General features: G+C 45.3%; 1 protein-coding gene across 7 annotated transcripts; it reads right to left on the reverse strand.

The window, feature by feature from the left end:
- Positions 1-9,666: 9,666 nt before the first annotated feature.
- TRAF5 (TNF receptor associated factor 5) lies at positions 9,667-56,670 on the reverse strand. Of its 7 annotated transcripts, none has more exons than XM_068541481.1 (12): positions 56,559-56,670; positions 30,725-30,803; positions 27,297-27,515; positions 26,250-26,307; positions 24,484-24,585; positions 21,939-22,103; positions 21,228-21,305; positions 20,835-20,909; positions 18,123-18,215; positions 14,303-14,443; positions 12,767-12,935; positions 9,667-12,112 (listed from the first exon to the last, which is right to left on the reverse strand). In XM_068541481.1, the coding sequence occupies exons 3-12, from the start codon at positions 27,512-27,514 to the stop codon at positions 11,535-11,537; spliced, it is 1,677 nt and encodes a 558-aa protein (XP_068397582.1). In that variant the 5' UTR covers position 27,515; positions 30,725-30,803; positions 56,559-56,670; the 3' UTR covers positions 9,667-11,534. The 7 variants fall into 7 exon arrangements, with proteins under 7 accessions (XP_068397582.1, XP_068397583.1, XP_068397581.1 ...); XM_068541482.1 differs by lacking the exon at positions 30,725-30,803 and adding an exon at positions 42,024-42,166; XM_068541480.1 differs by lacking the exon at positions 30,725-30,803 and adding an exon at positions 42,024-42,169.
- Positions 56,671-60,948: the final 4,278 nt, after the last annotated feature.

Raw genomic sequence — 60,948 nt, forward strand, 5'->3', positions numbered from 1 at the left:
AGTCAAAAGTATTTTTCTTTTTACATGCAGCTGAATTCAATTTGTTAATTTTCTTTTTTTTGAAGATTTTTGCATCTTTGCTCATGAGGGATATTGATTTGGTTTTCTTTTTGTGCTGTTTTTATCTGGTTTTGGTATAAGGTAATGCTGGCTTCATAAAATGAGTGGGGAAGTTTTCCTTCCTCTTCTATCTTCTGGAAATGCTTGTGTAAAATGGCTATTATTTTGTTCTTAAATGTTTGGTAAAACTCGCCAGTGAAACTATATGGATCTGGAGCTTCCTTTTTTTTTTTTTTTTTTTAAGGTTTTTAAATACCAATTCAGTTTCTTTAATAGTTATAAAGCTATTCAGCCTATTTCTTCTTGAGTGAGTTTTGGTAGTTTTGATAGTGGTCCATTTCTTCTGAGTTGTTGAATTTATGAGTATAGTGTTGTGCGTAGAATTCCCTTATTACGCTTTTGGTGTCCATCATCAGTAGTGATATCTCCTCTTAGAGCATGTATGTTATAGGAATGACCTAGTATAATAAAAAACTGAAGACGAAGTAGAGAAAGGATGTATCTGCAGCTGTACAGACTTCAAACCTTGTTATCATTTACTCTTTCCTGTCTTTACCCAATTCCATATCCAGTCAGATACCAACTCCTCTTGGTTTGTCTTTGCCTATATTTCTTGAAATTTCCCCCATTCCCTTACTGCTTGGCACTGTCCTTAAATACCTCTGAATTACCTACATTATCCTACCTGCCACCTAACTAGTCTTACTGCCTTTCTCCACTTTAATTCATCCTTCATACTGCTGCCAGACTTATCTTCTTAAACCTCCAATGGTTCCACACTGCCTATAAGATAAACGCCCTCCACAGCTGGCTTAGCCTTGCCTTTTGAACTGCAGTTCATTTTATCTCCCTAAATCAGGGTTTATTAACACGTAGGCTTTGGAGGGAAGAGGTGGGTCATGAATCTCCTAAAAATTGCGTATAAAACGATGTATAAATTTGAAATTTATTTCCAGAGCAAGGTCAACAGCCATTATCAGATGTTCAGAGTGCTAAGAGAAATCTTCAAACTAATCCCCGTCTCTACTATAATGTATCAAGAACACACTATATAGCCTCTCCAACAGTTCCCACTTCAGTACAAAGTGAACAATCATTTCTCTGAATTTAGATTCACACACTTTTAATAATCTCCCCTAACTATAACATTTTACAGATGAGGAAACGAGTCTAGCACTTAAACTCTTTTGTCCAAAGTTACTTCTGTAGAATTTGTTTTCTGTGCAAGTGAGTTAGTGTTTATCTGCTATTTTCTTGCACTTTTTATGAATAAATGTCATATGTCTTCTTGAGGTCAGGAACTAAACCTCAGAGTTCTTTGAAACTGCAATTATCTTTATTATCTTACAAAAACTAGCTGCTCAAATGTTTGCTGAGGACAGTGGTCATGATAATGACAGTCATACTGAGGCAGGGGAGAAAGGCTGATTAATGAGTACATACTGGGTTAAGAGTACATTTTTAAGTAAGGAGGCATAAGCACACACTGGGGATGCAAAATATTACTAAGCTCAGAGCTTAGATGCCTGATAAAATGGAACACTCAAGGGTCTGAGTGAGAAGAAGCTCTGAAAAAGTTCTCAGAGGTCAAATTTCCATAAATAGGGATCTTCTAGACCAGGGGTCCCCAAACCAGTACTGGTCCGTGGCCTGTTAGGAACCAGGCCGCACAGCAGGAAGTGAGCAACGGAGGGCAAAGAAGCTTAATCTGTATTTACAGCCGCTCCCCATCGCTCGCAGTACCGCCTGAGCTCCGCCTCCTGTCAGATCAGCAGGGCATTAGATTCTCATAGGAGCGCGAACCCTACTGTGAACTGCACACGCGAGGAATCTAGGTTGCACGCTCTTTATGAGAATCTAATGCCTGACGAGCTGAGGTGGAGCTGAGGCCGTCCCATCACCCCCAGATGGGACCTCTAGTTGCAGGAAAACAAGCTCAGGGCTCCCACTGATTCTGCATTATGGTGAGTTGTATAATTATTTCATTATATATTACAATGTAATAATAATAGAAATAAAGTGCACAGTAAATGTAATGCGCTTGAATCATCTGGATACCATCCCCCACCCCACCCCCGTCCTTGGAAACATTGTCTTCCACGAAACCGGTCCCTGGTGCCAAAAAGGTTGGGGACCACTGTTTTAGACAGCATTCAGAAAAAAAATTCCTCAGGAGAAGCAACGAAAAGGGGGATGCAAAGGATTGGGGAAGGATGAAGGGGTGACTGCACCAGCTTTGGAGCGAGCTACAAAATGGATTCAAATTTCAACTCCATCCCACGCAAACTACGTCACCTCCAGCAAATTAACTTTTCTGTGCCTCAGTTCCCTCATTTGTATCTACTTAAGGATTGTCGCCATGATTAAATAAAAGAATGCGTGTCATTTACGTCAGGGTCCTACTCTTAACGCATTCTTTCCTTAACTGCTGCAATTATTTAATGAGAAAAGGGTTTTTAGAGGGGAAGAGGGGGGCGGCGCTGAGAGGGCTGGTTCTTGGTAACCGATTTTCGTTAGAAGATGAAAGATTCTGAAGCAGAAAGTAAGTGTATATCCCCGAGGCAGGTGGGGGAGAAGTGATGGTGGGAGCATTACCATGGTGTATAACTGCGGGGCCGTCACTATGGCAGGACGAGGAAGGGCTGAGACGAATGTCAGACCAAGAACACACCCTCCACTGTACAGGTGAGAGGTCGGCGCCCGTTTAAGATCAACGAAGCGTTCATGAGAAAGGACACATCTTCTGGGGAAACCTCAGGCGCTGGGAGTGGTAGCGCACAGAACTGGAGTCACCCGGACGCCAGGGAGGGGCTTCATAGGGGGGGTTAGGGGAGGAGGGGAAGAAAATGCCGGCGCGGCCTTTTTCTAGCCGCAGCTGCGACTGGGACCGTCACTTACTGGAAACTGCGAGGGAAACGACCTTTTTGGGCGGGCTCAGCAGCCCCGGCCCGTAGGTGCTGAGGAACCAGGTCGGCCAGTGCGGCGGAGCCTGACGCCCAACCCCGCCCTGTTGCTCCAGGTGGGACCTGCGGGTCCTCGGGGCGCGGACGCGTCAGCCGACCGGAAACGCCCTGGCCGCGACACAGGCGGTGGGCGGAGCTGACGTGGTTCTTCCGGCCGCGCGGTTTTCCGCGGGGGTTGCGGGTAGACGGGTGGTTTCCAGTCACGGTTTGACTCTTAGCAGAGCGCTTCCACACACATCACGAACCTCAAACCAGGGCCAGATTCTGTAACAGATTGTCACCAAATGGCACCGTTTTCCCGCAACTTGTTTGAGATTCCATTTCAAATTCTGTAATAGATGTCGCCAAATGGCAAAGTTTTCGGTAGACTAATTTGCCCAGATTTGATACTTGTGCAATATGGAGACTTACTATTGAGCAAGGTGGTTATTTCTCCGTGAATTCAAATGTTCCCTTGTTATTCAGGTGAAGGCTTGCAGTTTTCTTGGTGTTTTGCAACATTTCCTTTTAGGTTTTTCCCTAGCGGTTTGGCTGCTGTTCTAGTTTGTTTGCTCTTCCTAGTGGACTATTATTATACCCCAGGATAATTTGGTTTTTTGGTATATTGATCTATGTGGTCACCTCGCTGAACCTCTGTATTCTTAATAATTCTCTTGGATTTTGTAGGTGAGCATTTATGTGTAAATAACAATTTGGGCTTTTTCCTGGAATCCAGTACAGCGCTGTATAGTAGCCTCAAGGGTACTTAATTTTTTCCAGAAATTATTTGGATTGCATCCTACGTTTTGCTCATAATGTTTTCTAAAGGTTTGTGGTAGATACCTCTTTAAAAAATTAAGGCACTTGGTTCTTTTCCTAGATTGTCAAGTTGTTTGTTTCTTAAAATCAGAAATGGGTATTGAGAATTACCAAATACTTTCAGTATTAGTTTTAGAGATGATCATATAGCTTTTCTCCATTACTCTACAATAATAGAACTACAGTAATAGATTTTCTAATGTTGAGCCATCCTTACAATCCTAGTATGTGTTCTTCCATTACATTGCTGGATGCAATTTGCTGTGTATTTAATTTAGGATTTTTGTTTCTATATTCGTAAGTGAGATTGGCTTATGGTTTTCTTTAGTTGTCTAGTTTTGATATCAGTTTCTGCTATGTCTCAAAATGAATCAGTCAGGTTAACTTTTTATATGACCTGGAATAGACATAGCATGTGAATGATTTGTTACTTACGTTTTGAAGAACTCATCTTTAAAGCCATCTGGAAGTGGTGCCTTTTAAGGGATAAATTTTTTTTTCCTGGAAAAGTATCCGTTACATCTACATTTTCAAATTTAGTATAAAATTGTCCATGGTATTATTAACATTTTTTTGATCTCATATTGTTCTTAATTCATTCCTACATATTTTATTGGAGTCTTTCTTTTCTTCATCAGATTTATTGAACCAATTTTTGATTTTATTGATAACCTCTATCATAGAAGTTTTTTCTCTTTCATTAATGTATGCCTTCATTAAGTTCTTCTTATTTCTTTGGTTTATTCTGTTCTTTCTGTAGAATCTTGAGTTGAAAGCTTATTTTCTTTAAAATGTTTAATATAAAATATTACAACCATGTATACAGTTACAGGGAGTAATATAATGAACACTTATATACCAGCCACCTAACTACTGCATTTTAGCATTTTTCCCATATTTGCTTCAGATTTTAGTATTACCTACTCAGTTAGAGCCCCCTGTGAACCCTTCTGCAATCTCATTCTCCCTTTCTTCTTCCCCAAAGGTAACTCCTTCCCTGGATGTGGTATCTGTCATTCCCATGAAAGCTATATATAGCTATGTAAGTAACATATAGTATTGTCTCATGTGTTTTTTAAACCTAACATAAATGATACCATTGTGTAACTTTGTTTTGTCACCAAAATTATATTTGTGAAAGTTATCCATGTTGATTCATGTAGTTCTAGTTTTTTCATCTTAAGTGTTGAATAGTATTCCATTGTATGACTATAAAGCAATTTATCCATTCTCCTTTTGCTAGTAATTTAATGATTCCTGATTTTTGCCATTATGGTACGAGTTAATTCTTGTACACATCTTATTGGGCACATGGCAAGAATTTTCGGTTATTTGTCTGGAAATGGAATTGCAAGGTGGAAGGGTTTGCACAATTCAGCTTTATTTGATATTGCCAAATTGTTCTGTGGAGCTGGTACCAATTTACCCTTCCACCAGCAATGTGGGAGAGTTTCCATTGCTCCACATCCATGCTGTGCCTTGTTTGTTTGGGGTTCCCCCCGCCAAGTTTTTCGCTATTGTAGACAGTGCTGGCGGTAAACTCTCTTTTATGTGTTTTCTGGTACACTTGTGCAAGAGTGTCTCTGAATATATACCTAGTAAAGGAGTTGTTAGCTCTGCTTTGTTTTAGATGAATATTTAAAAGCATATACGTGTGTCCCCCATATTTGAGATATTTCCTCTTTTAATAGTAAAATTTCACTCATTCTTATTTATGTTTAAATTTGGGTTTGGGTTTAATTCTAACTTGTTTTTTCTATGTATCATGCTTCCTGTTGTTGTCTTCTCTTTTCTGTGCTTGGTTTGATAAAGTTTCTTTTTCCAGTTTTTTTTCTCTAGTGGTTTGGAAGTTATACATTTGGTCTTTATTCCAGTGGTTACTCTTATTACATAGTAACTCATTTAAATTATATTTTTATAGAAGCATGTAGAGTTAATCAGTACCCATATGAGGCAGTCTTGCATAGTAAGAGTGGAGCCTCTGAAGCCAGCCTGCCTGGATTCAGATCCTGGCTTTACCACTTATTAGCTGCGTAACCTAGAGCTTATTACATAACCTCTCTGTGTCCATTGCCTCTCTGTAAACATGGATAAAATAGCATATACCCCATAAGATTGCTGCAAGGATTCGCATGTTTGTTTGTTTGTAAATTAATTAATTTTTATTTTTGGCTGCATTGGGTCTTCGTTGCTGCATGTGGGCTTTCTCTAGTTGTGGCGAGTGTGGGCTACTCTTCGTTGCGATGCATGGTCTTCTTATTATGGTGGCTTCTCTTGTTGCGGAGCATGGGCTCTAGGCGTGCAGGCTTCAGTAGTTGTGGCACATGGGCTCAGTAGTTGTGGCACGCGTGCTTAGTTGCTCTGCGGCATGTGGGATCTTCCTGGACCAGGGCTCGAACCTGTGTCCCCTGCATTGGCAGGCGGATTCTTAACCACTGCGCCACCAGGGAAGCCCTCGCGTGTTAATATATATTGGGTGTGTAGAATTCTTAGGACAGTGCCTACCTCATAACACATAGCTCTCTCCAATCACCAGTTTTTTTCCATCTGTGAAATGAGCATCACACCTGCCTAGCAGATTTGTTACAAAGATTCTGTGCATTAGTGTTCATATACAATTCAGTTTAATACACTGAGCATCTTTTGAATTAGACATGGTTTCTGGCTTCGAGGAGTTTGTGATCTAGTAAGGACACAGACCTGTGAACAACTGCAGGATGGTGTAAACTTAATACTCTCCCCATATCCTCTCTTGTCCCCTTCTTATCTATGCGCTACATAGAGCAGTTTTTTAGAACATGTCAGTCAGGTCATGCAATCGCCTGCCCACATCAGGTCAACTTTCATTGCACTTCACATAAATCACAAACTCCTCAGCATGACTTCAGCACTAGATTCTGGGTCCTGCCTCCTCTTCTAACCTTATCAAGTGCCACCGTCCCCTCTTCTAATGGACTCCAACCACACTGGCCTATCCTCAGTTCCTTAAACCAATTCTTTTATTCCTCAGTGCCCTCTGCCCCGAATTCTCATCCCACCTGCTCCTCCCACGGCCCACTTATCTTTCAGGTCTCATCTTGATTTAGTCATGCTTAGTTACAAACAACACAATGCACTCTAGCTGCTACAGGGGCTTTATTAATATAGTGTCGCCCACAGAAGCTCCAGGAAGACCAGAGGCCAGATGCAGGTAGAGCACAGCCAGGTACGATACCCAAACACACTAGAGGCACTAGTGAAAATCCACCGCTGCGGCCACTTGATACCAAACCCGCAGCTTCTATAAACACAACCTACAGAAATAAGGACTGGGTTCCAGGAGCTCTGCCTCTGGTCTACTCACCACTGGGAAGCCAGAGTCTGGCACATTTCCTTCTTCATCTTGCAAATCTTCTTCCAACAAAAAGTTGAATCTTTCCAACTTTATCTTTCAAGTTGAAGTTTTGCATGACTGTGCCTGATTGGTGGGGCCTGGGCCACATTCCTGTGCTGCAAAGGAGGTCAAGGAGGCAAGTTTCCTCACAGGAAATGGCTCACATTTTATAAGGGTGTTCAAAAGTGCCAGGCATCCAGGAAACATGTCACATGAGCACCGAATATCATGTGACCTCAGCATAAAGACTTCCCCACCAACCCAGAGTATGTACATGTTCTCCCCACCCGGCACCGTTACTCTTTCACTGTAGTCTGTCATTTTCTTCAAGGCATTTATCACAACTTATATCGTTATATACTTATTTGTAATCCTGGAGCCAGAGTCTAATGTCCACGTGGAGTTGTATTCAAGCAAGTGTAACTCAAACAGCCAAAAATAATATAAACATGTATTTTAGTCTTTAACATGGGTCTCTTGGAAGAATAAAAGCATCAAACAGGCTCCAGGTCACAATTGCCAACAGTTCCCATAGGAACTGTTCTTTTCTCTCTTCTTTAATTCTCCCCAATCCTTATGTGGATTGGTTTAGCTTGCCTTCATAAATTTTGCCCTTAGGGCTCTCCCTTCAAATGTTTTTTGCCTATTCTTCTACTTTGCATCACAAACATTCAGAATGGTCTGAGACATACATGTTTCTCAGGAGAAAGAAGTTAGGAGGCAAAGTCTATCAGAGGCAGCTGGGAACATGTGCACGTGAGCATTTTGGTTCACTGCTGTAGTGACCGCCAGATTATGTTTTATGAGGACAAGGACAGTATCTGTTCTATTTGTACCTAACGTAAAATCTGACAAAAATACAGTCAATTAACATTTGTTTTCTGGATAAAAGGACAGTGCAGGAACTGAGTTATAGACAAGCAAGTATACAGCCCCGAGCAGGGGCTCTTGGCCTAGTGGAGGGTAGGGGTTGAGTGCAGGGGCTAGTTTGAGAAGGCATCCTGGAGGAGGTGAGGCCAAAGCAGAATCTTAAAGGGCAACAATTCACCAGGCAAAGGAGGAGGTGAGGGTAGAGAAGAGCATTCTAGGTAAAAATGTACCACAAGCACTAATGTCAGAATGGCTTAGAATGCTATTGCTAAAAGCCAAGTAGGATTGTCAGGAGGTGAGGCTAGAGAGGCAGAAGCAGGCATGCAGGGCCTTGCCCACCACGCCAAGGAGGCTGGGCTTTGTCCTGTGGGTGATGGAGCCACAGTGGGTGGGGTGAGGTGGAGAGTCAGCCTCAGATTTTCATTTTAGACATTACTGGGTATCAGTGTGAGGTTGGATCTGAAAGAGGCAAAAGAAGAAAATAGGGAGAATAGTTGCGAAGCAAAAACTGTAGGCCAGCAAATAGGGCAGTAGTAGGCAGCAGGGATAAGAGTAGTAATAGTTTTAAAAAATTATTTGGAGGTCCAGTTGGCATACTGGGTGGGTGACTGGATGGGGAAAGTGAGGGGGGATTCATAGTGTCCAGACTCTGGCCTGGATGCTGATGTCACTAACTGAGGTAGTGTAAACGGGAGGAGTCACAGGTTGGCAGTGGTGGGGAGACTGGGAAGATCTCCAGTTCAGTTTTGGTGAAGTGTACTTGAAAGTGCCTGTGGGACTTCCATGCTTAGATGTTCAGCAGGTACTTGGATATAGGAGTCTGCAGCTTAAGGCAAAGGCCAGGGTCAAAGATACAGACCAAGGAGGGAGCATCATGGGGGAGATAATGAGTTCAAGAGTGCTGGGGGTGGTGCCCTGGGAGCGACTGCTATTCTCAGGGTGGCATTTGGCCCTGCTGACATTCAGTTCCCTTCCCACCTCCCTTGGTACTTCTCTAACCCCTGACCTCTTCTCCAAATGCTTTGCAGATTCCTCTTCCTCCTCCCTAAAGTGTGGTGTTCCCGGGGAATTTCACCACCTGGGTCCTCTACTGTGCATCCATCAAAGCTTTATCTCCAGCCCAGAATTCTTATGTAAGATTAAGACCGATGTCTGCAACCACTTTCAAGAGAAAAGAGGTAGTTGCAGTGTGGACTGATTGTCCAAGGGCCCTCACAAAGGGTTCGTGGCTCTGTGTCCCATTTGTGTGCACTCGAGACTGGCACTGGGAATTGACCCTGTGACTATTTCTTGTTTCTCTGAAATCATCACATCTGGAGACCAGAGGTTAGAATTCAGATCTGTTAAGGTGCATTAGTATGTACCCCACCTCCCCACCCTATCTGAATCCTGCACATACCTTTCTCAAGGTTGTTGACTCCCCTTTTATGCCTAGTGTATTGTTTTCATCAGGAACTGAAATCAGACCAAAATGGAAATAAAAATTTAAATCTTACAGATACAGAATAAAAATAACTGTTCAGATCATAAAAAAGGAACAATAAGTTTCCATGGCTCGACTTCCTTAAAACAAAATTCACAACTCTTATTTTGTGAGAAAGAAGTGCTTTTTATTTTAGAATACCTTGTTCTGTGTTCACTGTTTCAATGATGAAGGGACTCTGAACTCATAAGCAAACAATGCCGTGACTTAACATTTTTTATGTAGAGAAGTTGGTTAAAACACAAAATCTGTATTTTGATAAATTCACTTCTTAAAATGTTTTTCACATCAAAGACTTAAAACTAGTTACAACAGTGTGATCTGTTCCTCAGGAACACAACGATGACTTTGGACTTGATGAGAAACATTGAAAACAAGCACACAGCGCCACCTGTGTCTAGCTGTGAGGTCTAGAGAAACACTTCCTGAGTTTGTCTGAGGGAATGTGCTGACCGTCAGCTGTACCTCAGTTCACCAGCAGATTCAGGGTAGTTCTTTAGCAGATTTCTATTGTGAACTTAGGTCTTTGAATTTAACCCTTTGGGAAGATTTGTGCAGTATGAGTCTTTGGTATCTTGGAAATTTCACAGGAGAGATGAAGAAAGTTCCAGTTATTCCAGAAGCCACTGGTATAAATCATGTGCTTCTGTGAGGTCAACTGATCAAGAGTTTTAAGGTGTGTGGTCATCACCTGAGTGAGCAGCTTGCCCTTGCACGCTCAAGGGAGCCAGCTGAGTGTCGGCCATGCTCAGTGGCATAACAAGAGTTAGGGCTCAGGAAAACTGGGTAGTTTCTTGTTAAGCTCAGGCTTATCAAGAGTCAGAAGGACTCAGGTAGACTCGTATTTACACTCTCAGACCCATACAGATAGATGTAGAAGAACACGATCATTTCTGTTCTTCACAAAGTACTCAGGACTTCGACAGGAAACATCACAAGTTTACATAAGTGCCCATTTTCATATCAATTTATGAATTCAAAATTCCTCTCAAAAAGGAGATACTGCTTTTAGCTATCAATTTCAGATGGGAGTACTAACACCCATAAGAAATTGTAATGGTGTTCTCCCTAGGTTTTAAATTCCTCTTATCCATTTTTGACATTTTCTCCATCATATACTAAATTCTGCCCATCCTCATATTAATTTACTATTCTTACCAAAATACCTTTAAACTATTTGTATACATGTACATATATATTATTTATTAAGTTGAATCTTACGAAACTGATAATATTTGATCATTTTGTTTGAAAACGGTTTTTTCACGTGCTTGAACCTAATAAAATCTGAACTTTAGCTGGATGGCTGTATCTCCTTATATATAAACTATGCCATGCTTTCTGCTTTACTTCAACAGGGAGAATGAAAATGCTTACTCTATTCACCACTTCTTATGCATCCTTGCAAAACTGTGCTTGCTGACTACTAGTAAACTTCATGAAAATATTAAAGGTGTAGTAATTTCCACAAATACAGTATATAACCAGAAAAAGTCTGGTCCAAACTGGGCAGATTGAAGTACATTACCCATCTACCTAACTGGAATAGCCTACCCTGAAAGATAGTTTTTGCAGGCTTACGGTCAGGTCTAGAATCAGAAGGTCAAATATAAAATACCAAAGCATTTTCAACTGGAAATTCTACCTCTGTGTCCTCAATGACATTTAATATTATAGAGGGCCCACCCTGAGACCCCACAGTAAGCACCAGTAAAAGAGGTATGCCCCAGACCTTACCTTTAAGAAAATTAACATCTTTCAAGAGATATAAAAATATAAATAATGAGAAGATATTCTAAGTATTGTCAGTTTCAAACTGGGACAGAATAAAATGTAAAAAGAAGACAGCACTTGAGAAATCTCAAAATGACTTCAAACATTAAGGGCAAAGAGCCAAACACAAGTGTGTGTCGAGCCTACATTCAGTCACTACATTAACCAAAGGTTCTGGATTCAAGGAGTCCTTTTATCACCCCAAAAGCAGTGATTAGAGATCCTCCAGGTCAGTTAAATCCACAGCCACTTTCAAGAACAGGGTGTCATCTTTAATGTAGGTGTTCTTGGCATTCTCCAAAGTGGAATGAGCCACGAAGCGTGGACAGCCAGAGGCAATGTTCATCTCCCCATCGGGTCTTTTAAAGCTGCTGCTATTGGGGTCAGCCTTGAAGGTCTCCATAATGTGGTTCTTTTTGCCACTTTGGTCCAAAAGCATCAGGGTCACCCTCTGCCTGAATGGCCACTGCAGCAGTGAGTCAAACTCCCCTCGCATCACCACAAAGTACAACGACAGGTGCGTCCCCTTCCCGGACCCGTCCCCATTCAGGTACGCTCTAGCGCAGAGCCTGTAGCCACAGCGGCTGGTGTAGAAGGGCTGGCTGAAGATGGATACTGTGTGTCCGTCCAGCGCCTCCTTTTTCTTCAGCTTGTAGTCTGTCACCTTCCAGATGAGCTTTCCGTTATAGCAGGCACTTTCTAGCAACTTAAATCGCTCTTCGTTTTTATTCAGCTGTGCTTTATGAATATTAATGTGGGCATCATGTTTGTTAGTCTCCCCTTCCAAAACAACTGCAAAGAAAGAAAGACTCTGAAGGCCTTAAAGTTGTCTTTAAAACTTGCCCAAAGAGGAATTTTGTTATCCGAAGAGAACCAAGAAAATTCTGACATCCCAAAGATGAACTGAATTCAATGTCCACCAATGGACAATTCCTATTAATAATATCAACTCCGTGATTCTCGTGTCTTGGCGAGATTGGCACCAAGAAAACCCAAATGCGTCCCCTTGATCTGAGGCTCACCAAAGTGTTGAGAAGACGCACTCTGTACTGAGCTAGCGGGCATCTGCATGGTAAGCCCCACTGCTTTCTAACTGGAATGCTTTTAAACAGCCAAACCTGTCTCCTTTTCTATACTTAAAACGATGTTCCCACCACATCTTTCCCCTTCTCATTTTTGTCTACTCTCCTTAAAAAACCATCACTCCCTGTTCTTGGAATTTCCTGGCCCATTTCCACCCCTTGCTTGTTCCAGCTCCCGCTCATGGCCCTTCATCATTTTTGCCTGAGTGGCCAGAATCTCATGCTGTTCTGTTTCACAAATACCAGATTCAGCCATTGTTGACCCTGGACAGCTGTGACTCTCCATCGGCCAGGTCTGCTTGTTTCATGAACGCGTGTAGAAATAATGCATCACCAACAGATAAGTATAAAACATTAGACATACCTAATCTTTGATCATGGGTTTCTAGCAGGGTGATTTTCTGTTTCACTGTATCAATCGCTTCCACCAAAGGCCTCAGATCAAATTTACTTTGTTGCTGGTTAGCCATTTGTAATAACTGACGCACCTGAACTTCTAGCCAAGCGGACTTGTCAATGTGACTGGCAAGAACCTTTCAGTACAAAGTGGATCATCATGTCAAAAAAATTTGAGTAATTCGTTAAGGTTATATTTTTCAACTCAAACATTTCACCTTTAATTAATCAATTAATGAAATGAAAAATGCACAGTCCAGAAGAGAAAATTCAATGAGGATCTCAGAGAGATGAATCACCTAATACCTTCCTCCCCCTCCACAGCGTCTCTGCTCCTGTTTCAAATCTTTGAACTATTCTTCATCTGAGTTTTACTCCTCCCTTGGTGTCTCTCCTCTTGGTTCTCTACCCTATCTTTATATTTCTGTTCTCTCCTTGCCTTATCACTTCCTTCTCTTAGATGCTATTCTTCTGATTCACTCCTATGCTGCTAGAAGGCAGAGAATGCACTGGAAGAAGGCGCACCTGTTCTGGCCTGAGCACTACAGGTGGTACAGAAGTGCCTGAGCTAAAGCCTGAACATTTGGTTGCTCTCTTTAGATGGAAGGGACTAAATAAAACTATAACTATATTTCTCCTCCACTCTTACCCTCAGTGCCTTCACTCTTGACTGGTTTTTGTGTTAGAAAAAGGTCAGAATTGAAATAATAACATATGATGGATTTCCTTTTTTCTACACACACACATCCATATGGTATGCTGACAAATATGGAAATTATATGGCCTACATTTTCTGGGATAATCCAGATTTCAAAAAGATTGCCCATATCACATCTTGAAATATTTTCCACTGTAAATTTTATAATCACAATAATGTCATTATTCTTTAGGAATTTGTTTATGGTTATTTAACATTCATGATTTACAAAGTAATTTTTGCTATATTCTAGTGATGTTTAAAGCATTTTCTTCCCAAGGGAATTAATAGTTTCACTTTGTTGACTACAAAATGCAGGACTACAGATGCTCTCAAGGAATCTGAAATCAAGTGACTAATATCAGCCCAACACTGATTACAACACTAATTGCCATAAATTATATAAAAGCACTGTACCAGTGTAAACATGTACTAACATTGCTAAATGTACTGGGTTATGTAAAAGAGGACCTTTATTCTTAGGAAACACATACTGAAGTATGTAGGGGTAAAGGGCCATAAGATAGACAACTTACTCTCAAAGGGTTCAAAAAGAATACCCACGGGGGACAGGGGGGTGACAGGGATAGGGTGGGGGAGTTTGGGGCAAGGAGGAGGGGGGAGGAGGGGGGATGAATGGGACAAAATACTGACAATGAGTGAATCTGGGTGCAGACTATACAGGTGTTCTTTGCACTATCTTACTCTTGCACATTTGAAATTATTTCCATTTAAAAATTAAAAGAAAAACCCTCACAGCTAGTTGAAGGCTAAATCTTGATTATGAATAGAAAGGCCATCTCTCACCTGTATATTTGAGAGGGAAGTTCCATTTTTGCCAAACAACTGTGCAAACTGCTTGAACTCCTTTTCGAATTTCTTTACGGTTTCTGCTAGCTGATGGATTTTACTTTCTTTTTGTTCTAGGCTCTTATATAAGTCAGAAATCTAATAACAGGAATATGAATGAGGTCATTGAACTGCATGCACACAAGTTAAAATTTAACTATAGTTCTAGGAAAATATTGCAGGTTACGTATTTCTAGGAAAAATATACACACATATATTTATAGAAAATATTTACAGGTAGATTAGTATATAATTCTAAGAAATGTTCGCAGGTGCTTCCAAAAAAAAAAAGAAAAGAAAGATCCATAGATTTCTCATCAGCCTTTTCTATATGTAACCCACTTTGATGGCTCATCTAATGCTAGTGACACCACTTGACTAAATTTGCTGAACTGGTTCTCCTCTTTCATTCAGTATGCACTTATTAAACAACTGCAGAGTCCTGACCGCCATACCACATTAGATGCTATATGCACAGTATCAATAGTAATAGCTGCAATTTGCTGAGTCTGTCAAACCCTTATATTCATTAGCTCTTTTAATTCTCAAAGAACCCTATGAGTTGGGTATGACTATCAGTCTCACTTTACAGATAAGGAAACAGGTAGAGCGTTTAAGTAACCTGCCCAGCATACCGCTAGCAAGTGGTAGGCAAAACACACCACCTCTCAGAATTTATAATCAATTTGAGGGAAATAACCAAAAACCTTCACGTGATCCTCGACAACTCTTCTCTTATCCCTACACCCACTTAATCAGCAACACCTGCCAACTTTAACTCCTGACACACAACAAAACAACTCTTACCTCCATTTCTCATTGCATCTCATCTTGTTTCAGCCTGCGTTATTTCTCACCTGGGCTGCTACAATAGCTTCCTAACAGATCATACACTGTCCCTAACAAACACATACCCGAAAAGAAGCTCTATGGGAGCTGGACTGGCATGAGTCCCACAGTCCACTGGAACCTCAACAACTGGGCTAGTGCCTGGCACCAGTAGGTGCTTGATAAATATTTGTTAAATAGATGAATGAATGAATGAATGCTCCCCCTGTCTTTAGCCTTGTTTTCCTCCAAATCATACTCCATACTGTGACCAGAAGAATAATAAGTGACAAATCTGGGCTGGTCACCCCTCCTATTTAACCATCTCTAGTGGCCTTCTTTTACAGGCTATACAGGGCCCTACACAATCTGCCCCTGGCCACCTTTTCAGCCTTATGCCCATTCGCACACCATACACCTTCTATTTCAGGTCCTGCTCTCAGTCACTTCCTCCTTCACCTAGAAGCGATCACTTTTTAAGCCTCACTCAAGGGCATATCCTCCCAGAAATACTTCCACACTAGTACCACCTACCTAGGCCACCTCTTAAGTTCCATGACATTCTGACCATACTCTAGAAGTATAACTTACCTTCATGACTCATTGCTTTTTTTTTGGTTAATTTGGTCATGTTTTTCTCCACTAAATTGCTGAGGCTACATATCACTTATTTCCTGATCCCCAAAGCCCAGCACAGCGCCTGGCACACAGAGGGCATTTGACATATGTTTTATAAATGAATGCACAAGTGGCTGCAATAACCATCTGATCTCTGGCCCCCAGATTTTCTACTTATACCCCAAGAGCTGACTCCCACGTGTGCACCAGACATCCTTGACCAAAAGCAAACTCAGTGTCTCCTCTTGCCCCGCCCCCCTCATGTCTAACCCGCTCCTGTGTGTAGTGCCCATGTCAGTTAATAACATTACCAAGTTCCCTGCCTTAACTACAGCATGTGACTCCAACCTGCCAAAGTCTCTCAATGCCCTCCCTCCATCCCCACTGGCACAGCCTCGGTCAAGCCTTCACCTTCGGCATCACCACCACCCACTACCACCTCCAGTATCGCTTCCCCTAATACTGAACTGCTTATTGTGAGCCAGGCACTGTGCTAAGAGCACACATTATATAATTTGACCCTCACTACGACCCCATTTTACAAATGAGAAAATTGTGGAAGACAGAGGTTAAGTAGCTTGCCCGAACTCCTATGTGCAGAGCCAGGTCTCGAACCCAGGCCTTTCTGGCTCCAGGACCCTCACTCATCAATTGCCAGGCTCTATTGCCACACTGTCTAGTTTACTGCAGCATCTTTCTGCCTGGTCCCTCTGTCCTCATTCTCTTCTCTCCTTCTATCCATCTTCCATGCTACCACCAGCTGTCTTATTTTTAAAGCCAAACAATTAGCTGGCCAAGTATCTTCTTATTTAAAAACGTCTTTTAGATCCTTATTACTGGCAAACATTAGTTCAAACTTTGGCCCTTAAATCCTTTCTGAAATAGAGCAGAATATGAATAAATTAAAAAATCACTGAATGTAAAGTATTTGAAACTTCTTAGCTTACATGGAAGGCCAGTGCAGTCTGGACCCAACACACCAGCCTTCAGCCTTTCCCTGTCTCACACCTGGATGTCTCTCTACCCCCAAACCCCATTTCCTTGGACCATCAGCCTCTCTCATGCCTCTCTGCCTTGGCATAAACTTTCCCCTTCTGGAATATCCTCTTTCCACAACATTTTAACTGACAGACATTCTCTTCCTTCAAGATGATGCAGCTCGGATGTGTTACCTTGAAAAGCCTTCTGCAACTCCCACAGAGCAAACTGCTGCAGCCTCTGTACCCCAACACAGGGCACCCCCATTGCACGTCCCACAAGGCACAGCATCTTATCTGTTTACATTTTTGTGAGCTCTTCAAGGGTACGTGCTGTGTCTTCCTTGACTCAGTGTCCCTAGCAACTAGCATTGTACCTGACATATGGCACGTGTTTGTTGGATCAGTGGATAGACGAATGAGGCAACTCTGACAGAAAGAACTTGGGAATGGCTCCTAGGCAGCATGCCTTCCACCAAAGTTACAGTTTAATCAGTCTTTCTAATTTTCTCCACGATCTGACCCTGAAACTCACACACCTGCTTTAATATGGAATCAGACACCATAAAATAATCTGCAGCCGTAAAATTCAGCTCCCTCTCTGCAGCTGGATGGTTTTCTTCCCTACCTGGGCTTGAAAAGTCTGATCCTCTGAGATGCCCTAACAAAATAATGAACTTTTAGAATAATTACTCAATAGAATCAGCATTTATTGAGGTCCACTATGAATATTCCAGGGACTACGGCTGGCATTTGCACACATAATTTCACTTGATAATCACAACCCAGTGAAATAAATATGTACGTATGCATTGATTGCAGTGAAATAAATATGCACGTATGAGTAGGTTGCAAAGTTAATAAGTTAAGACTTATTACAAAGTATATAAAACCCACGGTGCCTAGAACAGATAGTCAAATGTTGTTTCATGGTAATACTGATTTCATTTAAAAATGCCAAATATCTACTAGGTTCCTACTAGGTGCCACGTAATAACCACAAGGTGTGTGGATAGGCTGCAGAGAGGCAGTGTGGTGTAACACGGGGAGCACTAGACTGAGAATCAGGGACATGGGTTTGAGATTGAATTCTGCCCCTTAATATCACAAACACATCAAAATTTCTTTGAGCTTAGTTACTTCATCTGTTGGTTGGGGGGGCTGAACCCAAAGATCTCAAAGGCACTTTCCAGTTTAATGTGCTACAAGCCTGTGAGTCTGTCTGGCCACTTAGTAGAAAAACATCTACCTTCAGTTGACTTATACTGAATCAGAGGGGAATATAAAAATACCAACAAGTACAAATCCCAGCGATTCTGTTGCCTCCCTTTATACTTGAACCCTTGAATATTTACCTGTTCTTCTAATCGGAAGTTCTTTTCTAAAACCAGAAGCATGTGGTCCCGTAAGGCTAAATGCTCATGCTCCTGCAGGTTTCCTCGTTTATCCTTTAATATGAAGAAAAAAATAAGTCACGTTGTTGAAAGGCTCCCAAAATGAGGGTGGTGGTGGGATATTCTGCTAAAGCAGAACTTTAACAACTTTGCTTACTTGTCTCAAGGTGGGTTGCAGGGAGAATGACCCCTCCCAGGTCCCTTTTCCAGCTTTAGGATTCTACAGTACCCATGAGACACTTACAGAGAGTCAGGCCACTATCAAAATTCTCAGCACTGATTTCCTTCCTTGCCCTGGTAGTATATGACTGAGGGTTAAGTGTAGTTATTACCACCTCTCAACTATTCCCATATAAAACTTACCTCCTTGGTGGGTTATCTCCCAGATCAGTTTTAAGCCTCAGTTAGTTCTCCCTCCTACCAAGCACACTTCTCTACCGCCTTCTATCACTGTCCTGCTATTGGGCAGAAGGTATGCAACCTAATTGTAATTTCAGCCCATGCAAATGTGTTGCCTTCAAAGTCAAATTATATGTTTGCAAGAAGAAATGCAAACTTCTTCCTTTATCATTAAAATTCCATAGCAGACTGCCTGCATTACTAGTAAAAGCAAATGGTATGGGTGGCCCATAGACTCTAAGCAAACATTCATCATCAATTTCCCTTGAGTTTAGGGTTGGCCCCTCCTCCAGAGAAAAACTCCCCCAGCCATCCCCAGCTCCAGTACTAAGGTAAGTCCTAGAATACAATCCAAATGGAAGTTTGGGCCTAACTGTAAAGAAGATTCCTTTTAGGGACTTCCCTGGTGGCGCAGTGGTTAAGAATCCGCCTGCCAATGCAGGGGACACAGGTTCAATCCCTGGTCCAGGAAGATCCCACATGCCGCGGAGCAACTAGGCCCGTGAGCCACAACTACTGAAGCCCGCACACCTAGAGCCTGTGCTCCACAACAAGAGAAGCCACCGCAATGAGAAGCCTGCGCAATGCAACGAAGAGTAGCCCCCCCTCGCCGCAACTAGAGAAAGCCCGCGTGCAGAAACGAAGACCCAAAGCAGTCAATAAATAAGTAAATAAATAAATATTTTAAATAAAATTTTTTAAAAAAGGAGATTCCTTTTAGAGCCGGAAAGCAATTCTGTATTTTGTGCACAAGGAAAGTAAACCCTATCCTTTCTGCAGCCAAGATAATCACTGGTTTGCTATGTGACACATTTATGGACTCTTAGCTGATTTTTTAAAAAAGCTTTCTCATAAGAGTTTTTTAAAATAAGAGAAATATATGCTCATCTCAAACAATATAGCAAGATGTAGAATAAAAATAAAAGCCCCCTTCTCTCTGTCTCCACACCCAATTCCCTAGTCTCACTACCAGAGTCAGTGAAGATATATACACAGTGAGATCATACTGTATGTAATTTTTAAAATATATACCTCATTCTTTTTATCAGATGCATAGTATGCCAAAATATGAAAATATATATATATATATATATATATATATATATATATATATATATATATATATAATTATATACTCAGTACTTCAGAGATGGACTTATAGGTTGTTTTTCATTTTTTGTGGGTTTTTGGATTTTTTTTTTTTTTTTTTTTGGCTAAATACAGTAGTCCCCATTTAGCCACCATTTCAATTTCTGTGGTTTCAGTTACCCATAGTCAACCATGGTCCAAAAATATTAAATAGAAAATTTCGGAAATAAACAATTCATACTTTCAATTGTGAACTGTTCTGAGTAGCGTAGTGAAATCTTGTGCCTTCCTGCTCCGTCCTGCCCCAGAGGTGAGTCATCCCATAGTCCAGGTATCCAGGCCGTACATACTACCCACCCATTAGTCACTTAGCCATCTTGGTTATCAGATAAACTGTTGCAGTATCGCAGTGCTGTCGTCAAGTAACCCTTACTTACTCAATAACGGCCCCAAATGATGCTGGCAATTCAGATATGCTCTTACTGTGCCTAATTTGTACATTGAACTTTATCATAGGTATGTACGTATAGGAAAGAAAAACATAGTATATATAGGGTTTGGTACTAACCATGGTTTCAGGCATCCGTGGAGGATCTTGGAATCTACCCCCATGGACAAGGGAGGAGTATTGTAAATATCTTTGTGTGCATGTGTGTTTGTATATGTGTGTAATCATTGCATACTTATGAAAGGATATCTGTGAAATAAATTTCTAGCAGTAGGATTGCAAGGTCAATGTGAGGGTCACATTTTATTTTCATAGATATAACCAAACCTCAAAAAAGTTGGTATTAGGTATTATAAATTTTAGGTATATATAAATTATTTGTTCTGTTTCTCTGGAGAACCCTGACTAATACAATACAAGTATTAGTATTATGTATTACGTATTGTATACAAGTCTTTTTTTTTTCTATTCCATTTATAGTTATTATAAAATATTGGCTATATTCCCTGTGTTGTATTATATATACTTGTAGCTTATTTATTTTATACATAGTAGTTTGTACCTGTTAATTCCCTACCACCATCTTGCCTCACCCTACTGGTAACCACTAGTTACAACTGCCAGTCTTAAAGTTTCTCAGAAGTGAATGCCCTTCTGCATCTTGAATGGAATCGAATAAAATGAACTCAACAAATGAATTATACAGTAGAAGGTAGACAGAAACAATTATTCCATACCTTTACAGTACAGCCATAGTGCTTGAAAGGACAGTCTTGTTCAGCTTCAGGACACACAGCAAGGTGTTCATCCACCTACAAAACAGACAGCCTCATGCTAGAGAAATGCATCCCCGACTCTCCGGCTACCTGGTGTAACTGCAGCAAGCAGGGAGCCAAGGGTGGCTTGGGAAGAAGGGAGGAAACACCATGCTGAAGCCTGGGGGAAGGAGAGCTAAGATGAAAACAGAGAAGAATTCTCAGGGAGAAGGGGAGGGAAGACAGAACCACGGTTATCATGAGGATAATTTAAGCCTTGGGCCCCTGCTTATGGGATTTTATCAAACACACACCACAATGATTACTGAAACTTTATCTTACATAAAATCTACTAAGAGAATTATTTACAGTTACCTCAGTTCTTGGAATAATCTGCAAACACTTGTTGGGACAAGATACTGGGTACTCAGGACACAAGTTTTCCTCATGATTCTGAAACAGAAAAAGTGTGCTGAAATAAAGCCAGCCTTGCTTCCAAAGGCTCCCTGTATGGCCTCAGAGTGTGTATACATATGTCCCTTTGGGTATCTATGCTATGTGGCTTACCCTCTGTAGGAAGGTATGGCCTAGTTCCAAAAAGGGTTCTAGATGGCTGCTTTCTTGGTATAAATGAATTCAATTCAGTTCAATTTTCCAATTCTTTTAAAGAAGGTCAGAGGACATGGGGCTGACAGAGGACAGACTATGGGAGTCACCGGCTTGGCTCCTTTGGCACATGTAAAGGGTACCCCATGCTCTCGTCTTATGCCGGCATCCTGCCTCTCCAATTAGGTCAGAGCATCCTGAGGACAGACAGTGTGGTCACCTCCTTGGGACCCAGCGCCTAGTGTCACTCCTGGACCACTCACACTCAGCAGGTGCTCAAACAACATTTTTGCCAATGATACATGAATAGAGTCCTACCAAGAAGGTTTTTAGCTTTTTATAGAACCCTCAGATAAAGTTATTCTTTAGACCTCTTTCTGCATAAAAATAAATCCAGAAAAGTGCTTCTGGTATCCCATCTGATTCACTGTGACCACTCAGAATTTAGTCCCATAAAGATGATTCTTTTTTTTTTTTTACCTGTAGATTGATGACTACCACATCCTCTTTGCAATAAAGGCATTTTTCCTCTCGAAACGGACAGTCTGCGCTCAAATGCTCTTTCAGATCTTTGCGAAGGACTGGCTCCCGACAATTCTCATTAGAGCACTGCACAGCTTGGAATAAGCAGTGCTGAAGGTGGTCCTGCGACAGATAACAACAAGCCAGTGGGGACCCACTGAGCAGGGCAGTGGCAGGGAGAGCCTGCTGCAAGGGCTAGTGAGGGAGGGAGGGAGGACCCTGGGGCAGCAGGAGGAAGGACTGCGAGGGTGGTGGGCAGGGGGCACAGCCTCTGTCACAGGCTCTCTGCGGAGGCCACCCGCTGCCTCTGCTGAGCACAGGGCATGGAGAAGGCTGCTTGCACGGAGGCTGTGACAGCCAGCCTTGTTTGGAGGACGGGGGAAGATGTGTGATGAAGAAAGCATGCCGGGTTTATCTTTGATTACCTATTAACCTGCTCATATTCTCAGGTTAGCTCTTGAATATTTTTCTTAGGCTTGCCAATTAATTTACCAGCTCCTCAAGGACATTTCTTTTGTGCACCCTCCATCCCCACCTCCAGCACCAAGTACTAATCTCTGCACAGCAGATGGTAAAAGCCGGAACAGAGGGCAAAGAAGGAAGAAGAGAAGGCTACCTCCTAAGTAAGTGAAGGAAGGGGAAGGACTAAAGGAAAGAAAGGGAGGGAGAGGAAACTGTTCCAGAAGCCGTAAAGAAAAGGATAGAGGAATACAGGATCACAGGCCCAGGAGAAGCTGGGATGGGTCAGCCTTGTCAAGTCAGGAAATGTTCTTGACCAGAATATTAGAGAATGATGACTCGACAGTGTCCTTCATGTTACAGATTTTTAAAAGCAGGCATGTCTTAACAAAACCTGTGGATAACACTGCAAGTTACTGTGGTGCTGACAAGGTATCAAAATCCTAAGGAGTTTGTTCCCCACCACAAGATCCTTTAAAACGGGGTTGGCAAGCTACGGCCCTTGGGCCAAATCTGGCCTGCTACCTGTTTCTGTAAATAAAGTTTTATGGAGAACAGCCAAACCTATGTCTCACATATTGGCTATGACTGCTTTCCCTCTGAGATGGGAGAGTCAGGTAGCTGTGACAGACACTGTACGGCCGGCAAAGCTTAAAGTATTTACTATCTGGCTCCTGACAGAAACAGTTTGCTGACCGCTTAAGAGAGCACACAGTTTTTCTATAGGAGGTAAATAAATATTATAGCTATTCTCCTTTGCCTCTAGTAATGAGAGACAGTGACAACTGACATCTACCTCTTCTCCAAAATCCATGGATGCTACCCCTGAGCTCTCACCAAAACCGTCAACATTCATCAAGACTCTGCTACCTGTGAGATCCTACACCTTACTCGCAAGGTGAAGGAGAACAGGGAATGAGAGGAAATACAAAAGAAACAGGTGAAAATAAACCAGCCACTGTTCTCCAGAAGCTGAGGATCTGGTCACTAGAGCTGATCAATGAGCCTCATTTCCTGTACAGGCTTAGTGACAACAAAGTTGGTAAAGAGGCCCTGCTTGCTCTAGGACCTGACTATCAAAACAAGTGGCGAGGGACTGTCTTAGGAAAACACAAAAACCTTCTGTGAACTTCCAAAGAAATTCTTGGGTTAACAAGGAAATCATTTACACATTTATGAGCTCAGTGCCTAGGGGTTTAGAGGCATGATGGGGAAAAGATTGAATCACCTGAAATACATTCCAAAACGTGTGGCTGGGAAGGGAAACTTGTAGCATCCTCCTAGCAATCCCCTGGAAGCTAGAGATGCCTGCCTCATATTCATTCATAGTGTGATTGAACCTGACATGGGCTTCCTGTGGCAGAGCCACATTTCCTGCTTCCTATTTAACAACCTTCCACCGCTGGATGCAAGAGCAAGGTAGGACAGCTTCATCTGAAAGGAACTCGACGACCCTTCACCTCCCCTACACCTCGTTTGTTTGCATCTCATACCAATGCTTCACCTTTACACTACATTCTAGCTCTGTTCTGGTCTGTGTCATCTGCCTTAGATCACAACCTCTAAGACAGCAGGGCCCACAGCAGCTAGGAAACACCCACCCCAGCACCTGCAAATGCTTCCAGGCAGGGACCCTTACAATTGTGTCTTTCTGCAGTCATGCCCTGGCTCCCATCCTAGGAATCCCAAATCCTTCACAGTTTTCCAAAAATGACGTGTCCTTGCTTGACCATTTCTTTTGCCCAGCATGTCTCACATCTTCTCTTTTGGATCAATAGCCCTAACCCACAAGTTAAGGTCTAGCACACATGGTATGTCCTCCATGTGTTCCATACAAAATGAATCTCTTCACGTGAGATTAATTTCACACCTTAGCCCTCGGTGTGCTGCACTGTAGCCAAGTGTACCGCTAGACAAGAATTCTCTGAGGGCAACCTAATGAATCTCCATACCGTGCTTAGCCCAGTAACTGTCACATAAAAATGTTCAGTACATGTCACTGGAAAAATAGCAAAGGCAAATATTGTTCACCAGTAATACCAACCTGGTATCTTCCCAGAATAATCTTGGCATTACATCCAGGAGCATTTTTGCAAAATACATATAAATTGAGGACTTCTCTTTTGCAGCAATTGTCTTTAAACACCTAAAAGATAAACATAGTAGGTCTCACACACTCCAAAGCTTTAGAGCAACGTGAAGGAAGCTATTATTAATTTGGTCTTCAAGTACATCTCAAACGTTGGGTGGAAACTTCCAGTCAGTGGTTGGAATGGAAATACCAGATTCACCACCATGAAAGAAAAGGCTGTCTCAGATACATCTGACAGGCCACCAAACACACAAGCCAGGTAATTTAATGCTTAGTGCAGTAGGCTGAAGCTAGGAGAATCTCGTGGTGAACTTGACCCCCCATGCTCAAAGGTCAAGAGGTGGGGCTGTGGATGAGGGTGATGCTTTCAGCTTCCTGTCCCAGGGTGAACGTTTGCATTAGTCATCAGGTGGTGTCACTGAAGCTGTGCTGACTTACTTTTCAGCACAAGCCAGGGGTTGGCAAACTTTCTCTGTAAAGGGTCAGAGAGTAAATATTTTCAGCTTTGCCAACCACGTTGCAATGTTCTCTGTTGCAACTATTCAACCCTACTGTACATGATACTTAAATGAACAGGCATGCCTGTGTTCCAATAAAACGTTATTTATGGACACTGAATTGTGAATTTCATATAATTTTCACATGTCACAAAACATTATCCTTCTTTTGATTCATAAAATAAATTTTTGTTTTGAAATAAAGACTCACAAGAAGTTGTAAAAATAGTACAGAGTTCCTGTGTACCCTTCTTTTGAGTTTTTTCAGTGATTTAAAAATATAAAAACCATTCTTAGCTCACAGGCCATACAGAAACAGGTGGTAGGCTGGATTTATCCCAACAAATCCCATGTTGTAGTATGCCAACCCCTGGCCTAGTGGGTGAGGCAGACACAAGTACAGCTAAGCATTTGGAAAACGTTATCATAAGAGCAGAGAGAAGGAGCATGAACATTTGACTAAAAAGACAAGCAATTCACTTAAAAAATCGGCAAAAGATTTGAATAGGAATCTCTACAAAGAAGATATCCAAATGGCCAAGCACATGAAAAAATGCTCAGCGTCATTAATCATTAGAGAATCAAAACCACAACATACCTCTTCATACCAACTAGGAAGACTATAATCAAAAAGATGGACCACAACGTATTTTGGTAAGGATGTGAAGAAGTTAGAACTCTCATACCTTGCTGGTAAGAATGTAAAATGGTGCAGCTGCTTTGGAAACTAGCCTGGCAGTGCCTCAGAATGTTAAACATAGAGCTACCATGAGACCCAGTCATTCCACTCCTAGGCACACACCCCAGAAACATGTACACTTTAAAGGCAAATTTTATGGCAAATGCATTGTATCTCAATAAAGCTATTGTTAGACATAATAATAATAAAAGAAAGTTTTAGAGACTAAACAGTTGAGAAAGTGATTCCAGGAAGCAGGGTGTTTCATTTCTGCAAGTGACTCACGGTAACTGGAGCTAGTACAGGAAGAGGGTAAAGAAGAAGTGGGAGAAGAATCCTGGGGGGGTCAGTAAGGACTCAAACTAGCCTCTCTCAAAGAGGGGTGGGGGGGGGGTCCCACCTTACCCCACAGTAGAGGAATATGGACTCCAAGGAAGCTCCCCCTCCCGCTCTCCTGCTCCAACTTCTCTGTCCAGTTCAACCCAGGACACTGGCTGCTCCATCACCCAGAGAACTGCTAACCCAAAGCATGATTATCTTACCTCCTGAGATTTGATCACCTCCTTATCTACAGGGCAGAGTGGGACTGCGTTTAATTCTCTGGAAAGAAAAATCAAAATGAAGCCAGAATTAAGGGTTGACCTCAACAGACCATCCAAGAGCAGCCCCAGCGCTTCAGCCATGCCTGACCCCTTGAAGTTCCCCCTGAGCAGGCCAGGCCCTGTCTTTATTCATGCTGTTCCCTCCTCCCAGAAGGGGCCCCCCAGTACCCCAACTTCAGCACCTCCTCAGTCTGCCTGAGAAACTCCCATTCATCCTCCAGGACGTGAGTCAAAGAGGGAGTCCCGCAGACAGAGTCAAATGTCCTCTGCCAACGTTCCCTCGGCAGTCCTATGCTATCACACTGTACCCCAACTTGCACCTTCACTAGAACAGAAGATTCTAGAGGGTCCTGTGTCACACTGGACCTCCAGCTCTTCACTTCTGTGCACTAGAGCTTGGTTTAGCAAGGTGTCTGGAACACACAGGTGCTGAATGAATGAACCCAGGAATGAATGAGAAGGTGCTGTAATAACCCCCTTTCCAAGCTTGGGAGGGTACAACTTCTGTGGCGTCCCTGTATAAACCCCCAAAGCCTGCTTCCATGTCTCTCCTGGTCTCCACCTCAAAATGGCACAACCCAGCTGCCGGGGAGTCGACAGAGTATCCATGGCGGCAAGGAACCTTCCAGATGCGACACCACCTCTGCCTCAACGTAAGGAAAGGTCAGGGCGCCTACAGGAAAGACCCCCATGAGATACAGGTCCTTCCTCACATGGACTGTGCACTGAGGTTTGCCTTCGTGTGCAAAACAGGTGTGGTCTGAATTTTCAGGAAAGGTGACTATCAATAAGACGGAAAAAAATGAAGATTACTTCTCAGGCTCTCAGAGAAGGGCGCTGGGAGAGCCCGTCCTCATATTCGTGGTTCTGTGGCCAAACACAGCAATTCCCGAGACCACGATTACAGTTGAGCGGCCACAGATGACACGTAGATCCCAGGAACAGCCCTGTCCGCTTCTGGCCGGAGCGCAGGACCTGAGCGCTCACCTCAGGGACAGGATGCAGTGCTGGCAGAAGCGGTGCCCACAGCCCGTCTGGTGGGGGTTGTGAAGCACTGAGCGGCAGAAGGCACATCTGTAGCGCTCTTCCAGCTGCTCCACAAACTGGTACTCTGCGTCCGGCTCAAAGTCCAAAGACATGGAGTTGCCAGAATTCTGGCGGAAGAAGCCACAGGGGACACCTCCTTGCTCCTCAGAACAAGCCATTCTGGGGGATCAGGAGAAGAGAAGGAAAATTCAGTGTGCAAACACCACAGCAACTACAGCCATCAGGTGTTTGAATCATCTGTTCCCTGATTAGTGAACATCACCCATAGGGTCCTTCTGTTATGACTTTGTAACCATAGTAACAACCTCCTGCCACTAGAGGGCTCCTGCAGAGGGGAGGTGGCTTTGGGGCGCTCAGTGGGAGGCTGGACCAGATAACTTCTAGCAGGATTCAGTGAGACTTCAGCCCATTGTCCATCAACAGGATGCTAAATTATCCTTCAGTGTGGCTACATGCTTGGGCAAAATATAGCCAGGTGTTAACTACATTCTGAGTAAACTCTGGTTATGGATTTTTCTTCCACTTGGTTGAGAAAATTGAAACAAACGTTTTGTTAACATTTTTTAGAAGCAAGAACTTTGTATACCAATACATTCCTTGCAAAATATATAAATACATCACCACCACCAAGCCACACCATTTCTCACCTGAGCTAAATAAAAGCCCATTAACTGCTTTCCCTCCAATCCATTCTCCATACTATAGCCAGGGTGATACTTTCAAAATACAAGTATGATGGAAGATTATCTCTCCTCATCATTCAGTGGCTTCCCAGTGCTCTTAGGTTAAAGCCCATGGTGCTAAGCAGGCTACAAGAATGCATCCTCCTCACCCAGTAGCATCCTGGACCTCTCCTCCCTTTGCTTCCTGCACTCCAACCACACAGGCCTTCTTTTAGTTCTTCTAATACATCATGCTGTCTTCTTCCACAGGGCCTTTGCACGAGCTGTTGCCTCTGTGCTTCCCCTATCCCCTTCCAGGCCTCTTCATTCAGTTAACTCATATTCATGCTTCAAATTTCATTGCAAGCTTCATATTCTCAGGTAAGCTTTTTCTTCTCCCCCTGGTCTAACAGCAGGAGGTCTACTCATCAGTCTGTAAAACATGCAAGGCTTCCAGGGAGTGGCTAGGGGATAAAGGTAAGTGTGTGGGGGGGCTGGATTTTTGCTTATAATCCTTTTTAATTTTTGAATATAGATATATTACCCATCCAAAAATTTAAAAAATATACAAAACCAAAAAACCATTCATCCACTGCTATATCTGTCATAGAACCAGGTTCCATTCCTTCAGAGCAACGCTTGATTTGAGATTGGACACGCATTTGTGTGATTATTTTATTTATATCTATGCTCCTCAGTGACGCACAGATAGCATCTGGTCTTGCTCACTGTTGCGTTTCCAGCCCTTGGCACTAAGCCAGGCGTGGAGAACAATTCAGCTATTTGTTGAGTTAATGTTATTCAATAGACTTTTTGTGAGACCCTCAGCAGGGCAGCTCTAAGTAGTACTGGCCTCTAACATAGTAATTCTTTTTTTTTTCTAATAGGTGAGGGAAATTCAGAGGTGCAAACTTCCAGTTACAAAATAAATGAGTCATAACATAGTGATTCTTAACCTTTTCTGAGCAAGGACTTCCCCTGGCTTTGAAAATTTGATGAAAACTCTAGACCTTGTCCCTATAAAATAGCACACACACCTTACATGTGTACCCTTAAGGACCCTTGGGACCCCCACCAGTGGTCCCCAGGTTAACAACAGTCTGTCTCCCCTGCAGGCATGCTGCTACTTTTGGCACAGTGCCAGGAGTGGTGGTTTCAGTGTCTGCAAACAGTGAAAGGATGGGTGGTCCTTGGGGGTGACATCCCTCCATGTGGCTGTGGTACAGGAAGGCTTGGCCTTCAGGCTTGCTTGCTTTGGCTTGTTCTTGGGATCCCTCATGATTCTCCTGGAGCTGACAAGTTCAGCTGGGCCTGGGAGCAGCTGTGTGGCCTGACCACGTAGGCAAGAGATGGGCTGCCCCATTCAACCCTAAGCTCTGCCCAGGTCGGCTGCTGAGTCTGGGCTGTGGCCTGGATGAATGGAGCAGAGGAAGCAACTGGCCTCTTTCAGCAAATAAAGCTTTCTCTCTGGAGAAGCCCAGCAGACCAGGGGATTTTTTTCTTTATCCTGGGGTTTGAGACCAAAGCCCCACGTTTTCCTCCCTGCATGTTTCCTGCAGAATTTCAAGGGTGGTAGGTGAGCAGAACAAGATGTGTTTGTCCCCCCTTTAACGTTGTTTACTCTTGAGATTTAACAAAAAAGTTTTAATTATGATGATGAAGAGGCACAGCACTTGATGTACACACACAACCTAATAACCAAGACTCACCTTTCTCTCAGAGAAGGGGGAGAACCTATTCCAAACTGCCCTAATCTGTCCTGTGTCCTCTAGTCCCAAGGGAGGAGGACAATTCACGTCCTGTGCCCCTGTAGGATTCTCTCTCAAGATCACACTCGTGTCTATGTCACAGAGCATCTAAATTTAGACCCTCAGAGATATACCCTAAAGCAGCAGGCCTGTTGAGCCCCCAGAACAAGGGAGTAGGATGTACAAAACTCAGTTTGGGTTCCCCTCCACTACATTCTATCCTCTTTCCTAGCACAAGAATTTAATGTGCTCATCTGTGTCTCTGTCTGTCTTTCTCTACCTTCCACTCAATTTTGCTATGAACCAAAAACCACTCTACAGAATAAAATCTTTTAAAAAATGTGAGGACAACTAGGGCACCTACTAGGCACTGGTGAGGGACCACAGACACCTAAGGGCACAGGAGGAACCCCCAGCAACCAGTGGTTTCAATTATAGGTTTATTTTTCCTAATATATTTTTTATCTTTCTTATCTTACTTTGTTCTTTATTCTTTGATATTGTACTGCTCCTTTTTTTCTTTCTTTCTTTCTTTCTTTCTTTCTTTCTTTCTTTCTTTCTTTCTTTCTTTCTTTCCTTCTTTCTTTCTTTCTTTTTTTTTTTTTTACCACACCATGAAGCTTGTGAGATCTTGGTTCCCAGGCCGGAGGTCGGGCCTGAGCTCCTGTGGTGGGAGCTCCTAATCCAAACTGCTGGACTAACAGAGAACCTCAGACCCCAGGAAATATTAATCAGAGTGAGGCCTCCTGGAGGTCCTCATCTCAGTACCAAGACCTGACTCTATCCAACTGCCTGCAAACTCCAGGGCTGGATATCTCAGGCCAAAAAACCAGTAAGACAGGAATACAGCACCACCCATAAAAAAAAAAAAAAGAAATGACAAAAAATATGTTACAGACGAAGGAGCAAGGTAAAAACCTAGAAGACAAAATAAATGAAGATGAAATAGGCAACCTACCTGAAAACAAATTCAGGGTAATGATAGTAAAGATGATCCAAAATTAAAAATACTCTAGAAGGAATCAGTAGCAGAATAACTGAAACAGAAAAATGGATAAGTGAGCTGGGGGATAAAATGGTGGAAATAACTGCCAGGGAGCAGAATAAAGAAAAAAGAATGAGGGGACTTCCCTGGTGGCGCAGTGGTTGAGAGTCTGCCTGCCAATGCAGGGGACACGGGTTCGAGCCCTGGTCTGGGAAGATCCCACATGCCATGGAGCAACTAGGCCCGTGAGCCACAATTACTGAGCCTGCGCGTCTGGAGCCTGTGCTCTGCAACAAGAGAGGCCGTGATAGTGAGAGGCCCACGCACCGCGATGAAGAGTGGCCCCCACGTGCCACAACTGGAGAAAGCCCTCGCACAGAAACGAAGACCCAACACAGTCATAAATAAATAAAAAAGAAAAAAAAGAAAAAAAAGAAAAAAGAATGAAAAGAATTGAGGACAGTCTCAGAGACATGTGGAACAACATTAAATGCACCAACATTTGAATTATAGGGGTCCCAGAAGAAGAAGAGAAAAAGAAAGGGTCTGAGGAAATATTTGAAGAGATTATAGTCGAAAACTTCCCTAAGATGGGAAAGGAAATAGTCAATCAAGTCCAGGAGGCACAGAGAGTACATAAAGGATAGACCCAAAGAGAAACACGCCGAGACATATTAACCAAACTATCAAAAATTAAATACAAAGAAAAAAATATTAAAAGTAGCAAGGGAAAAGCAACAAATAACATACAAGGGAATTCCCATAAGGTTAACAGCTGATCGTTCAGCAGAAACTGTGCAAGCCAGAAGGGAGTGGCAGGAAATATTTCAAGTGATGAAAGGGAAAAACCTACAACCAAGATTATGCTACCTAGCAAGGACCTCATTCAGATTTGATGGAGAAATTAAAATCTTTACAGACAAGCAAAAGTTAAGAGAATTCAGCACCACCAAACCAGCTTTACAACAAATGCTAAAGGAACTTCTCTAGGCAGGAAACATAAGAGAAGGAAAAGACCTACAAAAACAAAGCCAAAACAATTAAGAAAATGGTAGTAGGAACATACATATCTATAATCACCTTAAATGTAAATGGATTAAACACTCCAACCAAAAGACACAGACTGGCTGAATGGATACAAAAACAAGACCCATATATATGCTGTCTACAAGAGACCCACTTCAGACCTAGGGACACATACAGACTGAAAGTGAGGGGATAGAAAAAGATATTCCACGCAAAAGGAAAATCAAAAGAAAGCTGGAGTAGCATTTCTCATATCAGACAAAATAGACTTTAAAATAAATACTATTACAAGAGACAAAGAAGGACAATACATAACGATCAAGGGATCAATCCAAGTAGAAGATATAACAATTGTAAATATTTATACACCCAACATAGGAGCACCTCCATACGTAAGGCAAATGCTAACAGCCGTAAAAGGGAAATTGACAGTAACACAATCATAGTAGGGGACTTTAACACCCCACTTTCACCAATGGACAGATCATCCAAAATGAAAATAAATAAGGAAACACAAGCTTTAAATGACACATTAAACAAAGTGGACTTGGGCTTCCCTGGTGGCGCAGTGGTTGAGAATCTGCCTGCCAATGCAGGGGACACGGGTTCGAGCCCTGGTCTGGGAAGATCCCACGTGCCGCAGAGCAACGAGGCCCGTGAGCCACAATTACTGAGCCTGCGCGTCTGGAGCCTGTGCTCCACAACAAGAGAGGCCCCGATGATGAAAGGCCCACGCACCGCGATGAAGAGTGGCCCCCGCTTGCCACAACTAGAGAAAGCCCTCGCACGGAAACGAAGACCCAACACAGCCATAAATAAATAAATAAACCCAAAGTTAAAAAAAAAAAAAGCTAATGTTTAAAAAAAAAAAAAAAAACAAAAAAAAAACCTGGGACTGGAGATTATCTTTAAAAAAAAAAAAAACAAGGTGGACTTAATTGATATTTATAGGCATTCCATCCAAAAACAACAGAATACACTTTCTTCTCAAGTGCTCATGGAACATTCTCCAGGATAGACCATATCTTGGGTCACAAATCAAACCTTGGTAAATTTTTAAAAATTGAAATCGTATCAAGTATCATTTCCAACCACAATGCTATGAGACTAGGTATCAATTACAGGAAAAAAAACTGTAAAAAATACAAATACATGGAGGCTAAACAATACACTACTAAATAACCGAGAGATCACTGAAGAAATCAAAGAGGAAATCAAAAAATACCTAGAAACAAATGACAATGAATACAGAACGGCACAAAACCTATGGAAGGCAGCAAAAGCAGTTCTAAGAGGGAAGTTTATAGCAATACAATCCTACCTCAAGAAACAAGAAAAATCTCAAGTAAACAACCTAACCTTACACCTAAAGCAATTAAAGAAAGAAGAACAAAAAAACCCCAAAGTTAGCAGAAGGAAAGAAATCATAAAGATCAGATCAGAAATAAATGAAAAAGAAATGAAGGAAACAATAGCAAGGACCAATAAAACTAAAAGCTGGTTCTTTGAGAAGATAAACAAAATTGATAAACCATTAGCCAGACTCATCAAGAAAAAAAGGGAGAAGACTCAAACCAACAGAAGTAGAAATGAAAAAGGAGACGTAACAACTGACACTGCAGAAATTCAAAGGATCATGAGAGATTACTACAAGCAACTGTATGCCAATAAAATGGGCAACCTGGAAGAAATGGACAAATTCTTAGAAATGCACAACCTTCCGAGGCTGACCCAGGAAGAAAGAGAAAATATAAACAGACCAATCACAAGCACTGAAGTTGAAACTGTGATTAAAAATCTTCCAACAAACAGAAGTCCAGGACCAGATGGCTTCACAGGCAATTCTATCAAACACTTAGAGAAGAGCTAACACCTATCCTTCTCAAACTCTTCCAAAATATAGCAGAGGGAGGAACCCTCCCAAAATCATTCTACAAGGCCACCATCACCCTGATACCAAAACCAGACAAAGATGTCACAAAAAAAGAAAACTACAGGCCAGTATCACTGATGAACATAGATACAAAAATCCTCAACAAAATACTAGCAAACAGAATCCAACAGCACATCAAAAGGATCAAACACCATGATCAAGTGGGGTTTATCCCAGGAATGCAAGGATTCTTCAATATACGCAAATCAATCAATGTGATACACCATATTAGCAAACTGAAGGATAAAAACCATATGATAATCTCAATAGATGCAGAAAAAGCTTTTGACAAAATTCAACACCCACTTATGATAAAAACTCTGCAGAAAGTAGGCACAGAGGGAACTTACGTCAACATAATAAAGGCCCTATATGACAAACCCACAGCCAACATCATTCTCAATGGTGGAAAACTGAAACCATTTGCTCTAAGATCAGGAACAAGACAAGGTTGCCCACTCTCACCACAATTATTCAACATAGTTTTGGAAGTTTTAGCCACAGCAATCAGAGAAGAAAAAGAAATAAAAGGAATCCAAACTGGAAAAGAAGAAATAAAGCTGTCACTGTTTGCAGATGACATGATACACTACATAGAGAATCCTAAAGATGCTACCAGAAAACTACTAGAGCTAATCAATGAATTTGGTCAGGTAGCAGGATACGAAATTAATGCACAGAAATCTGTTGCATTCCTATACACTAATGATGAAAAAATCTGAAAGAAAAATTAAAGAAACACTCCCATTTACCACTGCAACAAAAAGAATAAAATACCTAGGAATAAACTTACCTAAGGAGACAAAACGCCTGCATGCAGAAAACTATAAGACACTGATGAAAGAAATTAAAGATGATACAAAGAGAGGGAGAGATATACCATGCTCTTGGATTGGAAGAATCAACATTGTGAAAATGACTATACTACCCAAAGCAATCTACAGATTCAGTGCAATCCCTCTCAAACTACCAATGGCATTTTCCACAGAACTAGAAAAAAAAATTCCACAATTTGTATGGAAACACAAAAGACCCCGAATAGCCAAAGCAATCTTGAGAAAGAAAAACTGAGCTGGAGGAATCAGGCTTCCTGACTTCAAACTATACTACAAAGCTACAGTAATCAAGACAGTATGGTACTGGCACAAAAACAGAAATATAGATCAATGGAACAGGATAGAAAGCCCAGAGATAAACCCATGCACCTATGGTCAACTAATCTGTGACAAAGGAGACAAGGATATACAATGGAGAAAAGACAGCCTCTTCAATAAGTGGTGCTGGGGAAACTGGACAGCTACACATAAAACAATGAAATTAGAACACTCCCTAACACCATACACAAAAATAAACTCAAAATGGATTAAAGACCTAAATGTACGGTCAGACACTACAAAACTCTTAGAGGAAAACATAGGCAGAACATCTATGACATAAATCACAGCAAGATCCCTTTTGACCCACCTCCTAGAGAAATGGAAATAAAAACAAAAATAAACAAATGGGAGCTAATGAAACTTAAAAACTTTTGCACAGCAAAGGAAACCATAAACAAGATGAAAAGACAACCCTCAGAATGGGAGAAAATATTGGCAAATGAAGCAACTGACAAAGGATTAATCTCCAAAATTTACAAGCAGCTCAGGCAGCTCCATATCAAAACAACAAACAACCCAATCCAGAAATGGGCAGAAGATCTAAATAGACATTTCTCCAAAGAAGATATACAAATTGCCAACAAACACAGGAAAGGATGCTCAACATCACTAATCATTAGAGAAATGCAAATTGAAACTACAATGAGGTATCACCTCACACCAGTCAGAATGGCCATCATCAAAAAATCTACAAACAAGAAATGCTGGAGAGGGTGTGGAGAAAAGGGAACCCTCTTGCACTGTTGGTGGGAATGTAAATTGATACAGCCACTATGGAGAATAGTATGGAGGTTCCTTAAAAATCTAAAAACAGAACGACCATATGACCCAGAAATCCCACTACTGGGCATATACTCTGAGAATACCATAATTCAAAAAGACACATGCACCCCAATGTTCATTGCAGCACTATTTACAATAGCCATGACGTGGAAGCAACCTAAGTGTCCATCGACGGATGAATGGATAAAGAAAATGTGGCACATACATACAACGGAATCTTACTCAGCCATAAAAAGAAACGAAATTGAGTTATCTGTAGTGAGGTGGATGGACCTAGAATCTGTCATACAGAGTGAAGTAAGTCAGAAAGAGAAAAACAAATACCGTATGCTAACACATATATATGGAATCTAAAAATAAACAAACAAAAAAAAACGGTTCTGGAGAACCTAGGGGCAGGACAGGAAAAAAGATGCAGACGTAGACAATGGACTTGACGACACAGGGATGGGGAAGGGTAAGCTGGGACGAAGTGAGAGAGTAACACTGACGTATATACACTACCAAATGTAAAACAGATAGCTAGTGGGAAGCAGCTGCATAGCACAGGGAGATCAGCTCGGTGCTTTGCGACCACTTAGAGGGGTGGGATAAGAAGGGTGGGAGGGAGACGCAAGAGGGAGGGGATATGGGTATATACATATGCATATGGCTGATTCACTTTGTTATACAGCAGAAACTAACACAACATTGTAAAGCAATTATACTCCTATAAAAATGTTAAAAAAACAAATTTGAGGACTCCCAAAGAGTTTTTGCTTATGTCGGTTATATTTATTAATATTTACCATATTTGAGAGTAAAATTGAGGAATTAAAGAAAACATTTGTTTATTAATTCACTTTAAGATAATAATGAGCCAATTATATGTTAACATAAATAATATTTTTATGAAAAATAATCATTTTCCAAAAGAAAAAAGATTAGTGAGAAGAGTGGCTTTTTATTTTTTTTTACATTTTTGCACATCTCTGTTTGGGCTTAAGAGAAGATAGCTGGATTCTCTTGTCTACACTGCATTCAGTCTGTTGCATTATCACATGTCATGTAGCTTCTGGAAAACACCACTGTATACTCATTAAAGGAGAGTAAAGATGGAAAATGACATCTTAGTATTCTTATGCCGATAGTTTTGCCCATGCAGATCCCCTGAAAGGGTCTCAGGGAGCCCCAGGCAGCGGTGTGGTGGTAAATGCTTAACAGTCTGCTCTCCTTGGGGAAAAATTCCAAGTCAAAGTTGTCAATTCTGTGCCTGAACATACCTGAATGATGCAAGAGCCCATTAGCTGTAGGAAGCCCATGTCCCAGTAAGAGCTGCTCCAGCACCCCGGGGCCCCTGAAGCCCACTTTTGGGACCATTGGTCTATCAGGCTGCCCGGTGGCCTGCTCCTTGTCAGTCTTTGTACTGGCAGGCCCAGCATGTGACCCTCACAGATAGTCTCCTTGCTCCTGCTGGATGGCCAGTGGAGGACAGGACACCCCAGCCACACTCTCCCTACCACTGTGTGTCTTACCCGGCCCTGGTCAGCAGGCCTAAGTCATCCGCTGACCTTGTTCACTCTCCAGTGTTGTCTTGTCCAATATTTGTTTTTTATGCAATCGAGTTTTTATCTCACTAGATACAAAAAAGTAAGCACTTGGGCTTTGCTCTACAATATGGACTTGAGATGTTTCAGGGCGATGTTCTTACACAGAAACCGAGCAGTGAAGTCTCCCAGGGCAGGGTCTGTCTCCATCCTCTGAAGCTCCTTCAGGCCTGTGACTCAGCTCCAAAAATGGAATCAATGCACTGTGCTGGCTGACATTAGAGAGCCCCAATAATAGAACTATAAAGGCTGACGTTTCTTTGTCTAACAAATATATTTCTCTAACCAATTCAACATTTCCAGCTGGTACTCTGTCATTCCCAGGCTGCTATTTAGTGGAAATAAGAGCTCCATTTTATTAAAATCTTTCCCCTCTGGGTTTAATAGCTTATGTAACAGGAACAGCAAAAGATTTCGGTTCTTATAAATAAGAAAAAAAAATCATCAAAATTACTATTAGAGCGTGTATATCTCCCTACTGCAGTAAACAGTGTCTATTCCTGCCATTGATGGAATCATAATGGTCCTCTTGCTGAAGAGTTATTAACTCAAACCAAGAAAGACAAGAGAAAATCATATCCCATCTGCTACCTAAGAACTCTTATTGAGTTTCTTTTAAATGCCATTTTTAAGCTTCGTAAGTTGATGCATCTTTTCCCTGAGAATTTTCTAGAAATTCCAAAGAAAGGCTAGGATGTCACGATTTAAAATATTCCCTCCCTCCCTCTCTTCCTCCCTTCCCTCCTTCCTTCCTTTCCTCCTTCCTTCCTTCCTTTCCTCCTTTCTTCCTTTTTTTGAGAAGCTTTGTCATGTACTTTAATATCTGGTATAGCTAGGCCCTCAACCTGACCCCACTGTTCCCCTTTACTTAGATATTTCTTCTGACTCATTTTTGGGGAACACATAATACATAATCTAACATTCTGAAGCAGCATGAGTTTGGCTTTTCCTTACAATAAAAAGGACACACGTCTAGCAGAATTCAGTCTCGGGTTTAACACAAAAAGAAGGAAGGTCCTTGTCTGTCTGTCCACACTACTTCCACAGTCTCCCAGCATCTTGTATAGATTAATGAAGGTTTGGAAAACTCAGGAATGCTTTTATGTATTATATTTTACCTCATAGTACATAAGCCCAGGAACTGTCTTCAGGGTTTTCAAGTTCTGATTCTTGAAAGTTCAAGATCAAATCCCAGAGTGAAAAGGGTACAGGGCCAGAGACCTGGGCTCAGCTCCTGCTCTGCCCACCAGCTGTGACCCCGTGGGAAGACACTCCCACAGATCCCTTGTTTGTACATCCCTGCACACACTCAGCATGTACTTGTCCTGGGTTGGGTCCTGACAATGCGGAGACCTGTGACAACACATCTGCCCTTGAGGGTCTCCAAGCAGAGCAGAGGAAATCAGACCCAGGAATGATATATGGCAATACCCTCCTGGCTAGTCCCCCCAAGAGAGATTTAAACAAGCTGCTGGAGCCCAGATGAGGGGTAGCTAATGCTTTCTGAGGTGTCTGTGCTGATTCCAGAGAGAAGAAAACACCTCCACTGGTCTTGAAGAAGGAGGAAGCATTTTCTAAATGAAGAAGATAAAACAATTTCCCAGAGGGTATCAGAAAGTTCAGGAACAGTTAATGATCAACTGTAGCTGAAGTGGAATTAGGGGAACACGCCAGTCATCCGCCTGTTTGCTCTCAGATCCATCCTCTGCCCTGCCTCTGCCCTGGTCTGCATCATCAAGGGGGTTGGCCCCCCAAAACTGTGTTTCCAGGGTCCCCTGGCTTCTGGCTCCATTCAGCCAATGAGAGACACTGGCAGGAGGCTGCAGGGTAGGAGGAAGGGAGGAGTAGACCATTTCTCCTTCATCCCTCAGTGTTAGGCAGCATCTCAACAGTGACCGGGCTCCTCCACGGCTTTAATCCCCACCAACGGCCCCTCTGTCTGTGGACTAGCTCCACCAGGCAGGTCCCTGGCTCCCAAGCTCTGGAAACACCATCTCCTCTCTTCGTCCCTTCCGCTCCAGAGAGGGTGGGCAGCTTCCCGCTATGAGTCATCTTGGAGTTGCCTCACTCCGAGTGTCCTGTTTGGTTTCCCGGTTTTGCCATCCCCTGTGCAACTAAATTCCCAGCTGGGAACACCTAGAAGGGTCTCTGTGAGATGTGTGTGTGGAAGGAGGGGAAGAGCACATTGTGAAGAGCCCTGAGTGTATGCTGGTCAGGAAGTCCAGTTTTCACTCCATGGTTTTCATCTCTTTAGGGATGACAGACATAAAGGACAGGCCCAGGCGGGGAGTTGAGGGGAAGAAGCTACTAAAACAGACCAAAGGAGGAATGACGACGGCCCGATCTAAGGCAGGGGCAAAGAGAAGCTATGTTCGTGAGGCATTCTTGAGAGAAAATGCATAGATTCAGAAATGGGTTTGATGGAAGGGCCGAGTGAGAGGACATGGAGAATGACTCCCAGGTTCCAGTTTGGAGGGCTGAGTAAATGATGGCACCAATGGGAGAGGATGAAGGAGAGAAGAAAGTGCAGGATGCCAGGAGGAGACATATCCAGTTTGGAGGGCTGAGTAAATGATGGCACCAATGGGAGAGGATGAAGGAGAGAAGAAAGTGCAGGATGCCGGGAGGAGACATATCCAGGTTGGAGGGCTGAGTAAATGATGGCACCAATGGGAGAGGACGAAGGAGAGAAGAAAGTGCAGGATGCCGGGAGGAGACATATCCAGGTTGGAGGGCTGAGTAAATGATGGCACCAATGGGAGAGGACGAAGGAGAGAAGAAAGTGCAGGATGCCGGGAGGAGACATATCCAGGTTGGAGGGCTGAGTAAATGATGGCACCAATGGGAGAGGACGAAGGAGAGAAGAAAGTGCAGGATGCCGGGAGGAGACATATCCAGTTTGGAGGGCTGAGTAAATGATGGCACCAATGGGAGAGGACGAAGGAGAGAAGAAAGTGCAGGATGCCGGGAGGAGACATATCCAGGTTGGAGGGCTGAGTAAATGATGGCACCAATGGGAGAGGATGAAGGAGAGAAGAAAGTGCAGGATGCTGGGAGGAGACATATCCAGGCTGGGGTGCCTTAGGGACAGTCTTAGAGGAATGGGGGTGACTCAGACCAGCCGACATCTAACATCTTTTCCAGAATAAATTATATGATTCTGAGGAATGGCCACATTTTCTTGCGGTATCAATAATTGTTTTAACACTGCCCAAGGCGCTAATTTTTTTTTTTTTTTTTACTTTGCAAGTAATTTGGTTGTCATTTTAGTGATGACATTTGACATAACAGGTTTAGATCTATGTCAGGAACGTAAGGTCTGGAGAGATAAGACATCCCAGAGAGCCAGCAGCGCATGAACTCCTGGAAGCTAGTACTGGGGTCTGCTGTCTGGTCCTTCCCCATCACACCCACTGCTACAGCACAGCCCCGTGTTTCTCCCTATTTGGGATTTAATCAGTGCTGCTTCCCCCAAAGTAACTCCCATTCAGCCTGTGTGACCTTCCACCCACTACTAGGTCTGAGATCCCTACTGCTAATGACTGGATTTGACAGCAGTTCTTAGGGTCCAGGGGGTGTTGTTAAATGTACTTTGGTGCCTGGATGGGGGAGTCTGAGGACTGTGGGAGAGGCCTGCAGCCCTTCCTGAGGCCCCTTTGTAAGAAAGGGTACTGACAGTCAAGAGAGATTGCTTCCTTTGGGAGGTGAGACTTCCAGGGCCCGGGTGATAAGATGGGGGCACAAAAGCTGGCCAGGTGCCCCAGGGGGTCCTTGAGCCAAGGGCAACAGATGGGTAACAACACACCAGCCCATGAAGCTGCCAGTTATAGGGTGGGCTGCCAGAAGGCAAAGAGCCCATTTCTCAGTTCTGCTCAGGCCTCGCCAGGACCTTAAGAAGCCGACTCCCCGAGGCTCACATTTGGCAACAGGGGACAGGTGCAAATATGTTATTCCCCAAACCCACCCGAGACCCAGTGACAGGTCCTGGGCTTAAATTAAAGGAGGGGAGATGGTGGTTAGTGATGAGGAAAAGTTAAAATGTGAAATCCCAAGATGCGGTGACTCAGGGAGATGCCCGAACCTGTGCCCTGGGCAATGATCTAATAGAGAACAGCCTTGGCTTGTATGGCCAGATGCCCACCTGTTGAAGGACAGGCAGTTCCCTTTCTCAAAGTCACATCTGGTCCTTGAATTCTGAGATGCTGCTCTTCCAGGAAGAATGGTTACTACCAGAAAAATGAAAAACAAAACAACAACAACAAAAAAAAAAAAAAGAAGAAGAAGAAGAGGAGGAGGAGGCAGCAAAAGAGGAAGAAGAAAAAGAAAAGCCCTTTATCTAGCACGTTGCCTCCACTGGCACAGAGAACGGAGATGCACCCGAAGTTGTTGCCAAAGCCTCTGTCTGCAGTGGCCCAGAAAGTTCCTGAAGGTGAAACCCCTCAAGACAACTGCTGGCCTCTGCTCCCACTCATCCTTCTCTTCCTCTCTGCTGTTCCCACAGCCTAACACAACAACACAACCACTGTGTGACCTCCAGGACAGGCTGCTTTTATTTTCATCAACCTTTAACCATGCAGGTTAGACAAAGAGGAAGGGCCTTGGAGAAATGCAGGTGTAACGAGGTCATTTTCCATCAGGTCTAACGTGACGGGGAGACCATGCAGGGAGCAGGTGATCCCACCACAGCCAGATGTGACAACAGCCCCCCAAACCCAACTGTCCCATCCACACGATGGCTGGCTTTGGTGTCTCAGAGGCAGAAGGAGGGAGTCTTTTCTTTTCCTTACACTTTTGCAGAAGAGGGTTTTCTTGGACACGGAATAGAGAATGATGTGGGTATGGTTTTAATTCCTTTGAAGAGAAGTGTGATTTCTTGCCAAGTTGTCAGGAGACCTCTGGTTCCTCATTTTCCCGGGAGTGCAGCAAAGCACTGCTGGTGGAGAGAAGGGAGGGTCAGGGGCTGAAGGGCATTCCTGAGGCCCTCCTGACTCTGTGGCCGCTGCTGCTGTAACGTCAGTCTCACTCAGGGAAGCCTTGAAGGGAACTCTCTCTCCTGCTTAGAACCATCCAGAGTCCGCCTGGCTCCAGGTGATGCCGCAGAAGACCTCCGAGATTTGCTCTCAGAAGTTAGAGCAAGAGGGAAATAATAAAGACTGCTGATCTTCCCATGCAAGAGCTTCCTCTATAAGAAGCTGTGACTCAAGTCAAAGCTGTGACCCTCCGCCTCAGCTCCATGCCCATGACAGTCCCCACTGCTGTCCGGGTTCAGCTCAGCAAGCTGCCCGAGCGTGGGGCTGTCCTCATTAGTCTTCAGACCTTCAGAGCCAGCCGAGGCCCGGCACAGAGCACTCCATCAACATTTGGTACAGAAGAAGGGAAATGTGGGATGAATGTAAGGCCTCAGTGGAAAAGGGCTGTTGGAGGGAGAGCCATGAAGACAACCTAGGACAAATCAGAATGAGGCAGACGGACGGCAAGGGGGTGATATGAAAAGATGTGAATGGAACCTAAGGGCTGGAACTGGATATGGGTCGCGATTACACTTACTGAGGCGACGTCCAGGCTCAGAGCCAGCGAGTTTATATGCACTGTCTCATTTTCATCCTGACAGCAACCCTACGACGTACACATTATTATTATCATCATCCCCAGTTTCTGAATGAAACATCTCCCAAGTTCACCTGTACTCTGCCCTTGAACAAGCTGGAGGCCCAGATCATCCGGGTGTTGGGGTAGGAGGTGAGGCCCCATGAAGGTAGTTTGGAAAAGCACAGTTATAGTCATTTGATGATCTAAACTGTAACCACATAATCAGATTTGACAATTAGTCTCTCCTAAACTGTTGCCCTCTGGCCCTTTACGTGGCATTTGACACTTCCTTCTCAAAACTCCCCGGGAGGACAAGTACCTTTTGGTTCTCCCGAGGCCCAGACCACTCCTCCAGGCGGCTCCCCCCACAGGGCTCCCCTGAGGCTGGGTCAGCTTTCTTGCCACAGCTCCCACCCCCCTCATTTGAAAGGCTCCCTCACCGCTTCATTGAGGCACGGGGCTACCATCTCAGAGTCCGTTATCCCTCCCGTCTCCCTTCCTGATGGGCCTTTTCCTCCCACAGACAGGCTCTCAGAAAGTGATGGAGATTCCAGCGACCCTGCAAGCGGAGTGACATGGGAGCTGGGATACACAGACAACAGACAACAGTTCAGATTTAGCTTGGCACTCAGAAGCATTTTTAAGCAAGGACTAAGTCAGGCCCCACCCTCCATGGCCTAAGGGTGCTCTAAGGAAAGGGAAGAGACCGGAGACCACCCTAGACAGGCTTCAGAACAGACGTGCTAAGGAGGATCCCGAAACCTTGGCTTGACCTTTCGGTGACTTTTCGCTACCAAAGGCCAACATCATTGGAGCTGCGCCTCATCTTCCCACACGGCTCACACACACCTCCCATGGCGTTAGGTTCGTATCTCCAAAGCTGACCACAGATGTGTGACGTACTGTCAACTGCCAACGGCCCCCAGAGCTCTGGGAGACTCTGTGGCTGGGGCATGAGTCGATGTCCCGGGAAAGGCAGATGGGCAATCCCCTCCTGACCAGCGGCGAGGCCAGCTCTGGCCCAGGCCTGGGGAGGAAGCACACGGGACCGAAGGCGGCCCTCTCACCCCAGCCCCGGGGGGAGAAGCTTCCCGAGGTCCGTTACCCCAGGCACACCCCAGACGGCCAGCCCACACATGGGCAGGCAGCCTAGAGTCCCCTCAGTTCAACGGCTGACGTCGGGCTACTGGGACTGATGGGCTTGATGAGGACGACAGAAGAGGGAAAGCAGGTGGGGAGCCCAGGAAGGGGACCCAAGAGAAGCAGACAGAAGCTGAGGAGTGGCTTCCCCCAACAACTGAGCCAGTCAGCTGTGGAAGGACTTAAGGGATCAGCTAGCCAGAAGTTTCACAGTTTTTTTAAGAACAGTGAAACTTATCAAACCAAATCTCACGAAAAACCAAATCAATAAATAAAGGATTGTACAGAGAACCTGTCTGGTTAAGCAAGGCCTGTTGGGTTGCCTACAATCTACACCCCTCTGGCAGCTCTTTTGGGTAATTGTAGGGGTTCTACAGTTTGGTTTTTTCAAGTTAATAATATACGTACCAGTGCTTTGCGATTTGTACTTTCACATACAACATCACGCCCAGTCCTCACACTAACCCCATACGAATACCATGGTCATATTGCTGATGAAGTACTTGAGGCCCCAAGTTGTGAAGTACCTATGTCCCAAATTACACAGCTAACATGTGATGGAGCAGGAACTTGAATCTAGGCTTTCTGACTACAAATCCAGTACTCTTTACTCTGTGTCATGGCCAGAAGAAAAGGCACCACAACCCAACTGGTACCAAAAGGGAGGTCTTGCTGAGAGGCAGTATAGCCTGCTGGTTAGAGACCAGCTCTGGAACCACACCACTGGGGTTCAGTCTTTTCTGTCATTCACTTACCTGTGTCACCTTTCTTCATCTGGAAAATAGGACAATAATAGCACCTGCCTCTAAGGCTCAGTTAATATTAAACGTATTAATCTACATAAATTACCAGCACACAGTGGCACAAAAATAAGTGCTTAATACTCATGCTTGTCCATTCTTCACTCCTGGCCAGCATTTATTCAGCGCCTGCTGCATGCAGAGGTCTGAACCTCATTCTATTGTGGGAAGGGGTGCAGTGGGACAGGACGCCAAGTTCCTGTTCCCAAGATGTTCTCAGTCCAGTGGGGAGCATGTCTAGGCACAAAGCACAGCAACAGTTTCCGGAGTGCTTGTGTCCCTGGACACTCTGCTAAGAATGTGCCCCGGAACATGATAAAAATGCTGGCTTGGACACCATACCCCAGAGAAACAGACCTCTGCTTTGGGGTACTATTTGTTACAATAGTTTAGCGCGGCCTAATTAATATGTTTCAGAATCAGGATCTCTCAGTGGTAGCTAGAAGTCTGCTTTTTTAATAAGTTCTCAGGTTCGATTCTGTAGCCCGTTACAGTGTGAGACGTGCTGAGCTAGACCACCGTGCCAGCTTCCGGGCCACCTTCTCCTTGCTGGCCGCCCCTCACTGCCCCACCTCTCGGGCACCTAGGCTGGTGCTGGACCTCTTCTCTCTTCCATCTACACTTGTGCTCTTGGTGAGCCCATCTCGGCTCCTGCCTTGGATGCCATCTAAGGCTGACAATGCCCTGGTTCCTATCTGCAGCCTGGACCCCCATCCTGAACTCGAGTCGTCCCGACTGCCTAGTCCGTGGCTCCATGTTTGTTCACTGAGCATCTCAAACGTAAGACATCCAGCCCCACCCAGCCTGCTCCTCCTACCGCCTTCCCCCACCTCAGTAAACCAGTACCGCCAATCACCCTGGTGCTTGGACCAAGAATTCTGGAGTCATCCTTGGCCCCTCTCACTCTCCATCCCACAACACCAAATCCTATTGGCTCTTCCTCCACGCATATCTACCTACTTCTCTCTACTGTCAGCATAACCATCCCAGTCTAAGCCACCGTCATCTCCCCACTGGATAAAGCCCTCATCTCCTAGCTGGTCTCCTCCTCTGCCCCTGTCCCTTTACAGTCTATTCACAACCCAGCAGTCAGAGTGATCCGTTTAAAAACAGAAGTCAGGTATGTCACTCCTCTGCTCCAAGGGCCCCATCTCACTCAGGGTAAAAGCCAGTGTCCTCAGAGTCCTGTGATCTGGCCTCCATCCTCTGTCCCCATTTCCCAGCGCTTTCCTCTGTTCACACACTCCAGTGACACCAGCCTCGCTTCTTCTTGACTAGTAGAAGAGCTTTCTGCGTGCTGCCCCCCTGCCTGGAATGCTCTTCTGCCTGACACCTGAATAGCTTCTTCCTCACTTCCGGTACCTGCTCAGGTGTCACCTCACAAGTGAGGGCTTCACCGACCCACATGGAATAGCCATCCCCGGCAGCCCCGTCATCACCTGCTGCATTTTTCTCCAAAGCGCTTATTACCATGTAGCTTGGTATGTGCTTGCTTCTTTACTATCTTCCTGCCAGAATATACGCTCCATGAGGGCAAGACGTTTCTTCTGTTTCCTGAGGTAGCAGTACTTAGAACAGGGCATATGATAGGCACGCAGTAAGTACTCATGGGAAGACTGAACAGCAGCCTTACAGTTTCTGCAGAAAGCAGGACAGGCTCTCTCCCACGGAGTGTGCTTCCCTGGGCCTAACACTTCATCTCAACCGATTCGGAGTCCTGAAATTCTACCGGTCACAGCTAGAGAAGGCAAAGCTGGCTAATGATGGCTGACTTGGGGGGGAGGGGGGGTAGTCAGTGTAAGGAGGGGGAGGGTCTAGCTATCCGGGGCTGGAAGAATGGAGCCTGAACAGTGCTCCTTACTGCCACCAATGTGAACTAGCCCCTGGGTGAGGTGTCCCAGTGGGCAGCCAGGTGCCTGCGAAAGAGGGAGAATGCTGAGAAGGACTTTTTTCTTCTTTTGCCACAAAAACTTTTACTTAGAAAACAATCATGGAAGAAGTGTTCAAATAATTCAATCTAAGAAGATGTGATAAGAGAGATGGAAAATGAAAATCATCAAACAATTGTCTAAAGGGCTAAGGACAATAAAAAAGAATATCATAGAACTAAATTTACAATTATCATAGAACTAAAATCCTAGACAATATCAACATGGCGAGGCGTGGGGAAAGACCAAAGGGACAGAGCAGCACAAAGTATTTGTCTGATTAGAAAGAAAATAAAGATCTTGAGCCCCTCATTCTTGAGAAGGACTTTTTATTCAAAAAACAGGTACGGGGCCCTCAGCGAGGTGCCTCACAAGGTGCTAGAGATCTAAAATCACATTTGCTGGATTCTTTTTCCAGAGACTTCACCAGGTAACAGAGTTCTGGGCCAGTTTCCCTTTCAGCTCACTCTCTTGTTTTCAACATCTGTTTCACACCTTTCTCTTCTGCACAGACCTTGACCACACTCCCCGTCTCCCCGGGAAACCTCGCTTCCTATTGCACAGAAAATAGAAGTTTTCAGACCAGAGATACCTCCACTTCCTGCCACCAGGACTGCATATCCGGCCCCCTGTGCAGGGGGCCCCCGCTCTGCCCTTCTTCAGCCCCCCCCCGGGGCCCCCGCAGAGGTGGCCTCTGCACCAGGCCAAGCTCTCCACCTGTCCCAGCCTCCTGCCTCCTCAGGGGTTTTCTGACGGGAAGAGGCTGCTTATCCGTCAGCCTCCCCCTTTCAGCTGGCTCCTTCCATCAGCACTCACACAATCACGAATCTCTCCTGAGGTGCAAGCAATCCCCCAAATTCTTGCTCTAGTATTTCTCTGAAGTTCGAGCTCTGCTTCCTCTCACAGCCAAACCTCCTGACTCATCCTCCCCCTCACACAGCGGAGTGACTATCTCCACCGGCCTCTCTTCAATCCAACGCTCAGCCCACTCCGGCCTGGCTCACACCCCACCAAGCCCCCCAAACTGCTCTCACCCAGGACCCAGGGGCTCCTGGGTCACTTAAGCCAATGGTCAATTCTCCATCTTCATCTTAAGTGGCTTCCCAGCAACATCTGATGTTAGAGACCCTGACCCCCATCCCGAACACAAACACACACTTTAAAATATTTTTTCCCCTTTAGCTTCCCTGAAACCACAATGTCCTGGCATCAAAGACCATGTACAAACTAACGACCCCCAAGGTCTCTCTCCACTGCGTCTAGACCCACACATGTTACTGTCTTCCTAGTGTTTCCTTTTCAATGTCTCACAGGCACTCCAAAGCCACCACACCCAAAACGGAACAAACTTTCCCTCTCTCCAATGCTCCCTGTCGGTGAAGGGCCACTTTTTATCTTGCTGTTGTCACCAGACAACTGGTATCATTGCTGGTAGTACCCTCTCTCCTCTCTCACAACCAACCCCCGATTCAGGCCACATCCCCTCTCCCCTGGGCCTCTGCACCAGCCTCCTATTACTCGTCTCCCCTCCTATAGCTGGCCTCCCCTCACCTCCCCTCCTATGGCTGGTCTCCCCTCGCCTCCCCTCCTGTGGCTGGCCTCCCCTCGCCTCCCCTCCTGTGGCTGGTCTCCCCTCACCTCCCCTCCTGTGGCTGGCCTCCCCGCCCCTCCCCTCCTGTGGCTGGCCTCCCCTCACCTCCCCTCCTGTGGCTGGTCTCCCCTCACCTCCCCTCCTGTGGCTGGTCTCCCCTCACCTCCCCTCCTGTGGCTGGCCTCCCCTCACCTCCCCTCCTGTGGCTGGTCTCCCCTCACGTCCCCTCCTGTGGCTGGTCTCCCCGCCCCTCCCCTCCTGTGGCTGGTCTCCCCTCACGTCCCCTCCTGTGGCTGGTCTCCCCTCACCCACTCACTCCCCCAAAGCATCCCTTACACAGCAGCCTAATTAGCCTCTGAAAAAGCCAAGGTGTTCTCACTCACACAGATCTTCCACAGCCTCCCGTTACTCTCACAGTTCCAAACCCTTAACTGAGCTACCACGGTTCCACCCACTTCTCCAGGTTATCTCCCTCCCCACCCCTTATTCTCCAGCCTCTCTGGCCTTTTTGCCTTTCCTCACAGGAGAGGAGAGCCTTCCTTCCTTCCAGCCTTCGCCCTAAGGCTGGTCTCCCTTTGCTCAAGCTGCTGTCTCTGCTGGAAACATCCTCTCCTCCCTCCCCCCACTTCTCACGAAACTAAACTCGTCCAAGCCCAGCTTAAGCATCACTATTCAGCTAAGCTTTCACAGGCCTCCTCAGCCAGCTCAGCCCCTTCTTCCTCAGTACACACCCTATTATCACTCTGTACTTCTCCTTCATAGCACGTATGATTACATTCATTTTTAATGTAATTATCTGTCCAGTATTAGTCTGCATGAGCAAATAGAAAGCTGGGCTGGGACTGTCTTTTTCAAGGTGCTGGCACAGAGCCGCCACTCAAATATCTGAGTAAATGAATAGCTGCCACTTTGGGTGCCTACAGTGTGCTAGATACTGTGGCTAGATGCTTTCTATGGGTTGTTCCACTTACTCTGCACAGCAACCCAGTGAAGGATGGGTACTAGTTTCATTACTCATGTTCATATTTTACAGATCGGGTCCTGAAGCTGAGGGAGATTGAAGAACGTGTTCAAGGTGACGTAGCTGGCAATCGCTTGGTTGGGATTCAACCTCGGGCTTGTCTCCTATCAAAGCCACTTCACCACACTTCCCTCCGTACTCCCCATGCTCACTCATGGCCCTAGACACAGTAGGTGATCCACCAAGGGGGACGGATGCCCACTACGCCATCTCACTTGATCCTCACAGTCACCCTTGAACTCTACAAACAAGAATTACAACTCTCCTTTTCCAAATGAGGAAAATAGAGTTTGAGGGATCCAAAGTGTCACCCGGCAGTAGGTGGCCATGTTGGGCTGGAACCCAGGTCTTCTGGCCCCTTATCTAGGGTGGTTCTCTCTATAGCATAACTATAGTTAGGCACTGAGGTGGGATTATGCAGGGAAGCTGTGCAGAAAAGGGTTAACATAGCAGGCCTGCATCTGCTACCCCTAGAAAGGTCTGCTTACAAGGATGGGCCTTGGCTGATGTCTGGGAAGGTGGATTTGGGGTGGGCTCTCACCACCCTGAGTTGCTCATTGTGCCTGAACTGTGCAAACAATGTGATTTAGGCTGAACATCTGTTTTGTTTTGTTTTGTTTTCTTCTGGAAGTCTGAGATTTTGGTTGTATGCTAGGCAGAGGGTGTCTACATGACCAGTCCTCAATAAAAATACTCGGCACTGAGTCTCTAATGAGCTTCCCCGATAGACAACATTTCACACGTGTCGTCACAGTTCAGTGCTGGACGAATTAAGCACGTCCTATGTGAATTCACTGGGGGAGGACACTTGGAAGCTGGTGCCTGGTTTCCTCTGGACTTTGTCCCATGTGCCTTATCCCTTTGCTGATTTTGCTTTGTATCCTTTCACCGTGATAAATCTTAGCTCTATGACTATATGCTGAATCCCGTGAGTCCTCCTAGCAAATCACTGAACCTGGGCATGGTCTTGGAGACCAGCCTTCCTAACGAGACACAAATTTTGAGTTTTCTTTGAAAAGAGTGAGAGGGGCATGGATTAGTAGATTAAAATAGGAGGCATTCCAGGAAGGAGAAACGATGTGAAGAAAGTTAGGAATAAATAAGTCAGGTGTAGAAGGCCCTGCTGCTGTTCAACATGGTCTAAAAAGAGCAGACACTGAGAAAATTCAGCATTACAGTTATGAGGTGGAAGAGACAGGGGTTACAGAAGTCACACTTGTTAGAAAGACCTAGTGTCAGTGAACCACTGAAGTCGTATATATGGAATTGTTAGCATCACGGAAAGATTGAAAGAATTTAGTGTCTGCCCGTCCAAAGCAAATACATGGCACCGGGCATTTTTGAGGAAGTCTATGGGAGTGCTATGGAGACGTTCAAGCAACATCCCAAATTATTAGTTTTTTTTCATATAAACCACCTCAACGTCAATCTGCTCTAGAATAATCTACTTCCCATACATTAAGAACAACTGTTCATTCCTTCCTTTATCGCTTAGAAATGCCTTTGCGCATGGTTCAGCATTCCCTCCTCTCCCTCCCGGCTGCCCACCTTCCTCACTCCTCAGGAGGGCTTCCTGGAATGATCCCACCCAGTTGCTTAATTACTTCTTTTATTTATTCTGCATCTACTTAACACTCAAGCTTTCACTTCATAGTACATTAGTTTGCCTTGAACCCAGGGAAGCATGGGAGATTTTCCTAGGTTGTACCACAGATATCTGCCCAGCCTCTTCCTCAGAATTCCAACATCCTGAAGGCAGATGAGGGACTTCTGTGACCTGCTCAGCTTAACCCCACCCCCTGCCTCCATCCTCCAGCATCAAGGACTCCTCTAACGGAGGCTCAGAACATAGCCTGGCTGTTCCAAGCCATCCCCCTTAGGAAGGGAGCACAGAGAGGGCTCTGGCTGGCAGCTTTGCCCCAAGTCAACCTCACTCCTCATTCTGCTCTGACTTCACAGCTGGATCCCACTGAAGTAATGGCTCTGCTCCTGGTGACCAAGCCAGTGCCTGTATTCTGCTTCCTAAATCCATTTTATTTCTTCTGTGGGTCCCTGTGTTGCCTCCCTGCCAAGCACTATGATTCCTCCAAGGCTGCACTGCTCTGCCCACAAGTCCTTCTAAACGACTGGAAACCTGCCCCTGAAACCCACCCCCTGGGGCTGGGCCTCCTTTATCTGATGCTGCCAGCCCCCTTCTCTGCCCTCTGCCTGCCAAGGGCTCGGCCCAACTTATCCCCACCATGCCCTGCCCCATCCCAGTTCACCGGCTCTGGCCCCTGAGGTTGGCCTGGTCTAGAGATTGCAAAGCGACAGCAATAGGCTAGTTTAAATGATGGTCTACCCTGGTATGCGGCAGTTCTTGAGCTTGTCTGTTTTTAATTTAAATTTGAATGCCTTTAGGCTAGACACATATTTTCCACCTCCCCAGAGACCCCACAACTCCCTATGCTGTCAAACATCCGGAAGAAGAAAACCAGCTTTATTGAACCCGCCAGACACTAGGCTCTGTGTATATTTTGCCTTATTTAATCCTTCCAGCAACCCCAAGTGGGTGACATTACTATCTCTGTTTACTGGTGGGAATACAGAAGCTCATGGAAGTTGGGCGACTTGCCCAAATCATACAACTACAACCAGCAAGCCATAAATCCAGATTTGAACCCAAGCTTGCCAGATTCTGAAATCCATACTATTCCCACTACACCATTAGTGGAAGCAGTAGGTCTTGATTAGACTATGCATTAAGGAGTCCCCTCTGCAACAGTGTGGAAGAGAAAACAGAAGGGGAGGAAAGCGAGCGAATGGACAGTTCAGGTAGTACAGGAAAAAGTGGGGGGCGGACGGGAACTCAGGTAGCAGCCCTGGGAATAGACAGTAGATCAGGACCGGCTGGGGAGAGACAGGACAGAGGTGGCTAAGGGACAGCAATGATCTCTGCAAGGGTTAGGGAGAACGTGGAGGAAGAGGCGGCTTGGGACGAGTATCTAAGGGGCCCCTGAAACATCACGGTGAGGATTTTGTGTATCACAAATCAAACTGGCCAAGAAGAGAGCTGGGTGGGAGGTGGAGACTTGATCAGCCTTTCCTTAAGAGCGCTGGTTAACCTCGGGGGCACAGGAGGGTTCCAGGGAGAGGAGCATAGGAATGGCAAGCCAGCCCGAGGACACAGTGTTGGCCCCATTCTGGCACTTACAGGGCAGGAGGAGGACGAGAAGCTCGAGGTCAAGGAAGGAAACGTCAGTGGGGACGGTGTGGCCCCCTCCAAGGAGCTGAGCAACAGCTGCAGAGCAGGCTGGCGACTGAGGATTACCAAGCCCTGGAAGCCTGCAAAGGGCCATGTAAGCAGCAGGGCAGGTGCACGGTGCCGAGTGAGGAAGAGAGCACCGAGTGCAAGGGCCAGTGCTGGCTGCTCTTTCTAGGAGCTGGTCAGTGAAAGGGAGAGGAAACGTGGGGTCTTCTTGTTGAAGAGACTGAGCATGTGGTGGAGGGGAAGGAGTCAGTGGCCAGGGAGTTATGAAGGGAATTATCTCCATCTCCATCTCCGAGGGAGGAGAGAGCTGCATCAGGGGTGTAGGTGGAGAAGGTGCCCTCCCGTTGGTCAGGAGAGCACCTTTTCCTTGAGAGAAAAAAAAGCTATAGGGGAAATTCCAGGGATGTTCTGAACTGGCAAGGAGGGAAGCTGACGGAGTGTGTGTCAAGAAACGAGGCATGAAGATCTGCTGGAAGTGAGATGGGTACCCCCTCCCACAAGCACCTATCTCCCCACCCCCGGGGGGGGGCGCTCACTGGGCTCCATCAGTAACCCCAGCGCCACAGAACCTGCACGGACACTTGGGTGCACACTGCTCTTGCTACAGCGCCGTCTAAGCCTGTACCACCGCTTGCCTCCAGGTAACAAGATGCAGAAAGCGCTCATCACTGTCACTGCAAATGGACTGTGAATTTTTCTATGAGGACCACTGAGTATTTTCACTTTTATTTTCCCCTGGCCCTCCAGCCCACTTCCTCACAAGACAGGGCCTGCCGGGGACTCTAGGGGGAAAAAACCGCTGTGTGACCCTCCAAACAGCTTTGCTCTGGGCAAAGCAACAAACTCACTGGGGCTCGACCGTGGCCGCAGCAGCCCTGGGGATGACATCTGCCCTGCAGCTTGCTCCCCTCTAACCCTGACACACACACACACACACACACACAGAGACCCACCCACCTACTACACTCTGCTGGGGTGATAGCTCCTGCCCCAGAGGAACGTCAGAAAAAGCCACCACCTGGACAGGAAAAGCTGTTCAGAGGCACAGTCGACTGATCCCCTTCCCCTGGTCTGTTAGCTCTTATTAAAGAGCCCGGATCAGTGACAGAGGCGTCAGGCAGCCTTTGATGCATGCCTTTCTGGTTCCCTCGCCCTCCTGCCCAGAATCCTGGCTTCCTCTAGCTAAAAAACTGTGAGAAGAGCACACGGATTGGAGCCTGAAGACTTGGGCTGGAGTCCTGGCCGGTCCCTACGTGCTGTGAGATCTTTCAAGTCACTTCTGAGGTCCGGCTGGCAGCCAGGTAAAGTGGAAGGAACAGCACCCGTCTCTCCCTGCTCTCTGGGAGGCAGTGAGAAGTGCATCAGCTGAGACAGGCTATCTGTCAACTGGACGGTGCTATTCTGACTTCGGGGATTTAGGCAAGTCCTGCTGGCAGCTCAACCTGTCTCTCCAGAGCCTCACCCAGCACACGTTCCCCAGCCATCAGGCCCTGGCAGCTCAGAGCCCAGGGCAGACACGGCTCAAATGAATTCAAGGCCAACGTTTGTTTAGGCCTCCTCTGTGCCAGATGCCAGAATATAAACAAGACCAGACACAGGTCTCGCCCTGAGTTCACTAATCGTGGGTGTCTGTTCATGCCGCGGCCAGCGCAGAGTCTGGAGGAGAACTTGCTTTGTGTCGCCGGGAACAGACCATACATGCATTATTAAAGTCTGGGTCCCCTTGTTAACCCTTCTTGAGGGTAGCTCTCTGAGAAACCAGGGTGAAGGGCCTGGAGCAGAGGAACCAGAGTCCTTGGAGACCCAGGCCTGGCCCAGCAGTGGAGCCCAAAGGGTTATTTCACTCTCAGTGCTTCACCCACACCAACTGGGCCATGTGGAGGATAATCCTGCTTTGGCTTGAATCACAAGGGTATCGTGGAGAACAAAATGAGAACAAAATGACAAGAGCAATGACAAAATGCTTTGAAAAGGAAAGAGCTTTATAAACAAGGCACTATTAGTTTTTCCTCAGGGTCCTCTCCAGTAAAGCTGAGATAATCACAGGAGGTCTGTTTGTCTAAATGCTGACAAGCCTTCCCCGTGGCTAGCCTAATGGCACCGACTCAGAGGCATCCAGCTCCCTCACTCTGTAGTCATCTCCACTGAAATATCTCAGTCCCTACGGTTAGGGCTTCCAGCGGACGGGACTCCATCTCCTTTCCATATTGTTTCCGCTACTCTGCCGCCCACAGCCAGCGGGTACTCAGGTGATGCTTGCGGACTGATGGAAACACTGCCCGTCTTTCTCCTTACCCCAGCCACAGACCTCTGCCCTGAGGACCTGAGAAAGTCACCACCTCCATCACCGCCCCTCTGGCAGGACTTCCAGAGTTTGGCTCAGATGGGAGGCTTTCTCCTGCCTATGTCCAGGACCCAGGGAGAGAGTTTCCAGCATCTGAGCACCAACCCATTCCACTAAGCTCAAAGCAAGAACAAAAACAAAACAAAAGCACCTTGATAAAGCTAGACATTTTCTACTTCCACCTCACATTCATCTTTTCTACAGCAATTTCTGTCTCTCCAGTTCAAATTAGAGTTGGAGGTGGGAGTGTTTAGATGATAAGGTTTTCACCCAAACCATCAACTGTGCTAACGCCCCTGTCTTCAGCTGTCTGTGTGTAAAGCAGAGCAGGCAGCTGCACTCTGGATTTGAGAGGTTCTAGCCCAGCCTTTCCCTGCCTAAAATTATCTCACACACCCCCAGAACTGCTCTACTTCCAGAAGCACTTCAACCAATTTCTTTGTATTTTGTGTCTTCCTTTTAAAATGTAAATATCTCTGAAAGGAGGAATGCATTCCACTGACCCGACCACAGTTCTCACCCAGCACCTGTGTCCAATAAATATTTACTTAATCCCATTGGTTACTAGAGGCCTGTCCTCAAGGGACTCGGGTCAGAGCCCGGCGCTGTGGAAGGTTGGGTGTGCAGGGGGCAGTCCGGGCGGGAGCCGCGCCTCATTTCACCAACCCCACCGCGAGCCCAGAGCAACCCTGCCTGCCACAGCGAGGTAACTGAGTTCTGATGAAAGTAAATCTGAAATAGCCAAATATGGAAACTCTGCAGGAGGGGGCAGAACCAGCCGAGAGAGTCGGAGGAGACGCCCAGTGGGGTTAGTGGCAACAGCGTGGCCCCAGTATTCACTGAAAATTCTCAGAACTGCCAAAACCCTGCAGAGCAGTAACGAGGGGGAGGCAATCTGGTTTCCACCAATTCTTTGTGTGTCCCTGGGTAACTCATTTCAACCTCTGTGAGTCTTGGTTTCCTGCAAGACCCCTCTGAGCTCCCCTTGGCTGGGGGTGAGGGTGGTTCTAAATGAGCACGCTCAATCGAACAGTTCTTGGAGGTTTCCATTCATGCCAACATTAAAGTTTCACTCTAGAATACTTTGGCTGGAAAGTCACGCAAACGTGGAAAGAGGGGGGACCTAAGGACATGGAGGGGGAGCCAGGGGTTTGCAGTGCGGGTATGCGGGGCACGCCTTAAGGTCCTCCCCCGCCTGCGCAGCCCGACCTGAACCTGGCTCCTCCAGTTCACACTCACGCCCTGGAGCCGCTCCCCGGCTCGGGACCCCCAGTCTCCGTCCTCGCCACACCCCTCCTCTGCTAAGAAAACCCGCTCCGGGCCCCGGAACCCAGGTGCCCCCCACGCCGCACCCACTCGCCCGCATCAAGGACCACCTGCTCCGCCGGCTTCCCGCGACCCCGGGTCCGGGCCCCGCCGCCTCCTTCCGCCCACCGCCCGCGCCCTCCCGGCGGCCGTCGGGGACTCGCCGGGCTCGAGCGGTACGGGCAGCCGGGCGCGGGGAGCCGGCTGGGGGGCTCCTGCCGCCGCGGCGCTTTCGTTTTCAAAGTAAATGGGACGAGCCGAAAAGCGCTCCTCGGTCCCCTCACTCCAGTCATACAGCGTGGGGCTCAATCCCCGCGGCGCAGCCGCCCCGGGCGGCGACCGGGCGGGACTCACGTGTGGGTCGGCGGGCGGGGGTTCGGCCGGCTCCCGGCTGCAGGCGGGCGAGGACTCCAGGGCTGCGGCGGCGAGGCGGGGGCTCGGCTCTCAGCCCCGGAGCCCGGCGCGCGGAGCCCCACCCCCGAGGAAGGAGGGCGGGCCTGGGGCGCTGCAGGGGCGGGGCCACGGAAGCTTGGGCGGTGAGGGGCGCAGGCCCCCGGGTCGGGAGGACGCGCAGGAAAGTGTTGGGCAGGACGGTGAGAGGCAGTTACCCAGCCCGTTAGAAACCTAACCTACCCTCACTAGAATCATGAGTACCTACAAATAAAAATCATCTCTGGTTTCCCTCAGGGGCGTTTGAACTGTACACATCTTACCCTTCAGTCAGGGATAACCAGGCTCAGCCAATCCTTTCATATTTTGACCCATTAGCCAAGGTCTGAGACCTGGCTCAGGTCGGTCCCTCCCGACCTTCCTTCACAGCAGCACAAATTTGCCAGCCCTCTTCCTTGCTGCTGGCCCAGCAATCCCTTAGAGTTGTAGAGCTTGCCGTTCCAAGGACTCCCCAGACATCTCCTTCGAGCTTCAAAACCTTGTGAAGTAGGCCTGGTCATCCCCATTTTACAGATGAGCCATCTGAGGTCCAGAGAAGTGACATGAAGTGATGACACCCAGCAAGTGCCATAGCTTCACCTTGCGTCCCGGTCTCCCTACTCCCCAATACAGGGCTCTTTCTTACCCTACTGCTCTCCATGCGTATATGTTCTAAATGATATTTGTATTCTACATAAATCTCCTCTGTGAAGATTGATGGATCATAAGGATCATGGACTTTAGAATGAAAGGGACCAGAATTCCAATTCTAGCTCCTTCACTTTCAGCTAGGCAACCGTGGGAAAGTTACTTAACTGCCCGGGCTTCGATTACTCATCCGTAAAAGGGAAGAATAATAACAGGCACCACTCAGATAGGCACAGGAGCCAGGCAGGAAACACACAGGAGAGAGGTGAAAGTTGTCTTGGGGACGGGGAGGGACACCGGCACACTAAAGACCATGTGTGGGGGTCTGGGGCAGCAGCCAGGCTCCGTGCCAGCCTGTCTTTATCTGGTCTCTTATTTTTCAGCGAGAGCCAGAAATCCAGATTCAAACCTTTTGGTTGGTAAGCAGATTAACCACCCCATGGGGAGATGGAGCCCATGGGCACCTTCTCACATGGCTGCCTGCACTCACCTCCTTTCTCATTATCTACCGCCCATCCCCACGCTGCCCAGCATGCTGCAAATACAGCCCAACACTAAACAGCATGTTTTGTAGAGTTATATTTCCTCTCACTGGCTAGAAACACAATGTCTTGTATGCATATATGCGGGTATGCTCGGGGCCCTGGTACTGTCATTGACTATGCTTCAGTTGTCTCTCCCCATCCCTCTTCCCCGTCAACTGAATAAAACAGCCAGTTTGTCCCAAGAGTGATATCCAAACTTAAAATATGATGAAATCAGATGCTGCTATAGATAGTGAATCTTTCAGTAGTGGGAAGGGGAGGCTGCACAACTCCAGGGCTAGGAGGCTAAGTGGGAAGGTAGAGGAATTTTAGATGGGTGATAGTTGGAACTCAAGGACATGTTGCTAGTTCCCCTTGTTGGTCACAGAATCCTCTGCAGGGTGTCTGGGAGAATAGAGAAAACAAACCCTGGGACCTAGCCCAGTCTATTGAAGGAGACATTATCTCTTTCCTCAAGGACCTTGAAGATGGATGGGAAGGACAGGACATAAATATACATTAAATAATGTAAACAAACATTAAAATACTTGCAGATGATAGCTAACATTAAGTTTTATTATACACCAGGTACTGTGCTCAGTGCTTTACCCATATTTACCCATTTGATCATCAGCCCTATTTTATAGTCTGGAAAATTCATCTCTTGAACACTTTGCCCCAAATTGCAAAATTCTTAGTTTTGGAGAGGTGGGATTTGAACCTGGGGAGTCTGGCTCTTGCAGGCTCTTAGTCACTACGCCACCTTGCCCCTCAAAGAAATGGTTGGTGTGACTTCAAACAAAACAACTTTGAGAAGGAGATGAATTTTAGCAGTTTTAGTGTTCTCGAAATACTTGCAATGTTATAAACAATCCAGTTTTCAAGCTAAATTCCTCTAGAAAAATAAGGGCAGGATTGGACTATACACCAAATTTTTGCACAGAAGAAAAGGGCTAAACTTTTAATCTGTTTCTTCTAAACACCCTAAGATTACCCCCAGACTTCAGACATGGCTTTCAGCTGTTTAATTTGCTGGATAAATTGATAAGAATAAAAGATGGCAGCCTTGGCTGTCAATGGAATGATGGTGTTGACGGAGTGGGGAGGACGCCATCTACTGGAATAATAGATGGATGCATTATCTTCGTTGGGCTGCCCTTTTGTGCAAAGACTGATCAATATTGTGGGTTAGTTAGAGCAGGATAAAAGGTCATATCTTCTATCACGGAGGGATCAGTGAGATCATATAAGGAGGAAAAATCCTCTCCTTGGGCCTTACATTGCACCTCTAAATTCAGTTGCAAGTTAAAATGGAAAGTCCTTGCCTGTAATGGAACGACACATGGAAAGTGTGATAACAGCAGCATACCCCTCCCAGGCAAAAAGCGAAACCTCAGGGTCCTGAGCACATAGAATGAGCACTTGCTCATTAAGTAGGTCCTGCCTTGAGACAATAAATGAATGAATGCCTGTGGATTTTCTGTATTTAACTTCTTGATCCAGTGGTACGTGGCTCCTTTGCTTTCATCAAATAACCTTTACCCCGCTCTGCTTGTCAGTGTGCTGACCACCACAGGAAGAGAGGCAGGGAGTGCTGGGGGAAAGGAGGCTTCTCCAAGGACTGATGTAATTTTTTTTTAAAAAACTCCTTTTCCGGACTTCCCTGGTGGCGCAGTGGTTAAGAATCCACCTGCCAATGCAGGGGACACGGGTTCGAGCCCTGGTCCCTTGTCCGGGAAGATCCCGCATGCCCCGGAGCATGCGCCACATGCCCCGTGCGCCAAAACTACTGAGCCTGAGCTCTAGAGCCCGCGAGCCACAACTACTGAGCCTGCATGCCGCAACTACTGAAGCCTGTGTGCCTAGAGCCTGTGCTCTACAACGAGAGAAGCCACCGCAATGAGAAGCCCGCACACCACAACGAAGAGTAACCCCTGCTAGCCGCATCTAGAGAAAGCCCGCGTGCAGCAAAGAAGACCCAATGCAGCCAAAAATAAATAAATAGGTTTATTTTTTTAAAAAAACTCCTTTTCCAAAGTCTTTTTCCAAAGGTACATCCGTTGTCTGGATGTCTCACAGTTTGTTTATTCATACACTTACAGAAGGACATCTTGGTTTTTTCCAGGTTTTGGCAATTATGAAGAAAACTGTTATAAAAATTTGTGTGCAGGTTTTGGCATGAACACACATCTAATATGTACATGCATCCAGCAGAAGCACTTTTAGCTTAGTAGCTCAAAAAAGACCCATGTTTCTTTTGTTCTACTTGATTCACTCTATTCTCATCTAGGCTCAGTGCCTATTTGAAGAAAACAGACTTATGCTATACCTGTATTTTCTGTATTTGTTCCAGGGGGTCCCCCACTCAGTACACACACTCACCCATCCCGTTCTCTGTTCATGGTCTGATTATCTGATAGTCACTCTTTTTGTAGGAGAAATGAGATTTTTATTATTTTAAAATTAGGCCTGCTGTCTTCATTGTATGCTTGGCGAAATGTGGATTCTGTCCATTTTGACAGTTCCTTTAGTAAGATTCACACATGCAAATTCCCATCAGTGCTTGGAAAGACATTTTAACATTAATTCTGCCTAGTCACTGTAAGACATTAAACTATAGATTTTAAGGTTGTTATTTAACCTTAGGAACCATGAAGTAAGATCAAGGGTTTGATTGGCATGATTTGGCTTTGTTAAACTTTGTAATAAGTTGATAACAAGGAAGACCTTTCTTTTTTTTCTTTTGGTATTTCTTCTTTTTGAGAATGGTGGCTAATCTATATGAAGAGATTTTAAACAACGCTCTTATACCTTGGTTAACCACATCTTCTGTTTCACAGAAAACAAGACAGAAGAATTAAGAAGGAAAGGCAGAAGCTCAGGAAGGGGTTAACATGGGAAAAATTGACAAAGTTCAAATGTCTTTGGTTCCAGCCACACCTCAGTATTCCATGACCTTGCCCCTCTGTCCTGAGAAATCCCATGTGATCTTCTGTGGGCACAATGGGGGCCTCTCATTATGGAAACACTGGGGTCCCTATTGCACATACTTTTGTTTCATACTTTTTCCTTTTTTAAACAACTTTACTGTTATACTTTCAATATCATTCACCCAATCAATGAATTTTAGTAAATGTATACAG

The sequence above is a fragment of the Eschrichtius robustus genome, chromosome 3 (assembly GCF_028021215.1).
Source record: "Eschrichtius robustus isolate mEscRob2 chromosome 3, mEscRob2.pri, whole genome shotgun sequence".
Lineage (NCBI taxonomy): Eukaryota > Metazoa > Chordata > Mammalia > Artiodactyla > Eschrichtiidae > Eschrichtius > Eschrichtius robustus.

Bases quoted from the DNA above. Each gene is read 5' to 3' on its own strand.
- TRAF5 (XM_068541479.1), bottom strand. From the start codon at position 27,514: ATGGCTTGTTCTGAGGAGCAAGGAGGTGTCCCCTGTGGCTTCTTCCGC. The intron at 24,586-26,249 runs GTAAGATAATCA...TTTATCTTTTAG, and splicing joins AGGTGATCAAATCTCAGGAG to GTGTTTAAAGACAATTGCTG. The intron at 18,216-20,834 runs GTATGGAATAAT...TTCATATTAAAG, and splicing joins ACTATGGCTGTACTGTAAAG to GATAAACGAGGAAACCTGCA.